The 72,089-nt window shown below is 36.6% G+C and overlaps 3 protein-coding genes, 1 non-coding gene and 1 pseudogene across 5 annotated transcripts in view; 3 read left to right on the forward strand and 2 right to left on the reverse strand.

Annotated features, from left to right (window-relative positions):
- The first annotated feature begins 10,140 nt into the window (after positions 1-10,140).
- Positions 10,141-10,247, forward strand: LOC145071669 (small nucleolar RNA R71). The gene has a single exon (XR_013690676.1). It is a non-coding gene; the product is annotated as a small nucleolar RNA R71 (small nucleolar RNA).
- Positions 10,248-21,767: 11,520 nt separating this feature from the next.
- On the forward strand, positions 21,768-21,885 carry LOC145071806 (5S ribosomal RNA; annotated as a pseudogene).
- Positions 21,886-32,929: 11,044 nt separating this feature from the next.
- LOC145069746 (plasma membrane ATPase 4) lies at positions 32,930-40,625 on the forward strand. The gene is made up of 15 exons (XM_079016696.1): positions 32,930-33,122; positions 36,321-36,440; positions 36,533-36,769; positions 36,874-37,635; positions 37,715-37,942; positions 38,046-38,190; positions 38,290-38,454; positions 38,547-38,785; positions 38,876-38,908; positions 39,014-39,095; positions 39,185-39,345; positions 39,425-39,598; positions 39,678-39,860; positions 39,952-40,133; positions 40,238-40,625. The coding sequence occupies exons 1-15, from the start codon at positions 33,066-33,068 to the stop codon at positions 40,332-40,334; spliced, it is 2,865 nt and encodes a 954-aa protein (XP_078872822.1). The 5' UTR covers positions 32,930-33,065; the 3' UTR covers positions 40,335-40,625.
- Positions 40,626-48,923: 8,298 nt separating this feature from the next.
- On the reverse strand, positions 48,924-52,731 carry LOC145068851 (putative glucose-6-phosphate 1-epimerase). The gene is made up of 9 exons (XM_079015825.1): positions 52,486-52,731; positions 51,118-51,192; positions 50,941-50,997; positions 50,699-50,859; positions 50,463-50,603; positions 49,741-49,843; positions 49,552-49,651; positions 49,224-49,471; positions 48,924-49,074 (listed from the first exon to the last, which is right to left on the reverse strand). Exons 1-8 carry the CDS (start codon positions 52,579-52,581, stop codon positions 49,257-49,259), a joined length of 948 nt encoding a protein of 315 aa, XP_078871951.1. The 5' UTR covers positions 52,582-52,731; the 3' UTR covers positions 48,924-49,074; positions 49,224-49,256.
- A 16,887-nt stretch (positions 52,732-69,618) lies between these two features.
- Positions 69,619-72,089, reverse strand: part of LOC145069822 (putative glucose-6-phosphate 1-epimerase) — a 3,059-nt gene continuing 588 nt past the window's right edge. For both annotated transcript variants that reach the window (XM_079016769.1, XM_079016768.1), the window contains 7 exons: positions 71,810-71,884; positions 71,648-71,704; positions 71,397-71,557; positions 71,085-71,225; positions 70,887-70,989; positions 70,699-70,798; positions 69,619-69,924 (listed from right to left, as the gene is read on the reverse strand). In XM_079016769.1, the coding sequence (XP_078872895.1) occupies positions 69,755-69,924; positions 70,699-70,798; positions 70,887-70,989; positions 71,085-71,225; positions 71,397-71,557; positions 71,648-71,704; positions 71,810-71,884 (807 nt within the window). In that variant the 3' untranslated portion in view covers positions 69,619-69,754. The remainder of the gene's footprint in view (positions 69,925-70,698; positions 70,799-70,886; positions 70,990-71,084; positions 71,226-71,396; positions 71,558-71,647; positions 71,705-71,809; positions 71,885-72,089) is intronic.

Below are 72,089 nucleotides of genomic sequence, written 5' to 3' on the forward strand. Positions count from 1 at the left end.
ACCCATCTGACCAAATCAACCATTGTGACGATCATCGACAATCGATCATAGTCCTTCGTCAATCAACCCAAGGTGTTCCATCAATTTCAATCCTTTGATAGCAAAATCAAAATCATCTGATACCAAATAACGAAACTGATTTTGACCATCGATTGTTTTCAATCCTTCAAAATCAAACAATCTACCCATTCGATTTCCAGATTTCTCAAGCATTCGACTTCCAAATCATCAAACGAATTCAACTTGAAATCCAAATCAACTGTAACAACGTAAATTTTCAAAACAATTTTTCATTTCTTTAAAACATAATTTCATTCAACACAAACCTTAAAATCCAATGTAACATGGTCATAATACAAAACATATCAATCCCAAGACCAATCATATTCAAATCCGCCTGTGTGTGTACGAGTCATGCGGACGCCTTCCCACAGTCCTCACTAGTACCTGAAACACATTACACATAAACACTGTAAGCAATAAGCTTAGTGAGTTCCCCAAAATACCACTTACATACACACGCCTTTCCAGGCCATACTCCACACGACCTTCCGGTCGATGTGTCTCAGGGGACTTCCGTCCCAACCCGGTAAACCTTCCGGTCCTACCCGTGTCGACCTTCCGGTCCATAACTCCCTGACCTTCCGGTCCATAGCATAATGCCTTTCGGCCCATATCATAATGCCTTTCGGCCCATATCAAGCATAGCATACATATCACATACATAATGGATACGAAACAGGCAACTCATAGCATACAATGCATATATCTCATAGCATACCAGACCTTCCGGTCACACATAGGTACCCTTCCAGGTACAGTATAGTGAGAAGACTCACCTCAGCTGTCTGGGTAAATCTCTGACTCGGTAGAAATACGATCTTGCCTCCGCCTAATCACATAGAGCAAATATCCACATAAATATATCTCTCAGGACTAGACTCACCCCTCTCTTGGCACCCTCAGAAGGGCAAAAGACCATTTTACCCCTCTTTGACTCAAAGCCCACAATGTTGACCAAATCCTAGAAGTCAACAAAAGTCAACGGTCAAACTTTGACCCGACTCGTCGAATGCACTTGGACGACTCAGCGAGTCTGCACGTGTCTACTAACTCTTTAGTCTCGCTTGGCACGTCGAGTTCCTCCCCTTGCTCGATGAGTCACACCTGGCATGAATCGCGGGGCCACCCCGACTCAACTCGTCGACTCTCAAGATCAACTCGGCGAGTTCCGCTTTGAACTCCAGTCCTCTAATCCCCCTTGACTCACTGAGTTATTCACTCAACTCGGCAAGTCCACTCACTGAGTGATTCACGGGAAACCCTAACCCTACTCGTCGAGTCTGCCCTTGCACTCAGTGAGTTCATGCCATGCACAAACTCAAATGTCCTCCTGAGGTCAGATCTGTTCCTTGAATCCATAGATCTGACCTTCCTAAGCCTGATAAACACGTAAAGTTCGAATCTTGACACTCATGGGACGTCTAGGAGGCTTCACTTGATGATTTAGCCCTAAAAGTAACATCCTTAGCTCAACACCTCCATATCTCAACATAAAGTAAGCTGAGATAAGCTCTATAGACCACTATGGGTCCAGATCTAAAGTATCAAAGTGAATAGGGCCATATCCTCACAATCTTCTTCCAATAAAGGTCATAAAACTCTACATCTATGGATTCCTTCCACAAAACAGATAAAGGGGCGATATAATACCTCAAAGATGAAGTCTCTTGCTCGAAATCCACAGATGCACAACCTCCTTGGTCTCCTCTAAGCTGGAAACACCTCCTTCTTGCAAAAATCAACCACAAAGATCAAGAAATGGCTCCTATCCTCTCACAAACGCTCTAGATCCTTTAGGGTTTCTCTCTGGGGTTTGGTAGCCGCAAATGACGGCCCTAAGGGCCTTTAAATAGGTCCCAAACCCAGGAAATTAGGGTTTCATTAAACAGCGTGGACTCGCCGAGTCCACCTCATGAACTCGTCGAGTCCGGGCGTGAACCTGGATAAGAATCCGCGACCCTACTCGACGATTCTAAGCACCAACTCGCCGAGTCCCCTCACAACCTCCAAAAATAAAAGAATAAAATACTATACCTGGGAATCCGGATGTTACAATTCTCCCCCACTAGAATCAGACTTCTCCCTCGAAGTCTTACTCTGCAAACAATTCGAGATGTTGCTCCCGCATCACTCGCTCCGGTTCCCAAGTCAACTCTGACCCTTTCCGATGCTGCCACTGGACCTGCACCAGAGGCACCTCCTTGTTCCTCAGAAACTTGATCTTCCGATCCCTGATCGCCACCGGTCTCTCAACATAGTTCAGGATCGCCTCCACCTGAATATCCTCTAATGGAACCACTGCCGACTCGTCGGCTATACACTTTCTCAGCTGCGACACGTGGAATGTGTCATGAACCTGACCCAACTCCGTAGGTAGCTCCAACCGGTAGGCTACCCTTCCTACTCTCGCAATCACCCTAAAAGGACCAATATATTGGGGCCCCATCTTGCCCCTCTTCCTGAATCGGATCACTCCTTTCCAAGGAGTGACCTTCAGGAGCACGAAGTCGCCGACCTGAAATTCGAGCTCGGAACGGCGCCTGTTGATGCGTGTAAACTCAACTAGTTTTAAACCTACTTTTAATTATAAAATAAATACACAAAGGCAGTGGACCTATCAATTGTGGTATAGCTAAATAAGTAGGGTATCAAACACAGGGAATGGTAAACTAAAACTAAAAACTAATTCTATCTAAATTAATTAATACGTATGGGTTTTCTCTAGTTTTACAAGACTAGAAACTTACTAACTATCACTTAATCTAAAAGCTAGAAAAGCAAAGAATTAACTAGATTCAATAATGGGAAGGACTTCTGTTTAGTTAAAATCAATTGATCCTATGGTTGATATTATGGTAATAGTGCAATGGATTAACTCTTTTGTTGGTTACCGACTCAAGTGATTAGCTTCGCATTCGCTACACTAACCCTTAGTGAACAAACTAACTCAAACAGTGATCAGTTGTCTAATTTAATTAAATTCACTAGATTAATTATTCGGGTTAACTTAGACTTGCAATAGTTAACTAATTTGGTTCTTTAGTTAACTTCTTGTTGATGGTCATCACACAAGCTCACACATGAATTTACCTAATTTTCTTATTAATTCTAGTTTCATGTTCATTAATCCTAAACATATGATAAAGTGGTCACATAAACATATGTGGTTGATAATCAAAAGATGTTCATACTATTTAATTACCTTCCTATTAACAGAAAATTAATTATCATTCACACACAAGGTTCTTTAGCAAGCTAAAACTAACAAAAATCACCAATACTGAATTAATCCTACCAATAATCAAACCATAGTCTTAATTTTGTATCCCCAAACAGAAGTTTAAGAGTTTTAGCTCATGATTGAGGTAATAAACAGCAAATAAACGAATTCTAATTGTCTAGCCATAATTGAAAAAAAGATTAAGTAGAATGATGAGAATTTGCCTCAAATCTCCTTCCAATTGGATTCTAGGTTGTATCTTTGTTCTCTAGAGTTTTTCTGGCTCTTCAATCGCAGCTAATCTCTCCAGAAGGGTTCCAGAATTAATAATTTTGATCTGAGAAGTTATATTTATAGATGCGAAATGACTCGTCGAGTCCATTGCCGACTCGCCGAGTCCATCTCTTAATCCCCGTATACGATAAGTCTCAGAATCTTTATCTTCTTGAATATTCGATCGGACTTGCCGAGTAGACGACCCTACTCGCCGAGTAGGTGTTGTTTTTGGTGTTTTTCTTCTTTGTTTAACTCCCGAGCTCCCAACCGCTTCTCATGCTTCCTTTTTCTTCCAAGCTTCACTTTTGGACTGAAAACATAATTCAAACACTTTTAAGTATCTTTTGTCCATGATATGCGATAATTTAGCTAATAAATGATAAAAATCTATACTTATTATGAGGCTAAATATGCAAATATCAAAATACCCCACACTTGAGTTTTGCTTGCCCCGAAGCAAAACTGAATTTTAGCATATTAGAATCACATATGACAACTCCAATCTAACCCAGCCATTATGCTAAGACCGCAACGCATGCATTTGTTTCTAAAAATTTTCCTAAATACCCCCCATACTCCAAATACTCACAATCCTCATAAACATTCGTCCACTTATCCTGAACAATGCTCATTTTATGCATCCCTCCGAATCCATCCGCAGAAAACCTCCTATCCTCAAGGTATTTTTAGTTGAGAAACCCAAGCATACATAATCTAGAATTACAATTTATGATACCACTATGGAGCTCTTTTAAATTCTTCAATTCCTTGATAATTTGATCTTTGATTTCTTTGAATTCACCACCTTGTTTGATTTGATTTCTGGTATCTTCAACTTTTTGAATTTCTTGGAATTTGGATCTTTTGATCTTCACTTTAATTTCTCCAAAATTCTCCAAACTTTTCTTGCAATTCTCTCTCTCTTTTTTGAACATGTACCTCACTTTTTTTCACTCAAAATCCTACATGCTTAAGCAGGGGCACTTAACCTCAACCTTTATTGGCTAACGATAATAATTTTCCTGGTTACATTTCTGGTACATGATGCTAAACATATTGCATCCTTAGGGCTAAGCAAGGTCGTGTTTTTGTCCCATGATTTCACTGGAATAAGGAAGCCACAAATGCACTAGAACGTATATAGGCTCAACTAAACATTTGGGTTTTCATACAACTATCAACATAACTCTAACATGGAATCATAATTACTTTTTACCAAAATTTCCTAAATTAATCCCTAAGTCACATTTTTGGTATGCAAAATTTTAAAAATTAACCTATATTAGGACATTAGGACTCTACATTTACTAAGACGACATCAACCCCCTACCCCACACTTAATTTATGCAATGTCCCCATTGCATGTTATGCATTATAAAGAACAATAAAATAAAAAGGGAATTGGAACAAACTCCTCTGGGATAGTAGTTGCGAGGTTGAACTTCTTCATTCTTTAACTCCATCTTCAATTGAATTTAGACATGGAAATGACTCATCCACATCTTGGGCATCAAATCACATGTAGGCAGCTCCAAATATGCAGGAAAAATAGTGTAGGGTCTTCAATTATCGATCGGGAAGAATAAATGGTCAAGTGGTATGTTCAACAGCATCGAATCAGCAGTCTTCTTGGTATAAAAATGAGTGACTCATTGAGTCATATAAACGACTTGTCGAGTATAGTCGCGGACAGCTTCGAAAGTGCGAAAATACAAAGCGACTCGTCGAGTCAGTTAAGTGCACTCGGCGAGTAGATCGCTGGGTGGAAAATTTTATATTCTGCATTTGTTCCAGCTTTTGATAAATCTTCAAAACTTCACAAAACCTCTAAAATTATTCACTCATGTCCCTTAGGACCGGACTCGACACCTTAACTCTAAACTCCGCCCTTTCTTAACTCTTTTCCACTCTTTATTTTTTTCTTTCTCTCTCAAACTCTAGACCCTTTATGCAAGGATTCCTAATCCAAAATCTGAAAGTCATCAAGGCAAATGAAACATCAAGCATAAAAACAAAAGTCTTAATTAAAAATTCAAACACACCAAACAAAACAAAAATAAATTAAAAATTGTTCTATAAAACATAAAAAAAAAAAAAAAAAAAACTAATCATCTTCTTCCTCATCATGATCATGCGCAGCTCCACTTCCACTAGCCCCACTCCGTCTTGCATTAATCACCTCATCCCAAGAGGGAATGTATGGGAAGTTACCCCCATCAATGTGCGGAATATGGAAATGGTCAAAAAGCCGCACGTGAGATTCATTGCTAAAATTGATACCCCTCGCCATTTGATCTTGCAACCGCCTCATCTCAACATTGTACCAATCCATTGGTACTTCATCATTGTCCATCGGAATCACCGGCGGTTCCTCCTCCACGTCTCGCTCTCGTCTCGATCGAACCCTCCTTCCCGGCACCTCGGGACCGACCACCGGATCATCATGCAGGATAGCATAATGACCACCACCATAATCCTCAATAATTCTTGCCCTCTGAAAAAGAATGAGATTAAAGGGAGGGGCAGGAATCATCATCATCAAATTCCATGCACCACGGGTCATCAACCCAAATGAGTTGGCTAGCCGGGTCACGAACATGCCACCATTAATTTTGGAGGTTTTGCGATCCTTGACCGCACCCTCCGACAAATAAGAAGCCAAACACCACGGAATGTTGCAAAAGGTGTCGGGTGTGATGATACTCCAAAGATAAAAGACATCAAGGTTGGACACCTTGTCGTCGTCCTTCCTTTGATTGATGGTGGTGGAGATAAGGCGGTGAATGAGACGGTGTGTGGGTGACCTAATACTTCTTTCTTGGGCCGACTTCGGAATGTATAATTTGTTGGCGATTGTGTTCCACCAACCCGTAATCATAACACCATCAGGAAACACCTTATGAGAGTGTTCCAAAAAGGTGCGAAAGATAGCAGTCGAGACCAATGGTCAGTCGTAAATCCCCAACCGACATGCAAGATCAATAACGGAGCATTGTTGGAACTCGCCCCCGAGGCAAAAACTGAAACTCGCAGGGTGGTAGCAATCGTCTCCTCCACGGAAAGATACCGTGGAGGAAAATTTCCAGCAAAGTTCTCTATACACCGGTTCTTGAATTCTAAAAACCCGGCTCCACCCATCACAAATCATTGTCTCCCCCTCGTACGTAAATTCCTTCAAAAGGTAGGGCGCCAACTCTTCTTCATATCAGACATTCTGCAACCAATCCCAATCAACCCTGTTAGGTACATAAATCTCCTTCTTCCTGACCTCAGCTAGCTTCTTCTTCCATCATGTCATTGTTGAAGCAGATTCAATTCGAGGGAAATTCAACCAAGGAAAATCTCCTTGGTGTCCACTTGAGCTTTGTCCTCTGTGAAACATTGTCCCTGAAAAACAAAGAACACACAACCCAGAAAACACAAAAAATCATTAAAACAGATTACATCTGGGTCCCCGACTGGACTCGTCAAGTCCATGAACGACTCGGCGAGTTGTATGAACTGCTCGAGTCAGTCGACGAGTCAATCGAAATTCGACCATGAAAACTCAAAATTTCTTCAAGGGTTTTGTCCAGGGACGTTCCTAAAATGTATTAGGTTAAGAATAACTACCCAAAACAACATAATTGATGTAAAATCACAACCCTAAAAATTCACTAAATTTCAAAATCGGGTATTGTATGAAATTGACACCTTAGAACATCTAAAAATCATGGCTTTAACATAATTAAGAAAGAAATTAAGTACCTTTGGTGATAAAATTCGAAAATATTGAAGAAAGAGTGAAGACTTTGGTGAATGCTTGAGAGAGAAAGCAAATGGGGGCGCACGGCGAGTATGAAGTGATATTATCTCATTAGGGTTAAAAACCCTAGTTTTACTAGATGTAAAAATTAATTATTAAAATTTTTTCTGTAAATAAAATCGACTCGTTGAGTCAAGGTCAGACTCGGCGAGTCTGGTCGTGATTTTTAAACTCATCTGGAATCTGAAGCGACTCGTCGAGTCAGGGTCAGACTCGGCGAGTCAATTGCAAACAATTCAGAAATTATATCATTTTGTCATTCATTTAAAAGAGAAAATTCATTCCACCCCACACTTAGCCCATACGCACTCTCAAGCAATCATGTTTGATGATTTAGAAGATGAAAATAAAATCCTAAAAACGAAAATCAAACAAAACTAAAACGAAAAAGATGAAAGAAAGCAAACTCTAATAACGGGTTGCCTCCAGCCAAGCGCTTCTTTTTAAGGAGTCGTTAGCTGGACTCCTTCCCATCTACGTTTCTTCATTTTCCTGCATCGGGAATGCACGCCTAATCTTTTTTGGTTTGTACTTCGTCTTGTAAGTGAGTATCTTCTTCTTGTAAGCCCATCTCAATTCTTCTCTCCTCTTTCTCATAGCATCATCTTCAGCTACATGGCTTTCCTTTTTCCTCACCTTCTTCTTCTTTACCCCATTCTCTTGCACCCTATTTTGCACTTCCTTTTCCTTAAATTGAATTACTTCATGGTTGGTGAAGACTCGGGCTCGAGGCTTGGTAATGAATGGGTGATCAGCATCATCTTTCCTAACCCTTACATTTTCCTCTTCTTCAAAGCTTTCCTCCTCTTCAAGTGGATTATCTTCATCATTTTGCATTATTGTATCGAGGCATGCTACATGAACGTGTTGAAGATCACCATCCATTCCTCCTTCTGCTGCTTGATCTTCTAAAGAACTAGGGAAAATCTTCATGTCCAGAACATGCAGAGAGCTGGTAACAAACATATCAAAATCGTCCAAGTTGCTGGGATTTTCGAATGGACTCGTCGAGTCCACGAAAGCGACTCGGCCAGTCGGATCATATTCCTCACATCCCACTGTGTTCTCTGAATCGGTTCCATTCAGCAGCTTCTCTATCTCCTCCAAGTCTTTTTCAACATCATCATTCCCTCCAGCAGATAGCAAAAACTTACTTGGATCTTCTTCTTGCAAGAGTGCAAGTTCTTTTTGTAGTATCTCATCATCCAAATCAATGAATGAGATCTCTTCTTTTCTTCCTTCTTCTTGCTTGATCTCTGGTAAAGCTTTAAACACCGCTGACTCATCTCCTACCCTCAACGTTAGTGTGGACTCGCATACATCTATCAATGCGCATGTGGTGTTCAAAAATGATCTCCCCAAAATAATTGGAATTTCGAGGTCTTCTTCCATATCAAGTACCACAAAGTCCACGGGGAATATAAATTTATCTACCTTGATGAGGAGATCTTCATAAACACCTCTTAGATGAATAGTCGTCTTGTCCGCCAAATGGATCTTCATATTCACAGGCCTTGGCTCCGGTAAATGCAGCTTCTAGAAGAAAGAGAAGGGCATTAAGTTGATACTTGCACCCGAATCGGTCAACGCTTGAGTAGCAAGTACATTTCCAAATTGGCAAGGAATTATGATGCTCCCCGGATCGCCCTTCTTTTCTGGTAGCTCACTCAATACTATCTCCGCAAATTCAGCTAAATCTTTTCTAGCAGAAAAGAGACCCTTCAGCAAGTTAAAATACTTGGGCGTTTGAAGAATTGTTTCTACAAATGGAACGTTGACTTGAAGGGCTCGAACATGCTCCATGAAAGCTCTATACGCTCTAACCTTTTCAGTAGGTATGGCTCTGATTGGGAATGCCAAAGGAGGATTGTAAGGCTTTGAGGGAATAACAGTTTTGTCATCATTGCACGGAATCGTCGAGTCCATTAGAGGGAGTCGGCGATTCTAGTCGGGTTTAGCTGGAGCCGACTCTTCTGCCTTTTCTGTATTCACCTTGGAGATCTTCTGTGCACGTGTGAAAATTTTTTCATAGCTGGAAGTCACAACGTTCACATTCTCCATTCTCAGATTATTCTCGGTTTTACTCGGAAGTTCTCCCAGTCTTCTCTCGTTCACTTGATGTGAAAGTTGTCCTAGCTGTTTCTCAATATTGGGAATAGATGCTTGCTGATTCCTTAGCATATTTCTGGTCTCTTGTATTGCAGCATCATGATCATTGTGTCTTTTTTCGGATGCGGCTATGAACATTTCTTCTAAATCGGCTTTCTTTTCCATAACCGGTTCTTCCTTTTGATAAAATCCCCTTTCTTTCTACTTGTATTTCTCCTCCTTAGCCTTCTTGTGTTCTTCATACGGGAGCCATTCCTTCTTCGGTTTCCGCCAATTCTCATCGTATCGATCGCCGCTTGAGTAGAACACTTGAGCTTTCTTGTTTCCATTTTCATCCAAGTCACAATCCTTCATGAGATGAGGCCCTCTACAGTTCTCGCATCCAACTCGAATAACATGGATTGTTTGATCCATTTTTGTCATTCTTCTATCTAAACTATCGAGCTTAGCCATCATCGCCGCCATGCCGTCATTGGCCGAGTTCGCTACCCCCCGACTTACTTCATTTCTTGGGTTGTGGTATTCTCTAGAATGTTTAGAGAATTCTACTATTAATTCCTTGATTAACGGAGGTGGCTTCTTCATGAGCGGGCCTTGCGAGTCGAGCAATTGCCTTGTGGTGACATTGACTCCATCATAGAAGATGGAGACCTCTTGTTGGCTATTAAGGTCATGGTGTGGGCAATTTCTAAGAAGACCTTTGTACCTTTCCCAAGCCTCATAAAGAGATTCTCCGGGTTGTTGCTCGAAGTTGGCAATGGCTTTCTTCAACTTGACTATTTTGGAAGGCGGGCAAAAGTGGTCTATGAACTCTTCTTTCATCTTAGCCCATGTGGCGACCGACCCGGGAGGAAGTGACTTGAGCCAATCCTTTGCAACACCCTTGAATGTGACTGGAAGCATGCGAAGTAGCTGGGTCTCGCGTGGCACATTTGGTACATTGAAGTAGTCATCCACATCATTTACTTCATCCAAGTGCTTGTAGGCATCTTCGTGGTCTTTTCCATAGAAGGGAATCTCCTTGAGTTGGGTGAGGATATGAACCTTTTGCTCGAAAGTAGCGGTTGCGGGAATTGCGGGCTGCACAAGTCCCGGGCCAGTGTCATCGCGCATCCTCTTCTTCCATTTCCCCATGGGGACTTCATCGATATTAGCCATAGTGATAGCTAAATCGGATTCGTGCTCATATGTAGGTTCTTCTTCATCCTCGGTCTCGTACTCGGTGTCTTCTTTAATTGGGTCTTCGATTGTCAAAGAGGCGTTGGATGCTCCTGATTTGATGCTCCTCTTCTTGCTGAAAACGGACTTGAGGTTCTTTAGTGGCGAATTCTTTGGAGAAGCGGATTCTCCAACGGCTTTTCCTTTGCTCCTCCTTAATGCGGATTCCGGGTCTTCGAGAGGAGGGACCAGAGGTGTATCAGATCCTCGGGTCATGAAACAACTGTAAACAAAACAAAACACGCTTAAAAAGAACAAAAAAAATAAAATAAAAATTAAAACTGTGAACAGCGATGGACTCACCGAATTGTCACGAGTGCACTCGGCGAGTACAAGGAAAAAACAGAAAAACTTTTTAATTACTTATTAAAACGGATTTTTATTAAAACTTATCCTAATTACTAGACTACCTAAGAATTAACTCTGTGTAAGATAAATCTCACACAAAGGATCGATAAAAATAGAATTTAGTGCTAATTTAGAACTGTTCCCCGGCAACGGTGCCAAAAACTTGATGTGTGTAAACTCAACTAGTTTTAAACCTACTTTTAATTATCAAATAAACACACAAAGGCGGTTGACCTATCAATTGTGGTATAGCTAAATAAGTAGAGTATCAAACACAAGGAACGGTAAATTAAAACTAAAAACTAATTCTATCTAAATTAATTAATAAGTAGGGGTTTTCTCTAGTTTTACAAGACTAGAAATTTACTAACTATCACTTAATTTAAAAGCTAGAAAAGCAAAGAATTAACTAGATTCAATAATGGGAAGGACTTCTGTTTAGTTCAACTCAATTGATCCTATGGTTGATATTATGGTAATAGTGCAATGGATTAACTCTTTTGTTGGCTACCGACTCAAGTGATTAGCTTCGCGTTCGCTACACTAACCCTTATTGAACAAACTAACTCAAACAGTGATCAGTTGTCTAATTTAATTAAATTCACTAGATTAATTATTCGGGTTAATTTAGACTTGCAATAGTTAACTAATTTGGTTCTTTAGTTAACTTCTTGTTGATGGTCATCACACAAGCTCACACATGAATTTACCTAATTTTCTTATTAATTCTAGTTTCATGTTCATTAATCCTAGACATATGATAAAGTGATCACATAAACATATGAGGTTGATAATCAAAAGATGTTCATACTATTTAATTACCTTCCTATTAATAGAAAATTAATTATCATTCACACACAAGGTTCTTTAGCAAGCTAAAACTAACAAAAATCACCAATATTGAATTAATCCTACCAATAATCAAACCATAGTCTCAATTTTGTATCCCCAAACAGAAGTTTAAGAGTTTTAGCTCATGATTGAGGTAATAAACAACAAATAAACGAATTCCAATTGTCTAGCGATAATGGAAAACAAAAGATTAAGTAGAATGATGAGAATTTGCCTCAAATCTCCTTAGGAATTGGATTCTAGGTTGTATCTTCGCTCTCTAGGGTTTTTTTGGCTCTTCAATCGCAGCTAATCTCTCTAGAAGGGTTCCACAATTAATAATTTCGATCTGAGAAGTTATATTTATAGATGTGAAACGACTCGTCGAGTCCATTGCCGAGTCGCCGAGTCCATCTCTTAATCCCCGTATATGATAAGTCTTGGAATCTTTATCTTCTCGAATATTCGATCGGACTCGCCGAGTAGACGACCCTACTCGCCGAGTAGGTGTTGTTTTTGGTGTTTTTCTTCTTTGTTTAATTCCCGAGCTCCCAACCGCTTCTCATGCTTCCTTTTGCTTCCGAGCTTCACTTTTGGACTGAAAACATAATTCAAACACTTTTAAGTATCTTTTGTCCATGATATGCGATAATTTAGCTAATAAATAATAAAAATCTATACTTATTATGAGGCTAAATATGCAAATATCACCTGTCCGCATAACTCTTCTGGCGACTCTGAGCAGTCAACAACCTCTGTCTGACCTGCTGTATTTGCTCTGTCGTCTGAAGCACGATCTATGTACTACCCATCACACGCTTCCCTACCTCTCCCCAGCAAATGGGGGTCCGACACCTCCTTCCATACAACAGCTCAAAGGGTGGCATACCAATGCTCGAATGATAACTGTTGTTGTTGGAAAACTCCGCCAAGGGAAAGTATGTGTTCGAACTCTCGCCAAAATCCAACACACATGCTCGGAGCATGTCCTCGAGCATGTGAATCATCCGTGCACTCTGCCCATCAGTCTGTGGGTGGTATGCGGTACTAAAATGCAGCCTCGTACCCAATTCCTCATGAAATTTCTTCTAGAATCTGGAAGTGAAACGCACATCTCGATATGAGACAATCGAGATCGGCACCCCATGCCGCGATACCACCTCCCTTACGTATATCTCTGCCAACCTCTCCGCGGAAGAGCTCTCACTGATAGCAAGGAAATGAGCGCTCTTCGTCAACCTGTCCACAATCACCCAAATTGCATCGACACCTCTCGCAGTCCTCGACAATTTGGTGATGAAATCCATGGTAATCTGTTCCCATTTCCACTCGGGAATGTCTAATGGCTGCAGCTTACCATGTGGACGCTGGTGCTCGGCCTTAACCCAGCGACAGGTCAAGCATCTCTCTACAAACCATGCGACATCCCTCTTCATACATAGCCACCAATACTCCCTTTTCAGGTCCAAATACATCTTAGTGGCCCCGGGATGGATCGAGAAATTAGATTGATGAGCCTCTTCCATCAAAATGGTATGCGTACCGCCCACAAACGGTACCCATATCCGACCCTGAAATTTCATAAGTCCTCGACTATCGGTAACGAACTCTGATACTTGCCTGATCACCTGCTCCCTTTTGCGGTTCTTCGGTCTCACGACCTCCGCCTGGGCCCCCTGAATGGTGTCCAACACTGGAGTCATCACTGTCAACCTCAAACAAACATCTCGTATAGGGGCGTTCTCTGCCCTACGGCTCAAGGCATCGGCTACAACATTAGCCTTGCCCGGGCGATACAGGATCTCACAATCATAATCCTTTACCACATCCAACCATCTCCTCCGGCGCATATTCAGGTTGGGCTGATCCATCAAGTACTTTAAACTCTTGTGGTCCGTGTATATGGTACACCGAACCCTATACAGATAGTGACGCTAGATCTTGAGGGCGAACACCACAACCCCCAGCTCCAGGTCGTGGGTGGGATACCTCAACTCATGAGGCTTCAGTTGCCTCGATGCATTGGCTATCACATGCCCCCTCTGCATAAGCACTGCTCCCAACCCGGATATCGATGCATCACAGTACACCACAAAATCCTCCATCCTTTCCGGGAGTGCCAGCACCGGGGCTTCGCACAACTTCTGGCAAAGTGTCTCAAATGAGGTCTGCTGCTCCGGACCCCAGGAAAAAGCGACACCCTTCCGGGTCAACTTGGTGAGTGGCACGACGATCTTCGAGAAATCCTTAATAAATCTCCGATAATAGCCGGCCAATCCTAGAAAGCTCCTGATCTCGGTGGGCGATCTCGGCACCTCCCACCTCATGACCGCCTCAATCTTAGCCGGATTGACCAATATCCCATTCTGGTTGACAAGATATCCCAAGAATTGGACCTCTTGTAACCAGAAATCACACTTGGAGAATTTGGCATAAAGCCTCTCTGATATCAAAACTCTGAGGATCTCCCTCAAATGCTCCTCATGTTGTTCTCTAGACCTCGAATACACCAAAATATCATCAATGAATACGATCACCGACCGATCTAGCATCGGTCTGCACACCCTGTTCATGAGATCCATGAACGCAACTGGTGCATTGGTGAGCCCAAAAGGCATCACCACGAACTCGTAATGCCCATAACGAGTTATGAATGTTGTCTTCTGAATATCTTCATCCCGAACCCTCATCTGATGATAACCCTACCTCAAGTCTATCTTGGAGAACCAAGACGCCCCCCGCAACTGATTGAACAGATCATTGATCCTCGGCAACGGATAACGGTTCTTGACCGTCAACTTCTTCAACTCCAGGTAATCAATGCACATCCGGTGTGAACCATCCTTTTTCTTGACAAAAAGAATCAGTGCTCCCTAAGGCGAGCTACTTGGTCGAATAAACCCCTTCCCCAGCAGCTCCTGAAGCTGCGAGGATAACTCCTGCATCTCTAGCGGCGCAAGGCGATAAGGTGCCTTGGCGACAAATGCTGCTCTCGGAATCAAATCGATACAGAACTCCACTTCGCTCTTGGGAGGCACACCCGACAATTCCTCGGGGAAAACATCCGGGAACTCGCACACTATCGGAACCTCATCAATCGAACCTGGCCTCCCAGCGGCCAACCGCGTGTCCATCACATAGGCTACAAATCCACTGCAGCCCTGCTGCAAACTCTGCCTCGCCCTGGCAGCCGAGCAAAACGCCGACCCACATCGGGTTCCCTCGCCATACACCGTAAGTACTCCCCCACTAGGGTCTCGTATTGTCACCAACTGACGCTCGCATTCTATAACCGCTCCGAATCGGCTCAACAAATCCATGCCTACTATAACACACACGTCCTGCATCGCAATCGGAACTAGATCTATCGGGAACTCCACACCGAAGATCTCAAGAATACATCCTCGAATCATATCCGTAGCATACACTGCTTTCTCGTCAGCTATGGAAACTCGCAGAGGTCGACTTACCGCCTCTCGACGGATACTAATGTGCTGACTAAATGCCAAAGAAACAAATGACCGACTCGCACCCGAGTCAAATAACACCAAAGCAGGTACATAACTCACAAGAAAAGTACCAGCCACAACATCGGGCGCTACGCGGACCTCCTCCGCAGTCAATTAGAAAGCTCTCCCACGAGCCTTTGGAGCCTCGGCCTTCACTGGTCGAACCTCGGTAACCCTAGCAGCAGGTGCAGATGCCTGATGCAACTGTGGACACTCGACCTTCTGGTGGCCAGTCTGGTTGCAATGAAAGCAAACCATAAATCCCTTGGGGCAATCCTTGGCGATATGCCCCTCCTTGCCACATTTGTAGCAAGCACCCGATTGACAGGCCCCCTCATGACCCTTGCTGCACTTTCCGCAAGTGCGACCCTTCTAGCCTCCAGTCCTCGAATCAGCGGACTTGGTCCGCTTGGCTGCCGGCTGAGACTAAGCCGGTCGCCGATCCATCCTCTGAGACTCAGCCTCCTCCCTGGCCTGAGTCTCCAACTTATTCTCCCTCTTCCAGGCATTTGCCTGGAGCTCAGCAAATGTCCGGTACGTCGAGTTCGACACGAACTCCCGAATATCCCTCCTGATAATGCCCAAATACCGGCTCATTCGTGCCTACTCAGTAGACACATGCTCAGGGCAGAATATTTCCCTCTCATGAAACTTCCGGGTGACCACAGTAACCGAATCATTACCCTGCTTGAGGGTCAAGAACTCCTGAGCCAACCGTTCCCTCTCCACCGGGGAAACATACTCATCTCTGAACATGGTGGTGAACCTCTCCTAGGTCACCGCTGAAATCTCTGCAAGAGTGAAGCTCGCCGTCACGAATTTCCACCAATCCTTCGCTCCAAAGCGAAGCTGGTTCAAAGAGAACCGTACCCTCAGATGCTCCGGACATGAACACGTATAGAAGCATCCCTCAATATCAGCAATCCATCTCATCGCAGCGATCGGATCCTGCGTCCCATCAAACTCAGGTGGCTTCGTGTTGCTGAACTCCCAGAATAACAACGAGTCACCTCCCTAAGGCCTGGCAGCAGCCATAGCTGCTCTAGCTGCAGCGACTGCAGCCTCAGTCACCGCGGCGTACCGCTCATCGAATGTCTCAATCAGTGTGGTCAACATCTCCGGAATCTCATCCCTGATCGCCGCAACCACCTCATCGTGGATCATCTGACGAAGCTCCTCGTCACTCACACCGCTCGCCTCAGGTCTGTGGCGTGTCCCAACCATGATGTCTCTGAAATATAACACAACAATATCAAAGACTCATTCGAGCATGCTCGCGCTTGATAACTCAACCCTACTTGTTCCTTCGTATCCAAAGGATACTTACTTAGAATGCGCACTGCTCCGGTGTCTTCGGTAGTACGGGCCCTTATACTACCATCTACACCGCATCAGTATTCACCCTAAGTCCTCCTCCTTGGATCCCAGATCACAAGTACTCTATATCTCACTGGCATAGCCTACCCTTCGGTAGACCTCTTATTAGCCCCTCACTACTACCTACTCGCTCTCAAGCATCACATAGCAGCACAATCCTTCCTAGGCTAAGGCATCACAAAATCAGGCCACTCTAGTCCTAATATGAATACCTAGCCAACTCTAGCATGCATAATATAGCATATAATATCTCATAACACATAACATAAGGGCATTTTGGGGGTTCACCCTTCGGGCATTGGCTGACCGTACACACTGCTCCGCTCTGGTTGTCTCAAAATCTCTTGCTTTTTAGAAAAAATAGTTTTTATCGTTTGAAAATTTTCTCAAATCCTCAGTTTTTGAGTTCAGTTACGCCCGAAGGTGCATCCGAATCCCTCAAACCAAGGCTCTGATACCAACTTGTAACAACGTAAATTTTCAAAACAAATTTTCAATTCTTTAAAACATAATTTCATTCAAGACAAACCATAAAATCCAATGTAACATGGTCATAATACAAAACATATCAATCCCAAGACCAATCATATCCAAATCCGCCTGTGTGTGTACGAGTCATGTCGGCGCCTTCCCACAGTCCTCACTAGTACCTGAAACACATTACACATAAACACTATAAGCAAGAAGCTTAGTGAGTTCCCCAAAATACCACTTACATACATACGCCTTTCCAGGCCATACTCCACACGACCTTCCGGTCCATGTGTCTCAGGGGACTTCCGTCCCAACCCAGTAAACCTTCCGGTCCTACCCGTGTCGACCTTCCGGTCCATAACTCCCTGACCTTCCGGTCCACAGCATAATGCCTTTCGGCCCATATCAAGCATAGCATACATATCACATACATAGCGCATACGAAACAGGCAACTCATAGCATACAATGCATATATCTCATAGCATACCAGACCTTCCGGTCACACATAGGTACCCTTCCAGGTACAGTATAGTGAGAAGACTCACCTCAGCTGTCTGGGTAAATCTCTGACTCGGTAGAAATACGATCTAGCCTCCGCCTAATCACATAGAGCAAATATGCTCATAAATATATCTCTCGGGACTTGACTCAACCCTCTCTTGGCACCCTCAGAAGGGCAAAAGACCATTTTACCCCTCTTTGACTCAAAGGCCACAATGTTGACCAAATCCTAGAAGTCAACAAAATTCAACGGTCAAACTTTGACCCGACTCGTCGAATGCACTTGGACGACTCGGAGAGTCTGCACATGTCCACTAACTCTTTAGTCTCACTTGGCACGTCGAGTTCCTCCCCTTGCTCGACGAGTCACACCTGGCATGAATCGCGGGGCCACCCCGACTCAACTCGTCGACTCTCAAGATCAACTTGGTGAGTTCCGCTTTGAACTCCAGTCCTCTAATCCCCCCTGACTCACTGAGTTATTCACCCAACTCGGCAAGTCCACTCACTGAGTGATTCACGGGAAAACCTAACCCTACTCGTCGATTCTGCCCTTGCACTCGACGAGTTCATGCCATGCACAAACTCAAATGGCCTCCTGAGGTCAGATCTGTTCCTTGAATCCATAGATCTGACCTTCCTAAGCCTGATAAACATGTAAAGTTCGAATCTTGACACTCATGGGACGTCTAGGAGGCTTCACTTGATGATTTAGCCCTAAAAGTAACATCCTTAGCTCAACACCTCCATATCTCAACATAAAGCAAGCTGAGATAAGCTCTATAGACCACTATGGGTCCAGATCTGAAGTATCAAAGTGAATAGGGCCATATCCTCACAATCTTCTTCCAATAAAGGTCATAAAACTCTACATCTATGGATTCCTTCCACAAAACAGATAAAGGGGCGATATAATACCTCAAAGATGAAGTCTCTTGCTCGAAATCCACAGATGCACAACCTCCTTAGTCTCCTCTAAGCTGGAAACACCTCCTTCTTGCAAAAATTAACCACAAAGATCAAGAAATGGCTCCTATCCTCTCACAAACCTCTAGATCCATTAGGGTTTCTCTCTGGGGTTTGGTAGCCGCAAATGACGGCCCTAAGGGCCTTTAAATAGGTCCCAAACCCAGGAAATTAGGGTTTCATTAAACAACATGGACTCGCCGAGTCCACCTCATGAACTCGTCGAGTCCGGCCGTGAACCTGGATAAGAATCCGCGACCCTACTCGGCGATTCTAAGCACCAACTCGCCGAGTCCCCTCACAACCTCCAAAAATAAAAGAATAAAATAATATACCTGGGAATCCGGATGTTACAATTAACGAACACTCATTAATAATCAAATTCGATTTTGAGTTCAAACTAAATTAGTCAAATTCGACTTTAATTCCAAGTGAATGATTTTCGACTAGGAATAACAACCAATATCACCGAAATCGACTATGATTCAAAATCAACAACAAATACTATAAGAATCCAATTCGATTCTGTAACGCCCGTAGATCAGGGCTAGTCAATTTAGAGACAATAAGAGTCAAAAATGACTTTTTGATAGAAGATTATTTAGGATGAATAATCCTAACTAAGTTGTAGTATATGTTACAAGGTTTCCGTGCATATAAAGAACGCCAAAATCCGAGTTATAACAAAGAAGTTATGACCTGTCGAAGTTTCGCGACAAAACCGGCACGACACAGCGCGACGTAAAAAGTGAATTTACGTTAGAGCGATATTTAGCCTTAGCAATCTAAACGAGAATCGAAGATCTCGTTGTTAGTATCGAAGCGATAAAAAGTTAGGCGAGAACGGACGTCAAACGAAGAAGTTGTGAATTTATAACGAAGTTCTCTGTCGCGGCCTATTAAAAATAAATAATAAAAATAAAAGTCAAAATTAGCCGACGGAGTCTAAACGAAAATTGTAGAGCGTAGTCTCACCTTCACGTGGATATAAAGAACGTCAAAAACGGAGTTCGTATGAAGAAGATATGAATTTCCGAAGTTTATTAATCATTTTGTATTTAAATTTAAAAGGAAATTCGGAAGCATTATCCGAAGGAGTCACCGGTCTGATCCAAGGTACGCGCCGCGTACTCCGAAGTGTCGACATTCGCAGCAAGTGGCTTCGGATGACGAACGCCATGACGCATTCGGACCAGTACGCCCCGCGTACTGGCGTACGCCCCGCGTACTCCGCGGCTCCAGCCTCTTATAAATAGGATGCGAAGGCAGCCGACCCAATTGCCAATTTCTTCTCTTCTCTCTCCCGTTTTGCATCGTTTTGCGTGCCAGAAATACCCCGAAGCCCCGGTATTATTCTCTAGCCCTGAGGCAAGTCCCGAGATCCCGAAGATCCCGAGAAGTGCGGTTCCCGAGCCGAAGCTCTGCCCGCGAGAAGTTCGATTTTTGTGGAGATCTTCCAGATCTGCGGTGGATTACTACTTCTGCAAGTCGTAGTGCTGTCCGATCATCTTCTGATCAAGTGAGTGTATACTACCTTTCATAAACACGATAATAATACAAGTATGGTTTGAGTGTATTAAGTATATTGTTGTTTATATGTGTGGGTGTGTAGTTGTTTTCTTCTAACACATCAATATGAAGTATTTGCTATGAAATACGTGCTATGTGTTTATATGTTATTTGTCTATTTGAGATGGACATGGAAATTGGAGTTTTATACAGGTGTTAAATGATTTAAATTGTGTAAGTATTTATATCTACAAAATTGTTGGGTAGAACAGGGGTAGATGGGATAGTTGGTGACTATGGAGTTAGCGCCTATTATTAGATAAACCTTGGTGACTATGGAGTTAGCGCCTTTTTGTATAAACCTTGGTGACTATGGAGTTACCGCCTATTGCATAAACCTTGGCGACGATGTGACTTCGTGCCTATTTGATGAACCTTGGCGACTATGGAGTTAGCGGACGTTGAGTAAACTTTGGCGACTATGGAGTTAGCGCTTGTTAAGTAAACCTTGGCGACTATGGAGTTAGCGCCTGTTAAGCGAACCTTGGTGACTATGGAGTTAGCGCCGCTTGAGTAAACCCCGACGACTATGGAGTTAGCGTCTGATAACTATGGATTTAGTACTCGATAGATAAACTTTGGTAGCAATGGATTTCGTGCCGATTCCTTAGGGATAAGTGAATGAAGGATAGTTGGTTCTTAGGGTGAAACCTTAAGAAGATAATGGGGATGGGTATTTGGTTTGATTGTTTGATAATTGAATATAATAAATGTATTATTGTGGGTTGAAAACCCTATATGCTCACCAGGCTCCCAAGCCTGACCCACTCAGTTTTCTTTTCATTACAGGTAATGACACAAGAATATAAGTCGGCGGACTTGACGAGAGATTTTGGATTATAGATCAGTAGTTGAATAGCTATTGTAAGGTCTATTTTATATTGTTTATGCTTTTGGTCTGTATCGAACATGACATCCCGAGGTTTTATTATTTAATGAAAATACATTCTCTTTGAGAAACGTTTTGATAAATTTTATCATATTTTATTTTGGGAACAAATTCCGCAACTCTTTTAATTAAAAGATTACTCTGATTTTATAAAAACAAAGCATAAACAAATCGGTCTTTTCTGGCCGTGAAATTGGGGATGTCACAGTATCTAAAGTGGGTTAGATCTGATCCCACATCGGCTGGGAAGGAGAACTAAGCATTCCTTATAAGGGGTGTGGATACCTTCCCTATCACAACGCATTTTAAAGTCGTGAGGGCAGCAGATCCCATAAGAACTCTGCAGTTAAGCGTGCTCGGGCGGGAGTAGTACCAGGATGGGTGACCCCCTGGAAAGTCCTCGTGCCGATTGGCCCAAAGCGGACAATATTGTGATACGTGCCAGAGGGGGATGTTACAAATGGTATCAGAGCCAGGGCACGGGTCGATGTGTTCGACGAGGACCGTCGAACCCTATAATGGGGGGTGAAAGTGGGTTAGATCTGATCCCACATCGGCTGGGAAGGAGAACTAAGCATTCCTTATAAGGGGTGTGGATACCTTCCCTATCACAACGCGTTTTAAAGCCGTGAGAGCAGCAGATCCCATAAGAACTCTGCAGTTAAGCGTGCTCGGGCGGGAGTAGTACCAGGATGGGTGACCCCCTGGGAAGTCCTCGTGCCGAGTGGCCCAAAGCGGACAATATTGTGATACGTGCCAGAGGGGGATGTTACAGATTCTAAGCTTTATTGACTCAAATCAAATACAACGAAAATCGAAATCGTTTTCAAATTCTGCAATCGAACTTGATTTGAATTCACAATTGAAATCGAAATTGACACAAAACAATTACAATTTTTATTTCGATTCATCAGCCCAGTATGTTCGAAATTGCAATTTTGAATTCATTCTTTGATTTTGACCTTAAGATGCATAAACAGATTTGTTATGACATGGGGATTCAAACCAGATCACACGAGAAAAAAAATGAATTCAAAATGGGCTTAATCGATGAATAGTAACAATTTGGGCTAAATGTTTACATGATGAAGAGTAATGTACTGGACTTCGAATCGGATTACATGAACATGGAAGTAAATACATTTTGATTTTTATTTTTAGGATTTTGATCTAAACAAAAATAAATGGATCAATCAATGGGGTTTTTCAAAAAAAATTGATCCAATGAGTCAAAATGATCAAAAAATTCAAGAACGCAACGCATGAATCAAAGAGATTTAGAGAGATCACCGAGAGACTCACCATAAAAGTTCCAATTGTGTTGAATGTAGCCAAACCGAGAACTGTTTCTTCTAAAAATCATGTTGATCTTCGAAGACCCGCTTTGATACCAACTGATGTGAATTATGAGCATTTGATTTGGCATGCGAAATTAAAGAACACACAAAGAACATGGTGATTTTTATGTTTAAGAGACGCATTCGATTATGAAAGGTGTTTACAAAAAAGGATCTAGATCTAAATCTACATAATTAACATACACTAACACTCTCAATGTCACATCTCTCAAGCACACCTCTATAAGTGGCATGAACCCACCTTATATAGAGGTGTTTACATGTCTCTCTCTCTCTCTCTATCTATCTATCTATCTATCTATCTATCTATCTATCTATCTATCTATCTATCTATCTATCTCTATCTATCTATCTATCTATCTATCTATCTATCTATCTATCTATCTATCTATCTATCTATCTATCTATCTATCTACCTATATATCTATCTATATATCTATCTATCTATCTATCTATCTCTATCTCAATCTCTCATGTCACAAGGCTATTTTACCACATGCAAGTGGGTCTAAAAAAGTCAAACCATTTACAAAGTCATACATGTATAACTTTGTACCCAACAACTTGATCCCTAGTGTAGCCCCGATTGCAAAGGCGTCGTATCGCCTAGCGCCACCTGAGATGCAGGACTTATCCTCGAAGCCTCAGGAGTTGTTGGGGGAAAGAGTTTATTCGGCCAAGTAGTTTGTCATGGGGAGCACCTATCCTTTTTTTCAAGAAAAAGGATGGTTCACATTGGATATGCATTCATTACCAATAGTTGAACAAGTTGACCGTGAAGAACCGGTATCCATTGTCGCGGAATGATGACCTTTTTTTATCAATTGTAGGGCGCATCTTGGTTTTCCAAGATCGATTTGAGATCCGGTTACCATCAAATGTGGTTCAGGAGGAGGATATCCTGAAGACGGCCTTATGAACTCATTATGGGCACTATAAGTTCGTGGTGATACGTTTCAGGTTCACCAACGCACCAACAGTGTTCATGGACCTTATGAACCGGGTGTGTAGGACTATGTTGGATCAATTAGAGATCATTTTTATTGATGACATCTTGGTCTATTCCAAGACCAAGGAGCGGCATGAAGAGCATATGTGTGAGCTTCTTGGAGTTCTTAAGGCGAAGAGTTTGTGCGCTAAGTTATCCAAGTGTGAGTTCTAGTTGCGCGGGTCCAGTTTTTGGGGTACCTCGTCAACCAATAATGTATTTTGGTCAACCTGGGCAAGATAGAGTCGATTATGAGGTGGGAGGTTCCGAAGTCTCCATCTGAGATTCAGAGTTTCCTTGGGCTGGCAAGTTACTGTCGTAGATTCATCAGGGATTTCACCAAGATTGCAGTTCCTCTCACTAGGCTGACGAGAAGGGATGTCACATTCAGATGGGGGCTAGAGCAGTAGACAGTGTTTGAGACGCTTCGCTAGAAGCTTTGTGAGGCACCAGTACTTACCCTCCCGCAGGGAGTTGAGGATTTTGTTGTATATTATGACACATCGATTATGGGATTGGGTCCAATATTGATGTAGAGGGGGCACAAGATTGCTTATGTTTTAAGGAAACTGAAGCCTCATGAGGCTAAGTATCCTACACACGATCTCGAGCTGGGGGTTGTGGTTGTCGCCCTCAAGATCTGGAGACATTATTTGTATGGGGTTCGTTGTACCATCTACATAGACCACAAGAGCTTAAGATATTTGATCGATCAGCCTAATCTTAATATAAGACAACGGAGATGTCTTGATGTAGTGAAAGACTATGACTACGGGATCTTGTACCACCCCGAAAAGGACAACGTGGTGGCCGATGCTCTGAGCCGCAAGGCGTTTGTGTCGTAATCTGGGATGTTTGTTTGAGGATGACAATGATGACTATAGTCTTGGATATGATTAGGGATACTCAGGCAGAGGCCATCAAGGAGGGGAATCGAAAGAGTGAGCGAGTGATTAGTAACATTTCAACTTTTGATATCGACAGCAGGGGGTTACTAACTCTTCATGGCAGGATTTGGGTGCCCTATTCGGGTGGGACCCAACAAATTTTGATGGACGAGGCACACAAATCGAAATTTTCCCTTCATCCGAGCACAACGAAGATGTATCTTGACCTGAGACATAACTAATGTTGTCCATGTATGAAGAGAGATATAGCTTGGTTTGTGGAGCGGTGCTTGACCTGTTGGAAGGTCAAGACTGAACATCAGTGCCCTCACGGCAAATTTTAGCACCTAGAGATCGCATTATGGAAATAGGAACATATCAACATGGATTTCATCACGAAATTACCAAGGACGGCGAAGGGTTTTGATGCCATTTACATGGTTGTGGATCATTTAACGAAGAATGCTCACATTCTAGCTATTCGTGAGAGCTCTTCTGCTGAGAAGCTAGCTGAGATCTATGTTTGGGAGATGGTTGCTCGTCACAATGTGCCTAGTTTTATCATTTCTGACGGGGATGTCCGTTTCACTTCCAGATTTTGGAAGAGATTCCAAGAGGAGTTGGGTACCCAGTTGAATCTTAGCATTGTTTATCTTCTACAGACGGACAAATAGAGTGAGCAGAACATCTAGACACTCAAGGATATGTTGAGAGCTTACATCATTGACTTTGGTAGGAGCTGGGACTCCTACCTCCCTTTGGCAGAGTTCACGTATAACAACATCCATCATGCTAGTATTGGTATGCCTCCCTTCGATCTTCTCTATTGGAGGAAGTGTAAGACACCTATTTATTGGGAAGATGTTGACAAAGAGTTATGGTAAGCACGAAGTTAGTGCTCAAGAAGACGGAGCTCATACAACAGGTTAGGCAGAGACATCAGACAACCCAGAGTCGATAGAAGAGTTACGCCGAATGACACTAATTTGAATAGGAATTTTAGGTCGAGGATATGGTTCTCCTAAAGGTGTCGCCTTGGAAATACATTATTGGGTTTAGGAGTGGGAAAGTTATGCCCCAGGTTTATCAATTTGTTCCGAGTTATGGAAGGGGTGGGCAAGTTAGCTTATCGATTAGACTTACTAAATGAGTTTAGTCAAATTTATAGCACCTTCCATGTTTCCTAGCTAAGGAAGTGTGGTGACCGACAATACAACTATGGTTCTAATGTATGGTATTCAGGTCGATGAACGCCTGAATTATATTGAACGACCAATAGCGATTATTAACATGAAGATGAAGACCTTGTGTAACTAGGTGGTGGGCTTAGTGCATGTTCAATGGCAGCACCAAAATCGTTCTGAGTGGACTTGGGAACCCGATGAAGAGATGCAGCCACTACTCTAATTTGTTTACTGTATAGGATTTCAGGGGTGAAATCTGATTCAAGTGGGGGAGAATTGTAACATCCTATTTCCAGGTAAATGGCTCTATTTGCGGTATTTCTATCTATTATTTTGGAGATTTATAATTCTTCCGTTTTATTGGATGGAATTTCAATGAACTAGATCTATAAGAACCCACAAGTCCTAACTTTTCAATAAAAAATGAATCATTTAGAGCTCGAATTTCTAGCTCATTCTATTTTTGTTGACACGGACAAAGTCAGGGAAAACCTCTGAAATTTTAATGAAAGATTTTCTCAAGATTCTTATTCATCTACAATATATCTCACAGTAACAAAAATGTATTGTTCTGGGGGCCCCGAAAACCTAAGGGTTCCTCCACAAGGTTCGTCCACGGAGGGTCGCACATAAGCCGTCGGGTTGCACGACAGAAGAACCTGGTTTAGATTTCATTAGTTGAAAGTCTCGCACTATTTACACTATTTCAACAAAGATTGTGTAAAATTGACAGAAGTTTTGAGAATTGAAGAGAAGGTCACGGCGAGACGAGCCGTTTATCATTACGATAGGTGTCAAGTGGAAGTGCAGTGATGTATGCAACTGAGGCATCCTAACAGACCGGTAGACTTGAACCTTGTTCCCACATGACCCGATCAATCCCCATTTGGGAATGAGGAGATCCGACGTCAAGTGCAGTAATTACTGTCAAAGGGGCGGGAGAATGCTAAATTATTTATATTTATTTTAGCATGGGCCACAACGTAACATTGGGGGGTGCCATGGCGTGGCAGTCATTAATTGAGAAACGCACATTCGCGAAAGGCCACGACGTGGTGTTATGTTTGCCATGGCGTGGCAGCCGTTTTGGGCCTAAAAACCCTATATTTGGTATTGGTGACCTATTTAAGGGCACTAAATCCTAGGGTTGCCTCATTTGGCAGCCTCCACACTCGAATATCGAACCCCATCCAAACCCTCGCCTCCATTTGTGTATTTTAAGTGATTGAGCTCCATTTTTTTGTAAGGTTGAAGGAAAAAAGAAGCCCTTGGCTTTTCTTGTGGGTGTGGTTCCATCTTAGATCCACCATCTTCATCTTATTTCTAACTTATTGAAGGTAAAAAGTCTCTACCTTGCTCATTATTTCTCTAGATCTAGTCCTATGTCATTTTATGAGCTTTTGGTCCCAAATCTTCTTGTTCTTGGAGTTTCAATGAACTCTAGAACCTTTGAGTGCATTGTTAGCTTCTTGACCATAGGGTTGGCTGGAAAGATGGCTTGCATGGCTTATAGAGTGAGTCCATAACTTGGTGTTGCCATTAAGAACTTATAGATTTAGATCTTGTCTTAATGGATAAAGTTGGGAAACTTTATCCATCAAGACCATGAGGGAAACCATATCCAAGCTTTAGAGCTTTTGGTATTGAGGAATAACAACTTAATCCAATAAGTTTGGTGCCTAGTGTCTATGACGTGGCTACCTGTTGCCACAACGTGTCAAATGGTGTTTCTACGACCATTTCACCTGGACATTGTCACTGTGTTGCCAATGAGTGGCCATGGCGTTTGAATCGACTAATTACCCAATTGGGTTGCCTTGAAGTGCTCATGACGTGGCTTATGGATGCCCACGGCGTGGAGACCTGTTAAAGTTGATTTTGATCGCTGACTTTTTTTTTATCATAGTTGACTTTCAGTTAAACTATATATTTGAGGGTGTTGACTGAGTATGTACTACGTTATTGCTATTAGGTGTTCTATAGTACCAGTCTTCACAGTGTCAGAGCTATTATGTGTTAGTTGCTTTTCGCGAGGTGACTCTTCTCACTACTTTTACCTGGGTGGTATTTATGTCTGTGACCAGTTGGGTCTTAATTGTTGATTGTTGTTATACTTGAATTTAAGTGCTGATAACTTTAGGATTGCTGATAACCCCTAAAATGTGTTGTTAATCCACATGGCTTGCTGTTAGCCCACTGGGATTGCTAATAATCTCCAAGGTTGGTGATAATCCATAGTTGCTTATTATATTGTGTTGTATGGATATTGTGAGAAGAACTCACTAAGCTTTGTGTTTACAGTTGTGGATTAAATGTGTTTCAGGTACGTCTGATGATCACGTGAAGGCGAAGGCTTATTTGTACACTTTGGCTTGCATATTTTGATGATTTCTACATTTTTGATACTCAAATTTGGGATGATTGTACTTGACATACTTGGGAATTTATTTGACTTGTTTCTATAATAATTGAGGTTTTCTATATTAAAAATGAAAGTTTTTGTTGAAAATTTGGGTTGAGATATGGAAATCTTGAAAAACTTCAACGTAGAGGCACATGAGTGGCTAAATAAGATCCCACTAAAGCATTGGGCTAAATCACACATTTATGCTCTACTTAGGATGCCATTTAATGGTATATATATTCAACATGAAGGGCATTTTTTGATGCTTTAACAAGTAACATGTATCAAGTTTTTAATTCAAAGTTGCAAGATAGTTGTGACAAACCCATAATAACATGATTAGAGTACATTAAGGAGTACCTTATGAAAAGGATTTGTATTGTAGAAAAGGTCATGGACAAGGTACATGGACTACTATTGTCAATGAATCACTAACTCCCACTACTACTTTACTTTTGTAGGGAATAAAAAATGAAGCATGTAGGTACAAGGCAATATTTGTTGGGGATGGTAAGTACTAGATTTATGGTCCATGGATGGATCAGTATGTGGTAAATCTTTTGCAAATGACTTGTAGTTGTAGAAAGTGGGAAATAACAGGGATACCATGAAAGCATGATGTAGTTGTTGTGAATGGAAAAATAGACAATAAGGAGGAATGGGGTTATCCTCAAGATTTGGTGCATAACCGCTACAAGCTTATCACATGGAAGGTAATGTACAAGTTTAAAGTGAGCCCTATAAATAGTCATAATATGTGGAGAAAGTCACCATGCCCATTCACATAAATCCCTTTTAAACATCACCAACATGTAATGTATTCAAATTCTGTACTTTTGTTATTTACTTACATTTATTTAACACTATGTAGTGCTATGTAGGTTGGACGCCTAAAGAAAAAGAGAAAGAAAGCTCATATTGAAGCACCTACGGGAAATAGTTTGAGAAAGAAACATCTCATTATCACTTGCAGAAAATATCAGAACAAAGGCCACAACTCTAGGAGTTACAAGGGCCAAGGAGGACCAAGTGGATTGACCAAAGGGAAAAAGAATGACAAGGGCCCAGTAAGGCTTAGTAGATTGGCTGAAGGGAATAGAGTGGGAAAGGAAAAGGACTTGCTATTTTTTTTAAGTTAACTTGTTTAAAATTGTGTTATGTTAAACAATAGGGCACTTTACTTGTTTTTAGGTTAAGGCATGATATTTAAGGGCTACTTTTAATTTTGGGGAATGGATGTCACTTCTAGTTGTTGACATTAGTCTTTTAGTTTGTGGTTAATCATAGTTTACGTATGTTTAAAATGTTTATCAATGGTAATTTGTGTTGTTTTGATTTGGTATTACCTTTCTATACCATGATTAATTTTTTATGAAATGCATATCATATGTACATATTAGTTTTAATTTGGTATTACCTTTGTACATATTATTTAACCACACAAAATATATATCACATATACATGTGTTTGTGTTCATAAATTATTAAACATACAAATTCAATATTAGTTCAACACAAAATACATATCACATATCTCATTTAACATTAGTTCAACACAAATACATATCGTTTCATTCCATAAACCACAAATAAGGTACATAAATAAGGAAAATTCAACATAAAAAATTCTGTCATTGGGATTACATCAAAATTGAAGGATTTTCTTCTAAAATACCCTAAACCTTCACTTTTTACAAAAATAAAAAACATCAAACTGAAAATCCAAAGCCACTTTCACATCCTTGCTTGATTACACATCAAGTTAAGAGAGTATAAAAGTCTAGGAATAAGGAAAAGCGACCTAGGTCACATCAGTGGGTCATACCATCTGATAACTATAGTTGGAACCATTCTTTGAGCACACCCATAACCTCCTACCTAAGTTTAAATATGTCCATGATGTCACTATTCTCGTTGGGCTACTATAGGCATAAAACATCATTTTTAGTTTTTTTTTCTTTGTGGTTGAAAGGATGTGTATAAGAAAGAAGAAGAAGAATTGGAAATTACACTAAAAGCATGAGGGTTTAAATTGAGGGTGTGGGGAGGGGTGGTGAAAATGTATGTTGTGTTTACTAGAGGAAAGAGATAACCCCGATGAAATGATGAAATTTCCTTCTTAGGAGGGCCACATGTGCATCTCAAATGGAGGTAGGTTGACAACATTAAACAAAAGAAGCATTCGTGTTGGATTTGGAAATGTTAGAGACCATCGGTGTAACTCCAACTGAAGATTTCCTCAAGTTGTTATTTTTTGCAAACCACGGAAACCATTTATGAAATTCTTTAACAAATTTTTGAAAATTAATTGAGCATTTTTTTTCTAGCACTTCATTCATATCATATCATTATCACAATGCTTAAGGTGATATATATTTATGGAAACTATATTTATATATATATATATATATATATATATATATATATATATATATATATATATATATATATATATATATATATATATATATAATTGTTGTAATTCCAAAAAGAAGTTTCAATGCTTTTTTTTAAGTTAAGAGAAAATATTCTTTCAATTTGAAGGAATCACTTGGCTCAAAATTAATCAATTTGTGATACACAAAGTTGAAAAAATGTCATTGTGTTTAGTAAAACTATCATTTTTGTCCTAAAGGTTTTTCATCATTAGTCCAAAATAAAAAGATTATTATGGTTTTGGTCCTATACAATTGTGAAATAAACTTCTTTCCCTTTGTTGTTTTCTTTTTCGTTTTTATTTACTTTATTATTTTTTAGATAAAAAGAGAAACAAAAAATATAGCCCCATCCAAACCACACTTCGCTCTTTAACACAGACCAACTCCATCTATCTCTATCTTCATTGTGTTGCTGGAAACCATTACCATTCATACTAGGAACCATTGCCACATACCTAAACGACTGAAACTCTTTAACATATGTACCAATAAAACCACTAGTGGCATCAAAAACCTAACATCACAATCATTGGTAAACTTAATGCCACCTTCACCGACGATTTAAGGTCTTATTTAAACAACCTTCTAAGAGAATGAGGGAGAGAGATAGAGAGAGAAAGGCATCGTTTCCAAATTTGTAACCCGTAGCTCCAATATGTAAACACTAACGCCTTGTCATTCCGATCTAAAACCTCTATGTCAGGCAAGAACAACCTTTATGGTATAAAAACCCTAAATCATTTGTGTAGAAGGGTGACATATTTAACTCTTCCGACAACAGCTGGTCAAGGTTTCTCATAATGGAATCCCTATTCCATCTGACTATTTTTCGATGACTCCCTCCCCTTATCTTCATGGATGACGACCATATCATATCTAATTATTGTTCGACAAGTCTACACCAAAAACCAATAACTCCAACTCTTGCTTCAACGAGGGAGACTTCGACCTAGATCAGTGATGCTCCAACAAATCAATCAAGCTTCAACCTAGACATCGATTCCACACAGAAAAATGTGTAGAACAAAAACGCATTATATTTCGTTAATATATCTCTAACATAACTTTAGATTCTAGTGTAATTGTAGTCTGAATGCATGATGTGAACTAGATAATGGAGTATCGTCCTCTGCAATCTTCCTTTGTTTTTTTTAAGGTAAACATAATCGAGTCAATTGTTTGCATTTACAAGTCGATCAAGTCACATCGTTCCAAAATGGTGGGACTCTATCGGGTTTTATTAGTTGTCGGTAGGGCTGTAAATGAACCAAATGAACATGAACAGGGTCTTGTTTATGTTCGTTCGTTTAAATTAGCCGAACAACAAACGAACATGAACAGATAAACGAACAAGATTTTCTTATTCATGTTCGTTCGTTTAACAAATTATTTTGTTCATGTTCGTTCGTTTATGTTCGTGAACATGCTAAACGGACAAACATAAACGAACAAAGATAAAAAAAAAAATACAATTGAACATATATGAACATAAACGAATATATAATATAGCAATACAATTAAAAAATATTTAATATAAATGAATATAAATAAACTTAAACAAACGAACATAAACGAACGGAAACGAACATCATAAACAAACGTTCACAAACATAAATGAACGAACGAGACCATTGTTCATGTTCGTTCATTTATTAAATAAACGAACATAAATGAACTTCCCGCCGAACGTTGAGTTCGTTTACAACCCTAGTTGTCACTGTTGGCATCGATACAAGATTCATAAGTGAGATGATGATGGTGGAAGAGTCTTGAAGATCTTGAAGAAATGTGTGTGTGTGTGTGTGTGTGTGTGTGTGTGTGAGAGAGAGAGAGAGAGAGAGAGAGAGAGGGGGGGAGGGGGAGGGGGGGTAGGTGAGGGTAAGATGACCCATTTACTCTAATATTTATATAAACTTAAAAATAAATAAATAAAATTAAAATCAAAATTATCAAATGAATTATTTTATATTGTTTAGAAATAAATAAGACTTTGGAATTATATGGACCATCTCATAAAAAATTAATTAAAATGTAGACTTATGATTTTGTTGTAAATAACATGAGACTATTTATACATATTTATCTAATTTTTTTAACATTCAACATTCAAATAAATCGTACTTAAAAAAGTCCATATTCATCCAATTTTTATTTAACAACACGTCATGGGAAAGATTTATCAGGATAATATTATATTTAACGGAAAGATAAGTTTAATGATACACAATTATACATTATAGATTTATAGAGAATATATTTATGATTTTATAAAAAAAGTGATAAAGGATAAAGAAAGAAAACTAATAAAAGGGAGGGTGGAGGTTGGGTAAAGGGGCCCACAATCACATTGGGGTTAGAGGTCATAACGGGTGGTATCTTCAACGAGGGAAGGGGTGTGTGGTGAAGTATAAAGAGACTCATACACCTGAGGTGTAGAAAACCCTTTCCTCAACAACACCAAATCTCTCTCTTTCTCTTTGGGGTTTGAGTACAATTCAAACTCCATTGCTTCTCTCTCTTCATTATAACCTACTGATGCTCTTCTTCATTCATTAATTTCCCCCAATTAAACACATCTCTCTTGCTCTTTTGATTTCTCGGCGTCGTCGCCGCCGTTCATCGGTGTTGTCGTCTCTCAGCCACTGCCAAGATGGGCGGTGATAAAGCGCTTAGTCTCGAAGAGATTAAAAACGAGACTGTTGATCTGGTATGAACAACACTTTCTCTTCTTATCTAGTCCTTTCTGAGAGATTTTTTTTTCTGAATAAACTTTGGAAATCAACTTAAGTTTCTGCTGATTTTTTTTTCTTATTTCGATTTGAGATTTGAGATTGAAATCGTCGTTAGCGACATTAACATCATCATTGATTAACGCAGCAACATCATGTTGTTTGTTTTTAATTTGCTTTTTGGTGCGTTCACGCATGTGAACACTTTCCTTCATAAACAAACACCTTACTTCACTTGTTTATTCCTCCTATCAGTTACGAATCGATTAAAATAATGATTTAAATTTCCTGTACGGTTTGCATGCTAATCGACAAAGTTACTTGTTTTTCTTTCCTAAAAATAATTTAAACGTTTTCTTTGCGTTTCCTCTATCACTTTCAAGGTATGTGTACGATTGCAATTTTGATTTTAACACCTCATGATTCGCTTTTATATATGCCTTTATTACTGTCCAACTTGCGTAATAGAATGAAATTCTTCAATTATTTACTCTATAATTCTCACGAATAATAGAGGTGGATTAATTGTTTTGGTCTCTTAATCAACAGTCTGAGTTTTATTTTAATTCGAATATTGATTGATCTTCTCAATCGTGTGTGGATATTAGAGATGATTGTGAAGAACTCTTTTCACTTTAAATTCAATGGATAGTCAAAGATGGCTTTGTTGATATTTTTAAATTAAGTTGATATAATAAATATAATGGAGTTAATTTGAAAAAAAAAAAAATCTTGGAGGAAATATAACAGAATTTGCAGGTTTTTTAGAATTTTGATTTTTTGTTAAGTTGTTAAGAATATCAGAATCTTTTGATATCATTAGATAAATCAAGATATTTTTGTTAGGCATCAAATCTAGATTTTTTGCTTTTAGGTTCTTGATTTTGATTTAAATTTAAAATAAGGGGTTATGATTTATTTGTCCAACTAACTTACCGTCTTACATTTTTTTTTTTCATTTTATGCAGTATAATCACTTATTTTTTTTAATAAATTATGTATTCTGCTGTCACCTTTTTTTTTTTACCAATTTATGTAACAAAATAATTCTCTTATCAAATTATGCATGCATAATTGGTAAATTTGTTAGTGACAAATTGAAATATGATTGAATAAATTGGTAAGAATTTCATCTCATTTTATTATATAGTAAAAATGTATAAAAACAAGTTATTAAATAAATAAGCGAAACAAGAAATCAATGAGTAAATATTGAATAGTTGCAAGATTAAACAAATTTCCGAAATCGAACTTATTTAAGTTAAAAGTAAAATGGTCTTCTATGATTTCGAAATCAATATTGGCTATTAATGCTTACATTCTACGCAATAAATTGTAAGCATTAAATTGTAAGTTGAATCCCTAAAAGAACATGTTTTTATATCATAAAATTATATGGTGCATGAATTATTACCAACTTTTAATCAAAAATTTTGTATACAATACTGATTGTTACACAATTTATATGATTTTCTTATTAACATGTCTTCTACACATTTTAGTGTTCAAAAAATCACCTTAGAAAAAAAAATTAAAGTAATAGTATTTAGTAGCCTATTTTATGCATATATTCTCACTTAAAGTCTTGGATACTTTTGCAAAGTAGTCATTTAGCTTTTGAAATAACGCTTGAGAATAATGTAAATGAATAGACCAACGAACTACAAAAGTCTATAGGTATACTTTTTAAATTAAAAATTAAATAATTGTTAATTTTATTATTTAATTAATATATTTAGTGATAGTACAGTACTTTTAAATAATTCAATGGAATGTGTCTGTGAATGATAGGAAGGTGTTGTGGCATTGTAGGTACATGTCCGTGGTACCCTTGTCTTGTTTTATGTTTTTCTTTTATTTTATTTTATTTATTTATCTTTTGTTTAACGGCTCTGACTCATGACTAATGACTTTCTGACGCAGTTTCTTGGATTTTTGGATTCTATAAAATTAAATATGTTTTCACTCAAAGTCTTAATTTATAGAATTTAATAAATTCAAAAAATACTTAATGAGAATCAATTAAAATTATATGTTTTCGGTAAGGTGTAAATTTTATATTTTATATTTTTTTATGCGAATCTGGCTTCTTTTTTCCACCACCCACCTTTTGTGGCACGGAATTCCCGATGTACCCTTGCTTTCTCGTGTGGTTTAGTTGGCTTTTAGGAACTTTTTTCTTATTCGGTGCGTGAGTGAAACCCACCCGTTTCTTTCTCTTTGCCTAGGTGCTGCCTTTTTACTGGTTGGAAAATTAAGAATATGGGTTAATGGGTCCCACCATTTATAGTTTAGTGGAAAGTCAACCTGCGTTACTCAACCATACATGTCCCTGTCTATGTTGTTTTTATTCATGTAACCCCATTTCAATAGCTTTCCACCTATCTATATTCTTTTATTTCATCATTAGCTCAAGGAAAAAAAATGTATATATATTTACAAAGTTAAAAATGGTTGATACTTGATACAACTTTTTAATATAAACAAACAAAGTGGAGGAAGAAAACGTGATTGTCATTTTCCAATCTAACTAGTAGTTTTTGTTTTTTTTTTTTCCTGTGATCAAAATAGTAACTTTATTACCACTATCCTTTGTTTTATAAAATCTATGCTATGTAATGACAACTATTTATTTCACAAGAAGTTGCATCCAATTTATTGTTTCAACTACTTATTGTTATCAAGTGATGCCTCATACAACCATATGTATGTATAAACTTTTTTTACCTAAGTTGGGTGGGGTTGGGTGTTACCAAAATTAGTGACACATTTCCATTAATAAAGTGTGCATTTTTTCTGTTAAAGTTATGTGAATTGTGACGAGGGGAATGGGATATATACCAAACCTTACTAACAAGGGATGTTGAGGCATGTGTGTCTATCTATTCATTTATTTATTTATTTTATTTCAAGAAAATAAAATTATTCCTATTTTTAGTGGGTATTGATTCTCTTTTTTTTCTGTGATGGGTCATAATCTTTGGAACCCGATGCCCGTGTCACATGAAATTGTGGAACAAAACTAAAGTAACGATAAAGATTAAGTTGATATAAAAGCAAGCTTTATGTTTATTTATTTAATTTTTTATTTGGATAGAATGTTTTACTTAATTATTGTTTTGTCTTGTAATTAATAGAATGTTTTTAACTAACCATATTTGTTTCTGAAACTATAGGAAAAAGTACCAATCGAGGAAGTGTTTGAACAACTGAAATGTTCCCGCGAAGGTCTAAGCTCAGATGAGGGAGCCTCAAGAATTGAACTCTTTGGACCCAACAAACTTGAAGAGAAGAATGTAAATTCAATATCATGAATTCATTATCAACAATCAAAATCTTTATGTTGGTCTTTAGTTAAACAAATTATTTTGTTTTGAAATGTTTACAGGAAAGCAAGTTACTCAAGTTTCTTGGGTTTATGTGGAACCCACTCTCATGGGTCATGGAAGCCGCTGCAATCATGGCCATCGCTCTGGCTAACGGCGGTGGAAAACCACCAGATTGGCAAGATTTCGTCGGAATTGTTTGCCTCCTTGTCATCAACTCAACCATCAGTTTTATCGAAGAAAACAACGCTGGAAATGCCGCTGCTGCACTTATGGCTGGTCTCGCCCCTAAAACCAAGGTGTTCCTTCCTTCTTCTCTTCATTTCAAGTCGCCGGAACTTTCTCTTTTTACTTTTTTACTTTTTACTTTTTACTAACCGGAGTAAACACTTTTGTCTTTCAGGTTCTCAGGGATGGTCGTTGGAGTGAACAAGAAGCCGCGATTTTGGTCCCCGGAGATATCATTAGCATCAAATTGGGAGACATTGTTCCCGCTGATGCTCGTCTTCTCGAAGGAGATCCTTTAAAAATTGACCAGTCTGCCCTTACCGGTGAATCTCTCCCGGTGAACAAAAACCCTTACGATGAGGTTTTCTCAGGTTCGACTTGCAAGCAAGGAGAAATCGAAGCTGTTGTTATCGCCACCGGTGTGCATACTTTCTTCGGAAAAGCTGCACATCTTGTCGACAGCACCAATCAAGTCGGCCATTTCCAGAAAGTTCTTACAGCAATCGGAAACTTCTGTATCTGCTCTATCGCAGTCGGAATGGCAGTTGAAGTAGTCGTCATGTATCCAATCCAGCACAGGCCTTACAGAAGCGGAATCGACAATCTCTTGGTTCTGTTGATCGGTGGAATCCCAATTGCTATGCCGACTGTTCTTTCCGTCACCATGGCCATCGGATCTCATAGGCTTTCACAGCAAGGTGCTATCACCAAAAGAATGACTGCAATTGAAGAAATGGCGGGAATGGATGTACTCTGCAGTGATAAAACAGGGACACTTACACTTAACAAGCTTTCTGTGGATAAGAATTTGATCGAGGTGTTTGCTAAAGGTGTCGATAAGGAACAGGTGTTGCTCTTTGCTGCTAGGGCTTCAAGAACTGAAAACCAGGACGCCATTGATGCTGCCATTGTTGGAACCCTAGCTGACCCCAAAGAGGTTTGTTTGTTTCTTTGATTGTTTCTCTTTTTAAATGTATCTGTTTCTTTGTTTGCTGACGTGTTTGAGATGTTTTTAGGCTCGAGCTGGGATTAGAGAGGTTCACTTCTTTCCATTCAACCCTGTTGACAAGAGGACAGCGTTGACTTACATTGACGAACGTGGTGACTGGCATAGAACAAGCAAAGGTGCTCCAGAACAGATTTTGACCCTATGTGGATGCAAAGAAGATTTGAAGAAGAAAGTTCATGCCATGATTGATAAATTTGCTGAACGTGGGCTGCGATCTTTGGCCGTTGCAAGACAGGTTTGTATAACGATAAAAATATAATGCTTCAACTGTGTGGACATTTCAAAGTATAAATGCCTGAATAAACTAAAGTAATGGTGGAAATGTGATAAATTTGCAGGAAGTCCCTGAAAAATCAAAAGATAGCCCTGGTGGTCCCTGGCAATTTGTTGGATTGTTGTCTCTGTTTGACCCACCAAGGCATGACAGTGCTGAGACTATTCGCAGAGCTCTTAATCTTGGTGTAAACGTGAAGATGATCACTGGTAATTACAGTCGCAATCCTATCTCCTAATTATTAAACAATGAAATGAAATTCAATTCTTTATTTTTTCACTAATAATTATATATTTATTAATTTACAGGTGATCAACTTGCCATTGCTAAAGAAACTGGGAGACGTCTTGGAATGGGAACAAACATGTACCCTTCCTCTTCATTGCTTGGTGGCCACAAGGATGCAGCTATTGCAGCACTCCCCATTGAAGAGTTGATCGAAAAAGCCGATGGATTCGCTGGAGTTTTCCCTGGTGTGTTTTTCTTTCTTTTGAGATTCCATTTCCTTTCACTGATTCCATTCCTTCCAAACATCCCCTAATATTAAGTTTTTATTATGTTACAGAACATAAGTATGAGATTGTGAAGAAGTTGCAAGAAAGAAAGCATATTTGTGGAATGACTGGAGATGGTGTGAATGATGCCCCTGCTTTGAAGAAGGCAGACATTGGAATTGCTGTTGCTGATGCTACAGATGCTGCAAGAGGTGCCTCTGATATTGTGCTTACTGAACCTGGTCTCAGTGTTATCATCAGTGCAGTGCTCACCAGTCGAGCAATTTTCCAAAGAATGAAGAATTACACCGTTAGTCCCTCCCTCTACTTCCCCCCATTATCAATATCAGTCCTTGAAAAAAAATACTAACATCTTTTCGTTTTTCTTTTCCATTTCCAGATCTATGCTGTGTCTATCACCATTCGTATTGTGGTAAGTTACTAGTTACAAGATTATGATTTTAATACTGAATTTAATTATTTATATATATGTATTAAGTTAATATATATATATATATATATATTTTCTGTTATGTAGTTTGGATTCATGTTCATCGCATTGATATGGAAGTTTGATTTCTCCCCCTTCATGGTTCTGATTATCGCAATCCTTAACGATGGTTAGAGAGATTTCACTTCAAGTTTTGTACTATTTACTCTCTTAATAATTTTGAATTTTTTTTTTTAAATCTGTTTGTTTGTTTGATAGGAACAATCATGACAATCTCAAAGGATCGTGTGAAACCATCTCCATTGCCCGACAGCTGGAAGCTAAAAGAGATCTTCGCCACTGGAATCGTACTAGGAGGTTACCTAGCTTTAATGACCGTCATCTTCTTCTGGATCATGAGAGACACCGACTTCTTCACAGTAAGTGAACAATAATTTAAATTAAAAAATATATATATATATTCCGTTACTAATTTTGATAAACACGAAACCCTCACAGAACACATTTGGTGTGAGATCGATCAGAAACAGTGAGGTGGAGATGATGGCTGCTTTGTATCTCCAAGTGAGTATTGTGAGCCAGGCTCTAATTTTCGTCACCCGTTCACGAAGCTGGTCGTTTATCGAGCGCCCTGGTCTCTTACTATTAGGCGCTTTCCTAGCAGCACAACTGGTACGTTGTACATATATTTCAGGATTTTCCGACAAGAAGCAAAAACAAACTAAATCTGAAAAAAAAAATTCAATTTCAGGTGGCGACTCTTATAGCAGTATACGCAGAGTGGGAATTTGCAAGAATCAAAGGAGTAGGGTGGGGATGGGCAGGTGTCATCTGGCTGTACAGCATCGTCTTCTACTTCCCTCTCGACATCATGAAATTTGCCATCCGATATATCCTTAGCGGGAAAGCATGGCACAATCTGCTTGACAACAAGGTAAAGTTTTTTTTTTATTTTTTTATTTTTTTATTCATTCATTCGTAAATTAACTGTTGATTTTGAAAAACAATTACAATTACAATTACAGACTGCTTTCACATCGAAGAAGGAATTCGGAAGAGAAGAGAGAGAGGCTCAATGGGCTCTTGCTCAGAGGACATTGCACGGACTTCAAGCACCCGAAGCTTCTAATATCTTCAACGAAAAGAGCAGCTACAGGGAACTCTCTGAAATCGCTGAGCAAGCTAAAAGACGCGCTGAAGTTGCAAGGTATACTTCTTTCTTGGAAAAAACAATCTCTCTCTTTAATTTAATAATTTAATAATAATATATACAAAAGAATCCTCCCATTAATGGAAAATTTTGGTGAGTAGGCTACGGGAAGTGCTGACGTTGAAGGGACACGTGGAGTCGGTGGTGAAGCTGAAGGGGCTGGATATTGATACAATCCAACAGCATTACACAGTGTGAGAGACAGATGATGATGAGAAAATCTGAAGTGGTCTTTTAGTTTTTTTTCCCTAAGTTATATTATGAAAGAGACTACTAGTAGGTTCCCTTTGATAATTGGTCTGAAAACACGGGGGAAGGGATATAACCCCTCAAACTGTTTTACTTGTTCTGTTTTCTTCCGGTGAATTTCCAAGTGAGTATTACTTGCTGTATGGTTGCTTTACTATGCTTTTAAAATAGAAACAATGAAAGGAGCCATGTCTTGTAAAACTAAACATCTCCCATAACGTAGTTTCTGCTCTTGCTAAACTTTGTTTTTTTCTTATTTGTTGCTAATTTCTTAATGGATGGATGCATTGTCTGCTTGTAATAATGTACAACCTCTATATGCATACCCTTTTATTTTGACAATGTCAATTGTGTGCTTATAGTATACAAGTTCAATATGCCGAATCAGCTTTGATCCCTGCAAAATGTCGCCTTGATCAATCAACTAGCAAGATATGTCATATTAACATCTCCAAAACTAAAATCAATATAAGATCTAGCCTTTTACACCAACCAAACCATGGACATCAAGGAAACTTGTAAATAAAGCATTAATCTTAGGAAGGAAGAACCAATTGTTCAATAATTTCTTCCTCGAACTCATAATCGTCCAAAATTTGATCTTTGAAGTCCACTAAAATTAAATTGATAAAAATAAATGTAATTTTTCAACTATATGTCAAACAACTATTACCCCCCTCAAACGAAACAATGGGAGGAATCGCGTGTACGTTTGAAACCTAGGAATCAATAAGCTTTTTGTAAAAAATATTAGCTAATCGAGAGATTGTAGGAGCATAGTGGAAACGTAAGCTTTGAGAGAGCACCATGTCAGTCAAATATAAAATGAACATTAATTTTAATATTTTTAGTGAGTTGATGAAAACCAGGATTGAGTGTTAAATATGTAGTACCAATGTTGTCACGCCACATGGTTGGTTAGACAAGTAATACGAAGATGAAGCTCATGTATTCTTATTCTTCCAACTTCAAGTAAGAATGAAAAAGTGATATAGTTGTATTGATGTACACGTTTGGGAATAATGATACTCTTAAATGTATGGATGTTTATCCTAAGAGTGTGCACATGGAAACTAAGTACAGCGCCTTAACATGTGTGGATATGAAAAGAAAAACTTTTGAATGGAACCTTCAAAGAATTGGGAACGTTTGCTGTGAATGATAAATGAGTGAATCCTATCCATTCTGGAGATTTGGGACGTTTTTCACAGTAATGGAAGCTTAATTAACCATAGGGGTAAGGGTTGTTACCGTAGCCCTAAGGTGGGTGGCTGAAAATTAGGGATTTAAGTGTCTTTCTTAAGTAGAGATCCCAATCAACATCCTTATCCTCATCCCTATCGTCAAATCCTCATTTCCATCATCATCTCCAACGGGAAATATAAATAAATCTTTATATCCACCTCCAATGGGTACCGAAGATCCCCAACGGAGAATCAAAGATTTCTTTTTCTATTTTAATATGAAAACTTTTATGATTTTACAAAACATAAAAATATTCATAGATTGCATAAAAACTATAAAAAAAAAAAACCTTCTACCAAACTTAAATACATACATGGAAAATCAAGTAGAAAAAATTATCAGAGTGATATTTGAGGTAACAACAGATAAACTAAGAAGAAAAAAAAATTATGCACGAGGTTAAATTAGATAAACGAAGAAGTAAAAAATATAATTCCAACCAAATAATTACTAATGAGTTGGGTTACTTAAATCAAATTTTAGATATTGTAAATTTACTCTAAATATATGTTTTGTATTATTTTTATATATTAATATCTATTAGGATCGGGTCCAAGGTCGAGGACTAGGGGTATCTCCTTCCCCATCCCTACTTTTTTACTTAAGGATTCCTCATCCCCGGTCAAACTAGGTGCAGACATGGTTTCTTGTTTTTCTTCATCCTTAGTCTTAAGCTTCATTTTTGTTGTTCATTTTATCATACTCTTATTTCTCTCACTAAGGTTATGCGATTAGGATCATATGAAGACCACTTCAATGGGGGAAACGTCTATTAAATCATGTTAGCTTCCTCTGACATTGCAATACTAGTCATCATCAAGGCATAATAATCATTCATCTTGTGATGGTTATGCAGTGGCAGAGCCAAGAATTTTGATATGGAATACAAATATTGTCAAATATATCTTCTATGTAGTTATCCTATCACGAGAATTAAAAAACATGATACAGTCTTTTTACCTGGGGTACAATAATATATATATATATATATATATATATATATATATATATATATATATATACAACACTTTTTTTTGGGATGTTGTACCTCCAACACCCCATGTAGCTCTGTCACTGTGGTTATGAAGCTAAATAAAGGGCACCTGTGATTCTCTCTCCCTTAAATGACACTCACTAATTTGTTGTTACCTTTTATTTTTTAGGTTAATATCATAAAAACCATCAAGTTTTCAGGGTTTTGTCTGTTTTGCCCAAAGTTAAAATTTATGTCCGTTTTTACCCAAGCATTTTCAAAAAAATGTTCGGTTTTACCCGTTTACCGGTGATAGCAGGTTTTCCAGGTTACCATTATATTAAATTCGTAAAAAAAAAACCCTTGTTTACCATTTATTTGCATCTTTACATATAAATTTATAACTTTTTTTTACACTTTTACACTCAATATATTTTTTTTCATAATATGCATATTCATACAGAAAAATCGTATTTATATACGAAAAAAATATTTAATTAAGTATTGTATTTATATTTTTTAAAGTTATATATATATATATATATATATTTGTTTGTGTGTGTATGTGTGTGTTTTCGCCTGGTTATACTATTTAAAAAGATAAATAATATTTTTAGAATTATGAATATGTGTTTTATAGACATAGTTTTTAGAAGTATAAATACATATTTTTACTTTTTTATATATTAATATGTATCTATATTTCTAAAAATATATTTATACTTTAAAAAAAACATATATCAAAATACATATTTACACTTCTAAAAATATATGTATATACTTATATAAACATGTTTATGAATGAACGTATTTTTTTTTTGATATGTATATTTTTAAATACATAAAAATACGTATTTGTAGTTCTAAAAACATATTAATTTGTTTTTTTTTACATCTTAAATGGTTTATCCAAGAAAAAACTCATACACACACACACACACACACACACACACACACATATATATATATATATATATATATATATATATATATATATATATATAACATTAAAAAAACGTAAATACAATATTTAATTAAAAAAATTTCGTATATAAATATGATTTTTCTGCTTGAATACGTATAATATGAAAAAAAAAATACATAGGACAAAAGTGTAAAAAAAATTATAAACTTAAGAGTAAAAAAAAAAAAAAAAAAAAAAAAAAAAAAAAAAAAAAAAACCTATAAACTTAAGGGTTTTTTTGCGAAGTTAATATAATGGTAACCTGTTATCACCGGTAAAAGGGTAAAACCGAATATTTTTTTGGAAAATATTAGGGTAAAAACGGACATAAAATTTAACTTTGGACAAAACCCTAAAAACTTGAGGGTTTTTATCATCGGTAAAAGGGTAAAACCAATAGTTTTTCTGTCTTTGAAAAAAATAATTTTAAGAATTTTAAAGTTTTTAAAATTTAATTCTCTACAAAATAAGCATAATCATGAAAATTTTAAAAAATATTATTTTTTTAGTTTTTTAACTTTTATAAAAAAATTCTCCAAAAGTTATAAAAATTTAAGGGATACATCTACTCAATATAATATACTAGTGACTTCGTAAAAAGAATTTTTTTAAAATATGTTTTTGAGGTATTTATTTTTTATTTTAAAAATTAATAGATTTTTAAAAAAATATATTAAACATAATATGATCCAAAATGTGATGATTCAAAATATTTATGATTAAAAAAATTATATTCAGGATCCTTAAACATTTCTGAAGCCTCGTGATCCTCAAGCATATTTCAGGATCATGACTATTGTCACTAATATTTCATAATACTTATAACAGCCATATTCTTTTTTCTGTTCTCACATGTGCAAAATTATTCAACGTGAGACTCTTTTTTAATGGAGAGTCATCTCAACCAGACAAAATACCCGGAATACCAAGTCAAACAACGTTCATATGCTGATTCTGGAGGATCCCGAAATTATCGAACTTCTTGTTACTTGCATTAGACTGTAAATAACACATGTATTTAGCACATCACACACACGACTATCTTGATTACTACACTTGTACTCATATTATCCTTATCATATTTGTAATCTCATATTTAAATCAATAAAACACGTCAAGGCAGGTGATTGTTATTACCTTCCACGGTTTTATGTAGGAGATCCTATAAAGGATCAAAGGCTTTCCTTGTAACTCATTTGTCTCATTTTGATAATTATTCTATACTTACATTATACTAACACTATAGCCTCTCATACAACTTGTTCGAATTGCACTTGATCAAATTTTGACCAAAACAATTTGGCGCCCACCGTGGGGATGTGGTGTTCATAATCGTTCGAGAATTAGGTCTACCCAACTGACCTTATCCTCTTCCTCCATTCCTCCCATTTCCTTAAAAAACTTCCTCCACCCCCAGGTAGAGCTCCCAAGAATACTTTTGAGACACAAAAGAAAAACACCTCTTCGCTCGCTACCCAAGGATTTTAGGATCCTCCTGCACTGATTTGCAATAACGAGCTCTTTGCTATGATGCAAAGATTGGAATGAAAAGTCACTCAGCAACATAAATGGTACTCAAGGAAATGGAGAGAATGAGAGCAGAGATCTACAGGACCCAAGAAGCAGCACCCTCAACCTTACAGCCCAGGCTCCTCAAAATTGACAATACAAGATCCTCAGCAAACCGCCATGAGATAGGATCCTCGACACCGACCTCTGCTCCCACATAGGGTGCAACTTTGAAAGAGCGAGCTCATATGACCCCAGGATCCCTTTTTTCTTTTTAAAATACTATATTGCCATTTTTTATTTTTTTTCTTCGGTTAATAATAATTTATCAATTAAATTAGATTAATTATATAATTTACAAACTTTATATCATTTTCATCTCTCTCTCTCTCTCTCTCCTTCTCTCTTTATTCCCTGTCCTTTTTCTCAATTTGGGCAACCACCTCATATCATTACTAGCAACCATCTCCTTTCACCGTTGGCACCTTCTCCAACCACCACCCACCACCACCGTTAGTTTAAATTTGCATGTTTTATCTTTTACCAAACATAAAATGACTATGTTGAGAGAATAACTTACGATTAGAGAGATTAGGGTGCAGAATTTAAGTTAATCTTCTGGATCTTAGAAAGGCTCAATAATAATAAGTTCATAGAATTATAAATGAAACATATATATATATATATATATATATATCAATAAATATACGCAAGCTTAAAGATACTTGTTGAATCGTAACATGGTTTGCATTCAAACACAAATTAGTAAGTGATGAACAACACAGTACAAGATAATTGAGATAAGGAGACTTGTATTTCAACATTGAGAAAATTACAAGGAGGATGAGATGAGAGACACTTAAATCAGTCAATAATATCATATATTTATAGCATAAAAGGTATAAGTCATAATATAAAAAGAAATGTTGGAATAGACGGCCATGCCTCCCACACTTGGATCTGACAATGCCAACCAAAGGTTTTATGCCGGAGATCCTAACAAGGATCAAGGGCTTTCCTTGTAAACCATCGTGTCATTTTTCTTTTACTACTTGCTATTACACAATCTGAACATCACAACCTCTCATTCAATTTGGTTGATTATTACTTGTGTAATTTTTTACCAAAACACTAATCGCCGGCGATGTTAATTTCACCATAGGAAAGAAACACACATACCTTGTATGTGTGTGCAGGTATGATACAAGAGATAAGGAAAAAGAGACGAAAAACTATATTCTGACAATAACTTCGTTCGGATCTACGATTTAGGGTATGCCAGTAAAAACTCCCTTCGTTTTTGCCATCTTTTGTCTTCTCTATTCAAATATGTGATTTAGAGCATGCCATCAACAACCCTTTTACATCTAGATTTCAGATCTATACTCTATTCGCAGATCTATATCTAGACAACTCGTATCTCTTCATTAATGGTGATAAGTGGTGGTTGCAAGAGATGAGAAAGAAGATAGGACACACATCTAGGGTTTTGATTCTACATCTCAATCCCTCTGGATTTTACATTGATGTAGGGATTTCATGATTGATTTAGGATTGGGAACTTTATCTCGAAAATCAGTGTTGATTAAAGGTTTTAGATTAGGATTTGGTGTTGATTATAAGTTCAAGATTTTGGTTCTAGTATCATATTTGGGTTTGAGCTTTAGATTTTGGTTATAGTATCAAATTTGGTGTTGACGGGTGGTGGTTAGTGAAGATGCCGATGGTGAAAGAATATGGTTGCTGGCGATAATATGAGATAGTTAGCCGAATTGAGAAAGACAACAGGGAATAGAGAGAGAGAGAGAGAGAGAGAGAGAGAAATGATATAAGTTTTTAAAATTTATAATTAATCTAATTTAATTGATAAATTATAAATAAATGAAAAAAATATAAAAAATGGCAATATAGTCTATTAAAAAGAAACGAGTGACTGAAATGATAAATTTTAAAGAAATGAGGGACTAAACGTGCTTTGGGGCACTTAAAAGGAAACCATTAACGGTAACAACAATAGGGACTAACCGTGCAAGGAATGAAAACATAGGGACGGTCCGGGTTATTTTTTAAAAATAAGGACTAAACGTGTTTTTTGATACCTAACCGTGAAACGATACATGTAATTTACTCAAACAGATATGATTGCTTGTTTTGGTCTATTACCATTCGGGTGATACACAACTCTTGTGACCATGATTATTACCCTTTAGCTAATAGATATATTTCCAACATTTGGTTAGATTAGTGGGTTCGTAATTTTACTCTTAAACATCATTTTCCTATATCAATGAAGCGGACAAACTTTCTAATCATATTGATATTTCTAAATCAGGCCACAGATGACACATAAAAATTGAAAAACTAAAAAAAAATTAGTTTTGATAACCCGACTTCAAGGAATTGTAACGCATTCAATATGGAACCAAAAGTGATGAATTTATAGCCTAAATTGAAATACAAATTATAAACTACATGTTGAAAAATATCTCATGTCAATCCGAAGGGGACTATAAACTACATGCTGGAAATGATCTGGTGTCAATCCGACTTCGAAGAAATAAGTTATGTAATTTTTAAAAGTTTAACATATTACAATTACCCGTTTTTTGTTCTAGATTCATTTTACCCGGTTCCAAACCATCCACTTTGACATTTTTGGATTTTCTGGTTCTATATCCACTTTACAATCTCATATCTGGAAACGAACCAAAAACAGTTTCTATATACTAGTCCGGTTTCCAATTCTACTAAATCGCTTTCTCCGTTTTCCAATTCAGTCTCATTCGATTCAAATTTGGACGGGTTTTCACCCCTCCTCTTTGTTAACTGCATGCTAGGTTTTGGTTTATAAAATCTTCCCATTGTATTTTAGATAAACAAAATATATTATAAAATACTAACCATAAAGTTTATCAAAAAATAAATTTAACGTAATTTACAGTAACAATACACGTAATTCAAATTGAATAAGCATAAGCAAACCTTTTTTCCTTTTTCTTTTTTTGAAACATAGGTAGACTACAAGATTATTATGAATCCGTTGTCTTCTAGACTATGAACCAGCCAAACAAATTTGAGACACAAGTTGTGGGTGAGGTGTTTTATTATTGTTATTATTAACGATTATGGTTAAAAGTAAATTGTGCAACTAGACAGTCGAGGCAATTTGGCTTTTTTTTTCCTTCTATCTAGATCACATCATGGTACCTTTCAATCCATCACAAATTCACAATGCCACAACAATAATTCTAAAGTTTAGCAATACTGAAACACAGATGCTTATTAGAGTTACGAGTATATCTACTTAATCTACAACATATGCTATATATCTAACCTCGACTACAACTCCTTAAATCATAAGCTATTAATACACTGGCGTCCACAATTCGTTCTAAAGTCTTTTCTTATCACACCCAAAAGGCAAGAAAATTCCTAATTCGTTGTATCATACTTGCACTCATACAAATTATAATAGCAAAACTCTCCAAGCTGTTGTGATTTTAGTGTTACATGACCATTTAATGAAATTGGATTTTGTAAAGTAAAAGAATTTAATGTAAGATTTATACACTAAAATACTTATTTTTACTCTATCTAGTGGTCAACAGAAACAATCGTGGTCAATGGTAGAATAAAACTATCAAAGATCACATGGTTGGAGTAGAAAGTAGATACGATGAAAAATGGTAGAATAAGACTATCAAAATACATGGTGTTTTTATATGTAAACCACAAAACATGATATGGGTAAATCTTTTAGACCAGATATTATATCTTTATGCTTTATTGCCAATATTATATAGGTCTGGCATTTCCATTACAATTCAGTAAGTAACTTTTAGTGAAGTGAACAAAATATAAATATCTTTTTGACAACTTCTCTGCTCAAAAGAAAGAGTTCAACCATTTTAACCAATGTATTGAAAATTTTACACAAGAAAAATAGGACTCATAGATCACCTGGCATTAGCCTTGCTTTCTTTCACCACAACACAATCCTGCATTACACAGATTTAAAAAATATATATAAATTATTGATTGTTTGTCACAAAAGAATGGAATGAAGTATTCCTTCGACTGATTTTCATTCCATGGGTAAAGGTGTTTTTTTCGTTCTTTAAAAGGAATGGAATGGTAATATGCATACCTGTACATGATATTGATGAGCCAAAATGTTTCTTCAACTACTCTGGAGAACTTTATTAGGATCAAGCTGCCCACTGCAATAGCTTGAAGGAACAGCTGACAGTTCTTGCCTTACTTTCCACTCTTCACCAGGCTTCAATGTAATTGGCTTTTCAATTGCTGCTGCCTCTACACAAAGCATGTGTTTGTACTCGTCATCTCCAAAATCAGCCATGGATTTTGCCTTCTTATCCCATGGATTCCACACCACTGATGTTAAAAACAAATACTCAGTCAGTGTATCAACAAAAAATCTCAAAATGTAAACAGATCCAACAATTAAAAATCACCAGCATCAGGAAGTCCATCTTTGCGAATGACAAATGTGCGTTTCTTTTCATGATCCAGAATTGCAATCTTTGTTGGCGTGCTCAGATAAATCCTGTCAACCTACAATTTAACAGTACATAACATTGAAGGGAAAGCAATTGAAAAGTGAGATAAGAGATTTTTTTTTTTTTTTTTAAATATATATGTACCTCTGATTCAAAGGTGATTGCATCCCCTTGTTCTGTATATCTTTCCCTGTTCTTCATATTGTCAAGAAAATCAAGTGTCTCCAATCCTTCTACTCGAACTTCACTGTGAAAACAAAAATATTAACATGTTTTTACTTCAGAAAATACAAATTGTTATCTTGCTTCTGAATGCCAAATTGCAACACAAAACAAATCACTGATACCAGGGAAAATTGTGGGGAATAGAGCAACATACTTCATTTTTCACCCATAATAGGAAGTAGGAACATACTTACATTTCTTTACCAGGGATAGCAATACACTTTATTTATTACCTATAGTAGCAATATACTTATATAATTTTACCCACAATAACATTGTAATTATGTTTAGCTATCTATATGGACAATGTACTATAATTGTTACATATAACTATTATGGGTAAAGAAATTTAAGTACATAGCTAATATGGATAACGAATTGCTAGTATGTTACTCTTATGAGTAATAAAATATAAACTACAGTTTACAAGTTTCTGGTTGCTATTATCCGGAAAAAGTGTAGATGTTTAGATATTATTGGTAAAGTAACAGAAATAAATTGCTATTATGGGTAAAACATAAAGTACATTGCCTATATGGGTAAAAATAATAAAGTATGTTGGTGTTTTCTACAATTTTCCCTTGATACTAATATAGATGTTTAGCCCTAAATATCATGTGAAAGGTGTTACACTAATTTACCTGATATCAGAAACAGAGAAATAGGTGTGATATGCAAATGTAAAAGTAAATGGCTTTCCATCAGTATTTGTATTTCTGATCCGGGATGTCAACATCAAGTCTCCAGCAGGTCCCAGAGTAACCCTCAGCCGATACTCAAAGCTACAAATGAACATAAAAAATAGAATATAATTATTTATGAGAAAGATAAAGAACAAAGTATCTAAGATTTTTAAAAAATAGAATAAAAAATGTGCCTGTGAGGCCATATCTTCAGATCCTCTTCAGTGGGCTTAAGTAGCAAATCAACAAAAACTCTATTGGTGGTATTGGATGGAAAAGGAGGTGGATCAGTGTCTACAGTCCAAACTCTGTTTCTAGCAAATCCATGTGCTTCAAGAGTGCCTAGATTTGAGAACTGCATCAAGGAAGCAGGTTACCATGAGTAGAATGAATCCAAAAATAGTGTATTAAGCAGAAGAAAGATAGAGGCGCATACTTGAGGAAAGCATAAAGGAATACCCCCACGTATTGCCTTTGGAGGCTTAAAGATTGCCTGCAAAAATACATGCATTTTTGGATTATTGAAGTCAACAAAAAAAAACACATCCAATTAACGAGTATAAATAGGAGTGTGAACGCATTCACCAAAAGAGAATTTACGGATAGCTGGTACCTTACTACTGACAAAAAGCAACTCTTCTCCATGTTCATTTTTCCAAGATGTTACATGACCTCCATACAGATATACCTGCAAGAATAGAATATTAATAACATTGAAATGGTTCTTACATAGTAGGCAACATAATTTCAAACAGAGATCCATGATTGCCAAAGATAATTCTGATAAAAAAAACATTCTAATGGCCTTAGTGTTCGAAGGCACAAACAAACAGGTGAAAGATAATGTGTTGCAGTTCCCCTTTTGGCTCTCCACAAAGTTTAAATGAAAGCCATGAAATATAGTTCACATATTCCACAATGACTATGTCAAATTAAAATCGGTTACTAGTTACTACTCACTAGTCTGCTAGATGCTTTTTAGATCACTAACTCTGTAGCTCATGTTAAATATGAATACATGATAGTCAAGTATCACAAAGAGAAATGATATTTATCTTATATATTGATATCCTCTTTGTGGACTCGTATGACACCATAATAGTTCATTGTATTTCCCAGCTAACAAAGCATTACAAGTATGATTGTCAAATGCAGTCTCCATATAAATTTACCAAAAACTACTTATAAGTTGATTAATGTACTTATCCGTGACACAAATAACTCTCTTTGTTAATAAGTAACAGATCTGGCATAAACTGCATTATCTGTTTAGTGTTTAAATTTAGACTAATACAGGAGTTTATGTCAACTATTATAAATTAAATAATCCTAAAAGGTATACTGAGCACTAATAGCCAAGGAAAGGTTCCAATTCTTCAAAAATGGAACATAAACATTTATGTGGGCTCAACTACCAACTCCTTTGTAAAAGTCAATATGCGTCAAAGGAGCAATCCTAAACGGATTTTGTAACCAGATAAGATCTCTTCAATAGATTATATTGTTATCTTACATGCAAATCTTATTGTGGAGAGCGATTCCATAAAATGCACAAAATAACGTGTGCTAATCACTAGCTTTTAATTTGCAATCCACGATCTCGTTCGAGATCAAAGTTTAGTTTTACAGATTCATATATACAACGTAACATAAGCGATTGTAACGATCTCAACAATTGTCATCGCAGGAGACGAAGAAACATACACAGACTACAAAAAATGTGGATGAAATTTATGAATTCAAAAAAAAAATTCCGATAAGGCAAGAAACGTTCCTATATCGCTAGATTCCATTGCAGAGAACAACAAATCTAACCTAAAACAAGATATACGGTTTCGTAATTCAGATCATTTTCATTATGAGTAAAGATCAAATCAATCAGCAATGCTATGTCATAACATCTACCAACAAGTACAATATAACGAGTTAAATTACAACATGCGAGCAAATCTGAGAGAATTTATGGAATTATTCTACATACCTCTGCAGTACTGCCGTTGATTTCACGAAGTATGACTTTGTCTAGGCCATTGATGCCTTTAGTGATCTCAACAGATTTGTTTTCCGTTGTTGACATCTCATCAATACATCAATTCCGATAACGTAGCCCTTAATCTCGCGATCACACACACAAAAGCCGCTACTATGTGTATAACGCCTCTCTCTCTCTCTCTCTCTCTCTCTCTCTCCGTCTTTCGAGTCTCAAAGCTGTCAAAAGTTGATCTCATATAGAAATGAAATGCGTAACTTCCTTCCCCAATATAAGCAATGTTTTCTCCCATAAAAAAATAGAAATAAAAAATTAGACTAGTCAAATTATTAAAGAAATAAACGTTTATTAATAAATAAATCTCCAAAATGTTTTTAACGAGAATAAAACAAAATTGGAGAAATAAGATTCTGATATTATGTTTAATTAAATTAAAAATAAGATCGGATATTATGTTTACAAAAAAAAGAATACTGTGACAACTCTTTCAACATCATTAGTATAGTTAATTAGTTATTAGTGCTTATAGTAAAAAAGTGTAATAAAATTAGATTATTTTATTAATCTATATAGCATAATTTCTTTATCTTATTTGCATAAAAAATTACTATTTTATGAAACATAAAAAGGATAAGATCAGCAGATTTAGATTAAATAATTAAAAATAATAATTTGTTACATTTATTGTTAAAAATATTTTATATGAATTAATAGAAATATATAGTTGTATTGTACTTGTAACAGTTAACCCTAATTATTAACTAGGGGTGGCAAATCGGGTCATCGTATCGTGTTTTTGTCTAATACGACACGACAAGACAAAGCTTTATGTAACATGAACACGACACGAAACGATGTCGTGTTTTTTCTAACTAACACGAAAACGAACCAATTAAAAAACGACAAACACGGCAAGACACGAAAAAATAACATAATATAACAATTAGTGTATTTAATTAATATTTAATCATACATAACAGGACAAACACGAAAAACACGACAAATAAATGCTAAATCGTGTCAATGTCGTGTCGAATTTGTAACACGAACACGACACGACACGACATCATGTTTTTTACACTTGACACGAACACGACACGAACACGAATTCAAATTTTAGTTTCGTCCCAATTTCGTTTCGTGTCGTGTATTTTTGTCGTGTCGTGTCCATAATTATCACCCTTATTATTAACATACAATAGAATAAATGCATATCAAACACTAACAAAAACAATAATTACCAATTGATGATACAATATATATATATATATATATATATATATATATATATATATATATATATATATATATATAAAATACAAGATTTTTTTGTTAGTAAGCTTTTAATTTAATTTCATCATTAATTTAATGATCACTACTTTATATTAATATCTTTATATTTGTATAAGTTATGTGAGATATAGTTTAGATATTCAATCAATAGATAAATATTTCTTTTGAGCTCTGTATTAAATTAAACGTGATATAAAAAACAAAGAGCACAAAACATGTAGATACTTTATTTTTTAAAACTCATGTACATATATTTTATAGAAAAAAATTTGTTTAACCTTTTCATTTTTTAACCACATTTTCTTTGTTTGAAACAGGATAAGATTGTATTGAAAATAATTACGGAATTCTTTAATTGGTGACAAAAGTTAAAGAAAGAAAACCCCTGAACTTTAGAGGATATGGTTTTTTAGAAATTCACCTTTAGCTTTTACATGATTGGATACAAAAAGTCAAAAACTGTGAATATATTGAATAACTTTCCTTCAAGATAAATGAAACAGTGACTTTTTGTATTTATTGACACATCTTATAAATATGGAATTAAAACTCAAAACACTTAGATGATTTTAAATCAGCTTAAGCGTGTAACGATCAATGCATGCCTTCTAGCTTTCAATAGACATTTGCAGGTGAGTAGGCAAATTTTGACTATAGAAAAATTAAAGGAATGTGTGGAAATGCAATTTAACATGGATGTTTTTTTAAAAGATGTTGAACAATATTTTTTTAATAATATATCTTTTGGCAAATAATACTAGAAGACTATTCCAAGATATCATGGACAACATATCTTTGATAATTGATCTTTTTATGCAATACTTGAAGGGACATATGTGCCTAGACACAATGTTTTACTTTGTAGTTAAATTGTATATACAAAGTGTAATAAACTTTTGTAAAATAAAGTAATGTTTTTTCGCTCTTTCATTATGAGAGCACTATGTTTTATTTGACACATACTTAAATAAAAAATCTACTTTTAGTAACATAACTAAAACGCATCTTAATAAGTACATATATTAAGATGCTTCAAAAGCTCAATGTAATTTTTGAAGGACAAGCAATAGAACACATTATCATGAAATATGTGCAATGGATATGATTAGAATGAAAGAATTTCAATGTCACATTGGTTGGGGGAAGGTGAGGCAACACCATCTAGGGTAGTTTTCACAAAGATCATTGATTAGATGTTACATTATACATATCGAGATCAAGAAAAAGAAATATTGAAGTTCACAAAAATACAACCAAAACGTGGCTTTCATTTTTCCAAACCTTAGTGGGTTTACCCGTTTTCATTTGCATCTAACACTATATTTATACAATTTATTTCACTTATATTTTCAACTTTCAACTAGTCTTCAAAATTAAATCAAATCATGAGGATATCACTATTATTGATCTTGTAACGATGTTTTACTTAGAGAACCACTTGATACAAAGTGATAAAAAGATAGCAAAAAGTAAAAAGTGAATTGAATAATGAGGTATGCCTTTATTTAAGGGAACGGGAAATAAAAAAAAATAAAAGGATATTGTAGTATGGTATGTAAGAGTAAAAATGGACATTTGCCACAAGTGGGCATCCCCACCAACCAGTCTCGCGCCATGGGAAAGTAAATTACTATTTGAAACAAACACGTTCTTATCTGTAATTTGATATAGACAAAACTACGAGGGTTTACAAAATCTGAAGTTTGGTTCCTAATTTACAAAAACCTCACGGATGGTCAATGTGGTTTCAAAACTTTTAATGTTTAGTCCTTCCACCTAACTCCATCAGCTTTCTACCGTTAAGTGAGGGGTATTTTCATCATTTTAATACTCAGGCACCATTTATAAGGTTTTCTCTATTTAAATAATAATAATAATAATAATAAAATATAAATATTTAATATAAAAAGGGTCTCTCTCTCTCTCTCAAAAAAAAAAAAAAAAATACCACCCCAACCCCACTCTTATCTTTGAACAGTACCACCTCTTGAACCTAGAACCACCAACGACTACCTATCAAGACTTCTGACGAGCTCCCAAATAAATCAAAACTCATTTTCAGCAAATAACGAATTCTCACCTTATACATCCATAAAAACCATCATACCTTCGCCCCCCCCCCCCCCCCCCCCCCTTATTTCTCCAAAACAACTCCACCATAACACCACCCATTTCCATCCCCTCTTATAACGTCATAAAAAAGCACCCACTTTATCAAAGCTAACCACTATCATCACCTAGACAACCCAGCAACCACACTTATATTTCTCCAATCTAGACATCGTTCACCCGCCTCCATTACCACCTTTGAACCTCCGCAAACCACCACAACCGATACCATAACCCTTCCCTATCTCCAACCCGTTAAATCTGCAGAAACCACGAAAAAGAAAAGAAAAGGAGTGGTTGTGATCGAATCAAGAATAGTGAAGGAGGGAGGGAGGGTATACATGTAACTGAATTGGAGTATTGGAGCTGACTTTCTTCACAGCATAGCTGTTTTCCAAAATGGTAACCCAAGGTTTAGCCAATTTCTCATCTGGATTGAATTTCTTAACACACATAGACGTTGTATTAGCTTGATAAGAACCAAAAGGACTATTTGAGGTGCAATCAATAACCGATTTTGAGTTTCTTAACACACATAGACACTTCATCATCGTAATAACTAACACCATTAACTTGTTTTCATGTAATTCAGTCAAATCTTGGTGAAAATGAGCCTGTAACAGATCTATGTATTCTATCAAACACTTGGTGTGCCAAATTTAATGGACTATCGACTGGAAATTTGAGCTTGGAGAAACTTAATGTACTTGTAGTTCGTAGTCGTTTCCATCTTCTTGTCCCAAGGAAGCAACTTCTATAAGGTTCACGTCTTGTCGTTGAGCGTATTACGTCGTCTACGCACTTGCTCTCAATTAGACAGCTTCGTCGGAGGAGGAATATGAGGTTTTATCTGTCACAACAGCATCGAAGTGATGTAGTTCATATTCAATTGAAACTACGACAATGGCGGTTCGAGCATGTTGTCATAACTAGGAATTCTGATACTTTGTAAACACTTAACAAGGATAACATTGTAACTAAAACTCGAAAGCATGTATGGTGCTTATTCAATGACAACAAAATTCCATCAAACACTCTATACAAATATTCAAATAGTCAACAAAAGGTTGGAAACCCTGAAAATCCCGGTTTAAGTCCATTTTGGACTAGGATTTCCTTATTGGGCCTAATGGACCAATAAGCTTCCAATTTGACTATTTTGGGCTTAGAACTCTTAAATGGGCCCTAATTGGACCCATTTGCATGAAACTTAACATTTTGGGTCTCATAAGCCTAAAATGGACTAGTTTATCTTTAATGGGCCTTATTGGGCCATAACAAATCTAATTAGCCCTAATGGGCCATAAAACTCATTCTTTGATGTATATTGGGCCGTGAACTACTCTAAAGGCCCAATGGGCCGGAAATCATCAAATTAGGCCTCATATTTTCGGGCTCAAGCACTAAAGGCCCAAACTACCTCTCTCCTTTTCCCCCTCTTAGCCCAAGTTAAAAAAAATGAATAAATGCCCAAGACACCTCATTGTTATTTAGGGGTTAATTATGGGATTATCCAACATACATCTAAGACCAATCTCATGTTCCCATGCACTCATCTCTCTCTTCTCCTTCTCTTCTTATCACTCACGGCCAAAGTAAGAACACACATAATTGACTTAAGTTTTCTCTCAGAAGTCACAACAACTTCTCCTCTTCTTCATCAAAAATTCGAGATCTTGGAACATTTCAAGGAGATCCTTCCACAAAAATCATCATCCTAGGTAAGTTGATGCTTGTATCCATGATCTAGATTCTTTGTTTTGTCAAAATTCTCTTCTTAACTCATATAAACTCATGATCATCATCTTAGAAACCCCTAAGATCGAGATCCACCCAAGAAGGCTTGCTAGGACCAAATTTTCTTCATTTCTTCCTTCAAAACCGTGAGCAACAAATCAAGGTGAGTTCATACCCCTCTATTTTTGGTTTTCACAAGTTTTATGGGGGAGAATACAAGTAAAATGTGTAGATCTATGTGTGTGTGTGTGTGTATGTTATGTGTGATTTCATGTGTTTATGTGGTAAATATGTGACAAAAAGGAAAGAAATCTCGAGATCTATAGCTCAAGGAGGAAAATAAACATGATCTAAGATATATTACGTTAAACAAGTAAAGAAAAATTACCCTCTAAGTTTATATCAAACATATTACAATATAAAACTCATTTATAGGCTATATTTGTCAAATAAACAAAATTTGGGTTAAAGGTTGTCTTTCACGGTTTTCATAAGGACCAAAAGGGTCAAAACAGTTAAATTAGATGTTTTTATGAATATTATCATCTTCAAAGGACTAGAAATGTAAATTGTAGTCTAATGGGCCAATTTTTGGGTTTTTTGGCCCATAGGCCCAAAATTGCGAAAAAATATGGTTTTAAGGGATTGAAATGGTAAATTTCTCAAAATAGTGGGTAAAAGGGTAAATAAATCTATTTCAGGGATTAAAATGACCTTTTTGCCAAAAAGGATAAAAAATGCAAAGTTTTTGGATTTTGGGTCAAAATTGTAAAAGTTGCGAAAAGTTTGGACTTTAAATGAAAATTCGTTACTAAAGGGGCTGAAACTGCCAAAGAGTAAATTATGAGTTAAAAACATTATTTAAACAAGTCTATGGGTCAAAAATGTCAAGAAAATGGTTTAAGGGCCTAAAATGTCTTTTTTTTATAATAAGGGACTAAGATTGTCATTTTTATTAAAGAAGGGCTGAATAGGTCAAACCAATATTTTTTAGTCAATTATTTTATTATTAAGATATTTGGGTTTAAAATACCAAATTATAACTTATGAAAATAGAATGAAGAATATACATATATTTTCAAATATTGTTATAAACAATCGACAAGGTTCGTGCCGTTGCGATTTAACAACTGTTCAATCAAGCTTCCGACAATTATACTATACCTAAAACAAGTAAATATTCAAATTGTTGGGCTTGAAAGATTCTAATCATGTTTATTGGGCCTTCGTGACCCACTGACATGACTTTTGGGTCTAACAATAATAACACATGTCTATTGGGCCTCCTGTGACCCAATTACATGTTTAAGGGACCCTCAATGGTTTTTATGTGCTATTGGGCCTCAGTGGCCCATTAGCATTGCTAGTAAGGTCTAAATAAGTCAAATGCGAAATGGGTCAACGCGTCTTTCGTATACCCAACAGCCTTAATTAACATACGTAATTAGTAGGACACCGTAATCCTCTTCTCCTCATTTGTTAGACTTACCTTCAATTCAAGTAAACAAATACAGGTCGTTAATCAATGGTAATCAAATTCGTTTGGATTAAGTGAGTAATAACGGGCGACACCTTTAAGTGTCGTTCGTAGTCTATAGTTATAATCAAATTCTCCTGGAGGGAGAGCGAGAGTTTGTGTATAGATCTATACGGGGGTGACTCCCCCACACCTCAGCTGTTCGCTACAGTTAGACTCGGACAGTCTAGGGTGACAAAATCTTAAGATCAATTTCGGAGTTCGCTAGAATGCCAAGACCAACGAACTAGTCATTATCATGCATAGTTATAATGACTCACATAAATAAATCCAATACTATCCGAGTAATCAAGGAAAATCATAATCATTCGTTGTGACGGTATAATAATTCGAAACAGTTATATTATATTATCGGAAAACATCGGGTTTTTCGAGGAAATCAACACCATTCACTTGTACTTTCCAATAACTATAATGCAAAACTTCTCATTTATACACGCTTTGAAATCATTCATGCACAAACCTATGAATCTTCACACTTTAGTATAAACAATTGTCTTTTCAGAAAATATCAGATTTTTTGGGTTATATAAACTACACAAAACATTTTCATAACAACCCTGCTTATGAACTCACCAACATTCCATATGTTGACGTTTTCAAAATAACTTGTATTCTCAGGTAACAGGTAAGCTGAAGAGTAATACCAAGTATGTTAGGTTGTTATGCTTTGAAAACTTTTAAACAATTTATGCTATGGATATGTAAAATTTAGACAATATACTTGATGTGAACAATGTCAGTTGTAATGTATTAATGCATGGTGATGTTTATGTTATGTTTCATGTATATTCATTGTGATGATATTCAATTTGAGTCACGCGAGCCCTCGGACATTTCCGCCGTCTGGTTCGGGGTGTGACACATGTGTAGATTGGTAGTAGTTGATATTGGTGAATACGACTATTTGAAATGCCTCTCGACAGTTTTCCTCATTTGTTCCACTGATTGGAGCTCTGGTAACTGACCAAACATAATTGACGGACTAAAGTTGAATTGCTCCAATGAAGGTTCATTTTTCAGCCTTTTAGGTTTTCCTCCCTCTTGACATACCTCCATTTTCTCTTTTCCTTTAAACATTCACCGGTTTTCCTACTCTAAAGATTAGCGTCCGGTGTTGATGAACCATATAGTGCATCAATGAAAGCATTGATTTGTCAAAATTGAAGGACTGAAAATTCAGGTCTCTGTTGATGAACCGACTCCATATTTTCCGGTGAGTAGTAGGGATTGAAAACCTCGCCCCATAGCCTGTCTGAGAGAGGGGGGGATAGGACCCTTTTATATTTAATATTTATATTTTATTATTATTATTATTTAAATAGAGAAAACATCATAAATAGTCCGTGGGTATTGAAATGACGAAAATGTCCCTCACTTCACGGTAGAAAGCTGACGAAGTTAGGCGGAAGGACTAAACATTAAAAATTTTGAAACCACAGGGACCATCCGTTAGATTTTTGTAAATTAAGGACCAAAATTTAGATTTTATGAAACCATAGGGACCATTTTTAAAGTTTTGTCTTTGACATATTGTGGTTATGACTTGACATGCTTATGTGTATTTTGATATGTTGTGGTTATGACTTGACATGCTTATGTGTATTTTGATATGTTGTGGTTATGCCTTTACATGACGTTGCATATAAGGTTATGTTTAACCGTATATAAACTAATTTTTTTTAAAGTTTATTGCAATTTTGTCTTCCCTAAGACCATAAAAGTAGTTTATCGTAGCTTATAATTAGTTTTTTTTAATATATATAACTTATAAATTGACCTATAAGTTAAAAAAACTAATTAACTAATTTTTGAACTAGCGGGTCTACCCTTACATTTAAGCTTTTTCTTTTCATTATTTGATTGCAATTGGCTAGTCCGTAACTATTATAATATTTTATATACACAGCTATGCGATTAGTCCATAAGGTTTGTCAAAGCATTCTAATTTAGTACAACTATAATAGGGAAATGTCTTGTTAGGGTAATTAACTATTGCTCTTGTACTCAATTGGTCACTTTTTTTTTGTATCTCATTTACCATTGAACTTGTTGTAGGTGTTTACAGAAACCATTGAAACCGGCTATTGAAGGTTTCCGACAATTTCTTATCTCCGGCGACTCTCCGGTCGTCTTCTTCGGCGAGCCTCCGGCAAAAACGAAATTTTCCGGCAAACTTTTCTCGACTGCGGTCCAAGCGGCATCCACCGCAGGTGTTGCTGCTTAGCTTTCTCCACCCTCCCCTCTCCCCCTCATGTCGATTTGCTTCCAGAAAAAGGAAGAAGGGACGCAGGCAGCAAGCCACCTACCACCTCCTCCTGTCATCACCGGAACCCACCTGTCACCTCCCTTTTGTCGCCGGTAAACCACCATTACCACCTCTTGCTGCTTGCTGCTGCTATAAGTCATCAAACCGAGACCCAAGGATCCGTCGAAAATCTCATTTTTGCCGGAGGCTCGCCGGAGAAGATGACCGGAGAGTCGCCGGAGATAAGAAATTGCCGGAAACCTTCAATAATCGGTTTCAATGGTTTCTGTAAACACCTACAACAAGTTCAATGGTAAATGAGATACAAAAAAAGGAAAGTGACCAAATGAGTACAAGAGCAACTGTTAATTACCCTAATAAGTCATTTCCCCCAACTATAATAGGTGATATGTGCTTGGACCCTACAATTTTATTTATAGTGTGGTTGGTCATTTACACAAGTAAAATGACAACTATATCCATTTTAATTTATTTTATATTTTATTTTAGCTAAATATAATTTTGAAAGAAATGGAAAAAATACTACACCACCCCATATAAAACCCTATTATCATCTTCCTCCAATTTTCTATCTTTCTCAATCTTCGGTCCAAAACAACCATTGGGAGCCACTATTGTCACCAACTTTTATGTCTATTATGGGTGGTAACTCTCGACCTAAGCTGTAACCCGACACTGACTCAACCCGAAAATAAACGGGTTTGGGTTGAGATTTTTGACCCGTCAACCCGTATATATATATATATATATATATATATATATATATATATATATATATATAATTTATAAAAATTAGATATATGTAAATATTAGTGAAATCTGACTTCCTTGCATATTTGTAATATTTCATATCATTGTATTCCCTCCGTATTTTTTTGTGGTTAGTCTGCGTTTACGGTGGCCTAATCAAAAACGAAAAAACACATCATTTTTAGATACTCACGAGTCACGAATGAAAAACACATCCACTTTGTATGAACGTTTTCATTTTTCAATTTTATTTTGATGTTAATGAATTTATGAACTTATGTTGAAAACCTCTTTTTTATGATAATTACTTTATCACTTTATGACTTTATGTTGAAAAAACCTAATTTTTTAAAATGTGTTGCTTATTTATTAAACGGGTTATATAGGTTGGGTTCGACTCATTAAGTTGTGAACTTGCGAACTCATATACTTAAACGGGATATATGGGTTGGGTTGGGTTGAAGTTTCCAACCTATCAACCCGTGACCCGTCAATCCATATATTATATGGGTTTGGATGAGTTTATATTTTTCTGACCTTCCAACCCGAACCCAACCCGTTTGTCAGGCCTAATGTTTACTACAACCATAACCACCATGGCAACCTCTATGACCGCGACTGGAGTTAGTGGTACTACCATCGTTAGGTGGTAGTCGGGTGGATAGATGGTGATTGGGCTTTTAGTGGTGTTGTTAATTGTGGTAACACGAGTTAAGGAAGAGGAGGTGATTGTTTGCTTAGCGTTGTATGTTTCTTTGATAACAAACTTGGGTTGGGCTTGAAAGAAATGGGGTATGGATCAATATGATGAGTTGGGGTATCGAAACCATCTATTTTTCATATAAACAAGTAATTTTTGGAGGACATTATGAGGTTTACGTAATCACCCTTGAATTGGTGAGATTTGTATTAATCAATATATAATAGTGAGAGTACAACAAACTATCTAAATTACAGGATATACAAAAAAAACAGATCCTATAAACTAGGATAAGCTAAATTAACTCTATTCGCACGGGGGGGGGGGGGGGGGGGGGTTGCCGCCGCCGCAAGCGATGGAGGGGGAGTCCAACTCGAAGCTAGGAATGAAATTCTTCAAATAGAGGCCGAGTAAGACTTTTGGTAAATACGTCGGCAAGCTGAAGGTGCATAGAGACATATTAAGTGTGAAGCTTGCCAGATAACACCAATTCTCGAATAAAGTGATAATCAATATCACTATGTTTAGCTCGTTTATGATAAATTGGATTTTGGCTAAGAAACAAGGCACTACGATTGTCACATAAGAGAGTGGGAGGTCCAGATGGTAGGAAATACAATTCACTTAGAAGATGAGTAATCCATATGATCTCATAAGCAGCATTCGCTAAAGCCCTGTATTCAGATTCACAACTAGAACGAGACACAATTGGTTGTTTCTTAGCACCCCAAGATACCAAATTGCCACCAAGAAAGATAGAGTAATCATAAGTAGAACGACAGGTCTCAATACAACGAGCCCAATCGACATCTAAATAGCCTAAAATAGTTGGTGATGAAGCACGAGAAAAGGAAAGACCATAAGAAATTGTGCTTTTTACATAACGAATAATTCTTTTGACAGCTTGAAAGTGATCTTCCGTTGGAGCATGTAAAAACTGGTTGACTTGATTAACAACATAGGACAAATCATGAGCATATTTAGATTGACTAAGAAAGAGGCCAATATCATGATAGGAAACATCAAGACCAAGAAAATAACTCAACTTGCCAAGATCCGTAATAAGAAATTCTTTATTAAGCCGAACAATGAAGATACGAATGATAGATGCATCATTTCCAGTGAGGATGATGTCATCTACATATACCAGCAAATAAAGAATTATGGAGTCCTTTTTGAAGACAAAAAGAGAGGGATCAACTCGACTGCAAGAGAAACCAATGCTTAAGAGAAAGGAGCTAAGTTGTTGGAACAATGCTCTAGGAGCTTGTTTAAGCCCATAAATAGCTTTCTTTAACCGAGAAACATGATTAGGAAAACGAGAGTCAAAAAACCCCGGTGGTTGCTCCATATAAACTATATCGGATAAATTTCCATTCAAGAAGGCATTTTTGACATCAAGTTGATGCAAAGGCCATTTGTTGAGAACATCAAGAGAGAGTATAATACAGAATGTGGAGGCTTTTACAATAGGGCTAAAGGTAGCCGAATAATCTAGCGCGGGTACTTAAGTAAAGCCTTGAGCAACAAGGCGTGCTTTAAGTTTGTTAACAGAACCATCAGCAAGAAACTTAGTCTGAAATACCCATTTAGAGCCTAGAATGTTATACCTAGATGGTCATGGCACAATATCCCATGTGGAATTTTGTGACAATGCCTTCATCTCATCACATTGCAGCATACCATTTTGGATTCTTAGCCGCTGATTTGAAGCCTTTAGGTTCCTTAGAAGCAAAGAGTGCATGATGAAGAGTCGATGTAGAGAGGTAAGAAAGATCTATAATATGATGAGGCTTGTAAGTTCCAACTTTTGACCGAGTTACCATGGGGTGACCAGTTGCAACAGATGGCGTAGAAGATGGTGGTTAGAGCACCGAAGATGACGTAGACGTCGTAGATGATGAAGGTGTCGAAAGAACTGGTAGAGTCTGAACAAAAGGTGTGATTTCATGTACAAGATGTGAATTGGAAGGATGATGGTTTGCACACAAGTCACAAGGAGTAGCAGCAACAGGAATAGTAGATGGCATAGCTATAGGGGAGTTTACTGGTGGTGATGACGGCATACGATAGTCGTCTCAGTATGTAGATAAAAGAAGATTTGCAGCTAGAGTGGTGAACTTATGAGAAGAGAATGGAAAATCAAACTCGTCAAAGTGAGCATTTCGAGTGATGTAATTTTCCCTATAGACAAATCTAGGCATTGATAGCCTTTATATTGAGTATTATACCCAATAAAAACATATCGAGTACTTCTTGGTGCAAGTTTGTGAGAAGAGTAATCCCAAAGATAGGGGAACACATAACAACCATAAATACGAAAATTCCCATAATTTGGCTGAGTGGAGAAAAGTAACTCATAGGGAGACTTGTTACCAAGAAGTTGTGTTGGGAGACGATTGATAATATAAGTAGCCTAACTGAAGGCATGTGTCCAAAGTGTGGCTGGAATATGAGAATTGAACATCATTGCTAACCCAGTTTCAGTAACATGACGATGTTTTCGTTCTACTCTACCATTTTGTTGAGGTGTGTACGGACATGACATGTGATGGTGAGTTCCATTTGCATTGAACAGAGATCGAACACGAGCATTAGTGAATTCAGTGCCACCATCGGATTGAAAAACTTTAACTTTGCATAAAAATTGTGTTTGTACTAAGGCAATAAACAATTTAAGCACATGATAAAATTTTGATTTTGCCTTCAAAGGATAAAACCATGTGAACCTGGAATAATCATCAACAAATATTGAATAGTAACGAAAACAATGCATAGATTCAGTAGGCGATGGGCCCCATAAGTCAGAGTGAATCAAATCTAAAACATGTAAGGTATGATGCAAATTCATATCAAAAGGCAAGCGTTTACTTTTAGATAATTGACAAGAGGTGCATACGTTTGGTTTTGGTAAAAGGGAAGTAATGGATAAATAACCATTCTTATTTAAATTGGAAATAATGTCATAAGAAACATGATCTAAATGACTATGCCAAATTTCAAAAGATGCTTGTAAACGTCTTGAGGTAAGTTTCGCCAAAAAAACCTGTTGAGCTTGCTCCGAAACATATAATCCATTTTTACACCTTCCTTGTGCTAGAGTTTCCTTAGAATGACAGTTCTGAGCGGTAAACATAGGATTAGAAAACAAAACATCAACTTCATTATCTTCGGTAAGTTTGCTATCAGAAATTAAGCTTTTAGTAAGTTTAGGAACCACAAGAACATCAAGCAAGGAGATATTCAGAGATATATGATGATTTCCAATATGAGAGATAGTAGCATCATGACCATTACCAAAAATTACGGATGCATTAACAGTGTAAGTGTTGGATTAGGTGTCTAAGCTCATAACTATAATTGATATATACTTGAATTGATAGTAGCATAGTTCTTTTGGGTTGCCTTCAAACTTGGCAATTGAATAGGATGACTATTAGAGAGAGAAGAGTGATTGATTAATTTATTACTTCGTTAATAAATTAGTTAGAAATCAATATAAATGATTTATTAATGTATTATTGAAATAATATATTAATTAGAAATCATATTGTTTAATTAATATTTAATCAAAAATTATTTTGGAATTAATTTTGGGATTAAATGAATTAATTAAAACTGTAGGGACTAAAGGTGACAATGTTCAATAGTTGAGCATTGGGAAATTCTAGAACCTCCCTAAAGTGGGGGGAACGAAATCTAGAGCATCTCTAGGCTTTCCTTAGGCTCTAAGGGTGCCTTGGGTGCCTTAGGGAGGAAGTTAAGGGATTTGGGTTATCTTGGATACACCTGTCTTATCCAATACCTTCCTAACACCTATATAAACCCTCCTTAGAGTTCAATTTTGGCTAAGACTCCTCTAAGAGCCTAAGGGCCGAAATTCTCTTCTATTACTCTTTCTTTCTTTCTTTCTTTCTTTCTTTCTCTCTCTCTCTCTCTCTCTCTCTCTCTCTCTCTATATATATATATATATATATATATATATATATATATATATATAGTATTCCTTGGTTGCTTGAGTGTGTTTGTAAACCATTAGAGGCTCGAGACTTGTGGCGCTTGCTACCAAAGGTCTTCCAAATTTTTACAATAACAATCTAAAAGGTATGTATCATAACCCTTCTTATGTGATTTTTGATTATTATCCATAGATCTAGGGTTTATACTTTGTTGTTCATTATTGTATGTTCAATTAGAGAAAAACATAAATCTTCAATTAGGGTTGAATGCACACATAGGATTGTATGTTTTTCTCAAAACCCATCAGTAAGATGCAACATTATTGAGATTTTAGGAGGTGTGAGTCATGTGTGAAGAAGCCCCGGTGTTGACAAACCAATCAAGTGAAGAAGTTTGACATTGAGCCTGAAATGCTTCGGCAAGATTTGCATCAAGAGGGTGAGAAGCAAAGGTTTGTAAATCTAGACATTTAGTTGCATAATGTCTATCTTTTCAAAATAATTGGCAATGAGGAGGTCGTCTAGCACCACACCCTCTACTGCGTCAACAAGATCAGGGGCGGACCCAAAAAAATTTCGAAGAGGGGGCAAAAAATAATTCAATTTATTTTATGGGGGAAAAAAGTTGAAGAGTTGAAATATGTTATTTTAAAAGGTTATATATATATATATATATATATATATATATATATATATATATATATATATATATATATATATATATATATACCTACTTTTAATTAGTTTTTTATTGTTGTGGGGGCAGGTACCTCCATTGTAGGTGTGCCTATGCACGAGATGATGATCGCCCTCGACCCCTTGTGGAAGTGTTATCAGAAGAGTTATACGTTGAAGTTGTATTGAAGGCAATCGAAGCAGTAGTTGTATCATTAACAAATTTGAGAAACATTTCGTGACTTTCAGCTTGAGAAACAAGATCACGGAACTTGGGGTGTAGATTAAGTAAGCGCTGTGTGGTGGAAAAATGTTCAAAAGACGAACCAATTCCACAAATAAACCAGTGTGACTTATCATCTTCATCAAGAGGATGACTGATAGCTGCAAGTTGATTACAAATACCCTTTAAATTTGCGAGAAAATCCAGTGACAGTGGAAGTACCTTTCTTGAGATAATGAAGAGAGTCCCGAAGAGTGTGGGTACGTTCAAGTGAATCATGTCGATATGTGTTCTCAAGAGCAATCCAAACATCATGAGAAGTATTGTGACCTAGAGTTTCTGCCATGGCTTCCTCAGAGAGGGAAGATTGAAGCAAAATTAGTGCTAGTTGATCTGCAGCAACCCAGGAGGTATTGGTTGGATTTGGGACTGTAGTATCACCAGTAGTAAGGGTGGATGGTAGTTTGGGAATGGTCTCATCAACATAGCCAATAAGGTTCTGGTATGATAAAAGAGGAAGCATTTGTTTGCCCCATAGAAGGTTATGTGATGATGATAATTTGATGGTGAGCATGTGGAGAATAGTAGAAAGAGGAAGAAGATTTTCATCATTTTTAGAAGATTCACCTGTCATGATGATGATGAAAGGGACGAAGAAGAGAGATGACGGCCAGAAAGAGTTAGACTGATACCACATTAGGTTTACGTAATCACCCTTGAATTGGTGAGGTTTGTATTAATCAATATATAATAGTGAGAGTACAACAAACTATCTAAATTACAGGATATACGAAAAATAGATCCTATAAACTAGGATAAGCTAAATATTAGACGTTACGATGTTTAGAGAAAGGATCACCTATTAAATAGTTGATATATATATATATATATATATATATATATATATATATATATATATATATATATATATATATATATATAAAGATTTTTCAATTCTTGACGGTATGAAGATACGTTGGTGAAGCTCAAGACGAGTATTAGTTAATAAATATTTATATAAAACTAACTCATTTTATCATATAAAAATCCAACATATATAGATAGGTTATCAATGTATATCATTTAAAATATTGTTCACTAATTGTTTCAGGTAAGTGTTAACCCATATATTGCAGCTAACTAGAAATATCCTCTTAAAACTTTCTTCCACGGTTGTTACAACATAGCAATCAATAGATAACAAAGTTTTATATTGCTATAATGTATAAAACATGTAGTTTTTCTTTGTGTAGAAATTTTGAATAAAAATAGTTGTAAATTTATGTATGTCGAATACAATTAGAATGTAAATTATAGCAAATGATCAAAAATAAATTAGAACAAATTTCATAAAAATTATAATAGTGGGAAATTAGACAAATTTCTACAAAAACTATTATTGATTAGAATCTGTTCAGTTTAATAATCCAGATACTTTTTAATGTTTTAACCATTATGGTTTGGAATATTTATCTAAACAACTATAAGATATCACTGTAATCGTTTTTTACAAGAGAAATTAAATATCCTTGTACATCTTCTTCATACCTATCTTCCTATCTACATGAAATTATGGCAAATGTCATCTTTAGATAAAACTAAAGATATTTTAGGACACTTGTCATTATTTCAAATGGGTAGGAAAATAATTAGGAAAAAAAGTAGGAGGATATTTAATTTCTCTATTTCGATGGTTAAACCAACAAAAACAAATTATAATGATTTTATAGAACTTGGCCTATTTTTAATTATATTTTATGGTTTTACAAAAAACATATATTTTAAAATGACAAAATACAAGTCGTTATTTTATAAAATTAAGAAAACAGACAAATTATTTAACATATACAATAAAGTCATTTTCTCAAATACTCAACACAAATGATACATACATTCCCCTATAATTTGAAGTTACAAATGAGTAGCAATACAAGATCAACATTTTCTGTGGTATCATAAATTCTAGTTACATAAATAAAAATTCCAAAAAAAAGTAATTTTAAATCATTTAATGAGAAGTAACAGCGGATAGCTTTTGACTTGCTTTCCATTCTTGACCAGGGTTTAGTATAACAGGCTTTCCAATTGCTGATGCCTCTACAGCAACCATACTTTTGTAGTCATCAGGTCCTAAGTCAACAATAGTCTTTGATCTCTCCTCCCATGGATTCCACACCACTATTGCACAACAAAAAGTTATAAAATAAGTTCTATGGTAAATTACATATTTAGTCCCTCAATGTAGTTGATTGTTTAAATTTTGATCTCAAAAAATTTCTTTTGTAATTTCTTTATTTGAGGTTCTTTTAGGTCTTTGTTCCAAGTAATATAACTATTTTTGGTCCATGACTTTAGCCGATTTTTGCAATTTTTGTCATATTAACGTTTTACTTGGTACATGGACATAAAAAAACGTTTCAAAAACATTGAATAAGTACCAAAATTTTGAAGAAGATAACTTTTTGGGACCAAAATTTAAAAATCAGCTATACTCAAGGGCCAAAAATGTAATTCACTCTAAGTTCTATGTACACAAATACTGTTTTCATTTTTTGGATTTCGGATAAGAGCTAAAGAGAATTTTACAATCTAAACTAAAGGTCTTTCATAACTTTTTCTTTTTTGCCTTCATTAGTAATAATTTTATTTTTTTCCCAAAAATGATCAAAATATTGGATCTCTATGCAAATAATATTTTATAATTATGCCCACAACAGACGCAATATGTTGACTATTTTTTTTTTTGAAAAAGACCTATTATTTATTCTACCAGATGAAAATCTATAAACCAGATTTTAGAACGTAAAAAAAAAAGGTCTTAAATGAAAACGGGTCAAGTAGTTTTTTTCTTAGAAAATAGAAATAACCCTTATTTTTTTTAATTAAAACCCCTCTAAATATGAGTAAATGACCATCTTGCCATTTTTAACACTAAAGTGCAAAAAATCTCACCAGCATCAGGAAGTCCATGTTTCTGAATGGAAACTGTTTGTTTCTTTTTATGATCAAGAATTGCAAGCTTTTTTGGTGTGCTGAGATAAATCCTGTCAATCTGGGTAAATAAATGACATTAGTTAAAGCCTAACCTAACCATGGTAAAGTAAAACAATCAAAGCCAGAGAAGTGGTAACTTTTGTTACCTCTGAATTAATGGTTATAACATCCCGTGTCTCTGTAAATCTTGTCCTGTTCTGTGTATTGTCAAGATAATCAAGTTTCCCTAATCCTTCCACTCGAACTTCACTACAAATACAAATATCAAAATGTTCACTTTAAAAGTTAAAACCATTTTTTTTATAATTACCAATTAATATATATTATCATGTTAACCGATTTACCTGATATTTGAAACACGGAAATAGTTGTGATAAGCAAATGTAAAATTAAATTGCTTTTTATCGGTGTTGGTATTTTTTATCCGAGATGTCATGATTAAGTCTCCTTTAAGTCCCAGAGTGATCCTTAGTCTATACTCAAACCTACAAATGAAAATATAAATAGAAAAAGTTATATATATATATATATATATATATATATATATATATATATATATATATATATATATATATATATATATATATATATCAATGAGAAAGTAAAAGCGCAAAGTATATAAGATAGGAATGGAATAAAGTCAATAAACTATGTACCTGTTAGGCCATATATTCAAATCATCTTCCGTGGGCTTAAGTAACAAATCAACAAAAACTCCATTAATGGGTTTGGATTGAAGAGGATGGGAATTGTTCTCCATGGTCCATACTCTGTTTCTAGCAAATCCATGGGATCTAAGAGGGCCAAGATTTGAAAACTGCATCAATGAAGAAGGTGAATGTGATTAAGTAAATTAAAAAAAGAAAGTGAATTAAACAGTAGAAAAAGATAGATGCAATGCACATACTTGAGGAAAGATGATAGGAATCCCCCCTCGTATTGCTGTTGGAGGGCTAAAGATTGCCTGCATAAACACATGAAGTTCTAAGTTATTAAAGAGGAAAAAACAACTACAAGTTTTTAATAGGAGTATGATTCATCAAAATAGGATTCCGGATAGCTGATATACCTTACTACTGAGAAAAAGTAACTCTTTTCCATGATCATTTTTCCAAGATGTTACATGAGCTCCATACAGATACACCTGAAATTTGCAGAATAGAAATGTTAAACACCATTAAAAGCATGTGAAATCTTCAGATATGATGAAACTTAAGGCATTAACATCGCAGGAGCATAAGGTAAGAAATGTTGGTATATCGCGAGATCCCAATTACAGAGAACAAATCTAACCTAAAAACGAAGTTTTACAGTTTTATACGTCTAGATCTTTTCCGTTATGAGTAAGA

The sequence above is a fragment of the Lactuca serriola genome, chromosome 8 (genome assembly GCF_051521515.1).
Source record: "Lactuca serriola cultivar US96UC23 chromosome 8, Lser_US96UC23_V15, whole genome shotgun sequence".
In the NCBI taxonomy this organism is placed as follows: Eukaryota; Viridiplantae; Streptophyta; class Magnoliopsida; order Asterales; family Asteraceae; genus Lactuca; species Lactuca serriola.

Excerpts from the sequence above, each read along its gene's own strand:
- LOC145069746 (XM_079016696.1), top strand. The coding sequence starts at position 33,066 with ATGGGCGGTGATAAAGCGCTTAGTCTCGAAGAGATTAAAAACGAGACT. Across the intron at positions 36,441-36,532 it reads ACAAACTTGAAGAGAAGAAT|GAAAGCAAGTTACTCAAGTT; the intron begins GTAAATTCAATA and ends AAATGTTTACAG. Across the intron at positions 40,134-40,237 it reads AGACGCGCTGAAGTTGCAAG|GCTACGGGAAGTGCTGACGT; the intron begins GTATACTTCTTT and ends TTTGGTGAGTAG.
- LOC145068851 (XM_079015825.1), bottom strand. The coding sequence starts at position 52,581 with ATGTCAACAACGGAAAACAAATCTGTTGAGATCACTAAAGGCATCAAT. Across the intron at positions 50,998-51,117 it reads TGCTTTTTGTCAGTAGTAAG|GCAATCTTTAAGCCTCCAAA; the intron begins GTACCAGCTATC and ends GTATTTTTGCAG. Across the intron at positions 50,604-50,698 it reads CTGAAGATATGGCCTCACAG|CTTTGAGTATCGGCTGAGGG; the intron begins GCACATTTTTTA and ends GTTCATTTGTAG.